Source organism: Lagenorhynchus albirostris, chromosome 18, assembly GCF_949774975.1.
Source record: "Lagenorhynchus albirostris chromosome 18, mLagAlb1.1, whole genome shotgun sequence".
NCBI lineage: Eukaryota > Metazoa > Chordata > Mammalia > Artiodactyla > Delphinidae > Lagenorhynchus > Lagenorhynchus albirostris.
The window spans coordinates 44,397,272-44,469,360 of record NC_083112.1 but is presented as its reverse complement, the minus strand read 5'-3'; the positions used below and the strand labels follow the sequence as shown (position 1 = coordinate 44,469,360).

Sequence of the window (72,089 nt, the reverse complement as noted above, 5' to 3'; positions counted from 1 at the left end):
TGTTTTCCTCTAAGAGTTTGATAGTGTCTGGGCTTACATTTAGGTCTTTAATCCATTTTGAGTTTATTTTTCTGTATGGTGTTAAGGAGTGTCATAATTTCATTCTTTTACATGAAGCTGTCCAGTTTTCTGAGCACCACTTATTGAAGAGGCTGTCTCTTCTCCATTGTATATTCTTCCCTCCTTTATCAAAGATAAGGTGACCATATATGCGGGGGTTTACCTCTATGCTTTCTATCTTGTTCCATTGATCTATATTTCTGTTTTTGTGCCAGTTCCATGTTGTCTTGAATACTGTAGCTTTGTATTATAGTCTGAAGTCAGGGAGCCTGATTCCTCCAGCTCCATTTTTCATTCTCAAGGTTGCCTTGGCTATATGGGGTCTTTTGTGTTTCCATACAAATTGTGAAAAATTTTTTTTCTAGTTCTGTGAAAATGCAATTGGTAGTTTGATATGGACTGCATTGAATCTGTAGATTCCTTTGGGTAGTATAGTCATTTTCACAATACTCATTCTTCCAATCCAAGACCATGGTATATCTCTCCATCTGTTTGTATCATCTTTCATTTCTTTCATCAGTGTCTTATACAATTTTGCATACAGGTCGTTTGTCTCCTTAGGTAGGTTTATTCCTAGGTATTTTATTATTTTGGTTGCAATTGTAAATGGGAGGGTTTCCTTAATTACTCTTTCAGATTTTTCATCATTAATATATAGGAATGCAAGAGATTTCTGTGCATTAATTTTGTATCCTGCTAATTTAACAAATTCATTCATTAGCTCTTGTAGATTTCTGGTAACATATTTAGGATTATCTATGTATAGATATATCATGTCATCTACAAACAGTGACAGTTTTACTTTTTCCTTTCTGATTTGGATTCCTTTAAATTCTTTTTCTTCTCTGATTGCTGTGGCTAAAACTTCCAAAACAGTGTTGAATAATAGTGCTAAGAATGGGCAACCTTGTCTTTTTCCTGATCTTAGTGAAAACGGTTTCAGTTTTTCAACATTGAGGATGATGATAGCTGTGGGTTTGTCATAAATGGCCTTTATTAAGTTGAGATAAGTTCCCTCTATGCCTACTTTCCAGAGGGTTTTTATCATAAATGGATGTTGAATTTTGTTAAAAGTTTTTCTGCATCTATCGAGATGATCATGTGATTTTTATTCTTCAATTTGTTACTATGGTGTATCACATTGATTGATTTGTGTATAATGAAGAATCCTTGCATTCCTGGGATAAATCCCATTTGGTCATGGTGTATGATCCTTTTAATGTGCTGTTGGATTCTGTTTGCTAGTATTTTGTTGAGGATTTTTGCATCTATGTTCATCAGTGATATTGGCCTGTAGTTTTCTTTCTTTGTGAAATCTTTGTCTGGTTTTGGTATCAGGGTGATGGTGGCCTCAGAGAATGAATTTGCGAGTCTTCTTCCCTCTGCTATATTTTGGAAGAGTTTGAGAAGGACGGGTGCTAGCTCTTCTCTAAATGTTTGATAGAATTCGCCTGTGAATCCATCTGGTCCTGGGCTTTTGATTGCTGGAAGATTTTAATCACAGTTTCAATTTCAGTGCTTGTGATTGGTCTGTTTATGTTTTCTATTTCTTCCCGGTTTAGTCTTGGAAAGTTGTGCTTTTCTAGGAATTTTTCCATTTCTTCCAGGTTGTCCATTTTATTGGCATATTGTTGCTTGTGGTAATCTCTCATGATCCTTTGTATTTCTGCAGTGCCAGTTGTTACTTCTCCTTTTTCATTTCTAATTCTATTGATTTGAGTCTTCTCCCTTTTTTTCTTGATGAGTCTGGCTAATGGTTTATCAATTTTGTTTATCTTCTCAAAAAACCAGCTTTTAATTTTATTGATCTTTGCTATCGTTTCCTTCCTTTCTTTTTCATTTATTTGTGATCTGATATTTATGATTTCTTCCCTTGTGCTAACTTCGGGGTTTTTTTTGTTCTTCTTTCTCTAATTGCTTTAGCTGTAAGTTTACATTGTTTATTTGAGATGTTTCTTGTTTCTTAAGGTAGGATTGTATTGTTATAAACTTCCCTCTTAGAACTGCTTTTGCTGCATCCCATAGGTTTTGGGTCATCTTGGTTTCATTGTCATTTGTTTCTAGGTACTTTTTGATTTCCTCTGATTTCCTTTATTTTTTTAAAAATAAATTTATTTATTTATTTTTGGCTGCATTGGGTCCTTGTTGCTGGGTGCAGGCTTTCTCTAATTGCAGCGAGCGGGGGCTACTCTTCGTCATGGTGCTTGGGCCTCTCATTGCAGTGGTTTCTCTTGTTGTGGTGCATGGGCTCCAGGCACACAGGCTTCAGTAGTTGTGGCTCGTGGGCTTAGTTGCTCCGCGGCATGTGGGATCTTCCCAGACCAGGGCTCGAACCCGTGTTCCCCACATTGGCAGGCAGATTCTTAACCACTGTGCCACCAGGGAAGTCCCTCCTCTGATTTCTTCAGTGATCTCTTGGTTATTGAGTAGTGTATTGCTTAGCCTCCATGTGTTTGTATTTTTTACAGATTTTTCCTGTAATTGATATCTAGTCTCATAGCATTGTGGTCGGAAAAGATACTTGCTACGATTTCAATTTTCTTATATTTACCAAGGCTTGATTTGTGACCCAAGATATGATCTATCCTGGAGAATGTTCCATGAGCACTTGAGAAGAAAGTGTATTCTGTTGTTTTTGGATGGAGTGTCCTATAAATATCAATGAAGTCCATCTTGTTTAATGTATCATTTAAAGCCTGTGTTTCCTTATTTATTTTAATATTGGATGATCTGTCCATTGGTGAAAGTGGGGTGTTAAATTCCCCTACTATGATTGTGTTTCTGTCAATTTCCTTTTTTATAGCTGTTAGTATTTGCCTTATTTATTGAGGTGCTCCTATGTTGGGTGCATAAATATTTACAATTGTATATCTTTTTCTTGGATTGATCCCTTGATCATTATGTAGTGTCCTTCTTTGTCTCTTGTAATAGTCATTGTTTTAAAGTCTATTTTGTCTGATATGAGAATTCCTACTCCAGCCTCTTTTGATTTCCATTTGCATGAAATATCTTTTCCGTCCCCTCACTTTCAGTCTGTATGTGTCCGTAGGTCTGAAGTGGGTCTCTTGTAGACATCATATATATGGGTCTAGTTTTTGTATCCATTCAGCCAGTCTATTTCCTTTGGTGGAGCATTTAATCCATTTACATTTAAGGTAATTATCAATATGTATGTTTCTATTACCATTTTTTAAATTGATTTGGGTTTGTTATTGTAGGTCTTTTCCTTCTCTTGTGCTTCCTGCCTAAAGCTGGTTTGGTGGTGCTGAATTCTTTTGGCTTTTGTTTATCTGTAAAGGTTTTAATTTCTTCATCAAATCTGAATGAGATCCTTGTTGTGTACAGTAATCTTGGTTGTAGGTTTTTCCCTTTCATCACTTTAAATATGTCCTGCCAGTCCCTTCTTGCTTGCAGAGTTTCTGCTGAAAGATCAGCTATTAACCCTATGGGGACTCCCTTGTAGGTTATTTGTTGTTTTCCCTTGCTGCTTATAATATTTTTTCTTTGTATTTAATTTTTGATTGTTTAATTAATATGTGTCTTGAAGTATTTCTCCTTGGATTTATCTTGTATGGGACTCTCTGTGCTTCCTGGACTGGATTAACTCTTTCCTTTCCCATATTAGGGAAGTTTTCATCTATAATCTCTTCAAATATTTTCCCAGTCCCTTTCTTTTTCTCTTCTTCTTCTGGGACCTCTATAATTCAAACGTTGGTGCATTTAATGTTGTCCTAGAGGTCTCTGAAACTCTCCTTAATTCTTTTCATTCATTTTTCTTTATTCTCCTGTACATTAGTTATTTCCACTATTTTATCTTCCTGGTCACTTATCCAACCTTCTGCCTCAGTTATTTTGCTATTGATGCCTTCTAGAGAATTTTTAATTTCAAATATTGTGTTGTTCATCATCGTTTGTTTGCTCTTTAGTTTTTCTAGGCCTCTGTTAAACGTTTCTTTTATTTTCTCTACTCTATTTCCAAGATTTTGGATCATCTTTACTATCAGTATTCTGAAATCTTTTTCAGGTAGACTTCCTATTTCCTCTTCATTTGTTAGGTCTGGTGGGTTTTTACCTTGCTCCTTCATCTGCTGTGTGCTTCTCTGTCTTCTTATTTTGCTTAACTTACTGTGTTTGGGGTGTCCTTTTCGCAGGCTGCAGGTCTCTAGTTCCTGTTGTTTTTGGTGTCTGCCCCCAGTGGATACAATTGGTTCAGTCGGTTCTGTAGGCTTCCTGTTGGAGGGGACTGGTGCCTGTGTTCTGGTGGATGAGGCTAGATCTTGTCTTTCTGGTGGGCAGGTCCACATCTGGTGGTGTGTTTTGGGGTGTCTGTGACCTTATTATGATTTTAGACAGCCTCTCTGCTAATGGGTGGAAGTGTGTTCCTGTGTTCCTAGTTGTTTGGCAAAGGGTGTCCATCACCGTAGCTTGCTTGTCGTTGAGTGGAGCTGCGTCTTGGCGTTGAGCTGGAGATCTCTGGGAGATTTTTGCTGTTTGATATTATGTGTAGCTGGGAGGTCCCCGGTGACCAATGTCCTGAACTTGGCTCTCCCACCTCAGAGGCACAGCCCTAAATCCTGGCCAAACACCAAGACCCTGTCATCCACATGGCTCAGAACAAAAGGGAGAAAAAAAGAAATAAAATAATAAATAAAATTAAAAGTTATTAAAATAAAAAATAATTATTAGAAATTTAAAAATATTTTAAAAGTCATTAAAAAAAAAGAAAGAACGAAGAGAGCAACCATACCAAAAAACAAACCCACCAATGATAACAAGCACTAAAAACTATACTAAAAAGAAAAGAAAAAGAGACCAGAGAGACGAAACCTAGGACAATGGTAAAAGCAAAGCTATACAGACAAAGTCGCACACAGAAGCATACACTTAACACACTCACACAAAGAGAAAGAGGGAAAATATATATATATATATCGTTGCTCCAAAAGTCCACTGCCTCAATTTGGGATGATTCACTGTCTATTCAGGTATTCCACAGATGCAGGGTACATTGAGTTGATTGTGGAGATTTAATCCACTGCTCCTTAGGCTGCTTGGAGAGATTTCCCTTTCTCTTCTTTGTTAGAACAGCTCCTGGGTTCAGCTTTGGATTTCACCCTGTCTCTGTTTGTAGGCCGCCTGAGGGCGTCTGTTCCTGCTCAGACAGGACGGGGTTAAAGGAGCAACTGATTGGGGGCTCTGGCTCATTCAGGCCGTGGGTAGGGAGGGGTACGGCTGTGGTGTGAGCCTGCAGTGGCAGAGACCAGCATGACATTGCAACAGCCTTAGGCACCGTGTGTTCTCCCAGGTAAGTTGTCCCTGGATCACAGGACCCTGGCAGGGGTGGACTGCACAGGCTCCCAGGAGGGGAGGTGTGGAGAGTGACCTGGGCTTGCACACAGGCTTCTTGGTGACTGCAGCAACAGCCTTAGCGTCTCATGCCCATCTCTGGTGTCCGCACTGATAGCCGCGGCTCGCGCCCATCTCTGGTGCTCATTTAGGTGGTGCTCTGAATCTCCTTTCTTCCCGCACCAGGAAACAGAGGGAAGAAAAAGTCTCTTGCCTCTTCGGCAGCTCCAGACTTTTCCCCGGACTCCCTCCCGGCTAGCCGTGGTGCACTAACCCCTTCAGGCTGTGTTCACGCAGTCAACCCCAGTCCTCTCCCTGGGATCCGACCTCCGAAGCCCGAGCCTCAGCTTCCAGGCCCCACCCCTCCCCTGTGGGTGAGCAGACAAGCCTCTCGGGCTGGTGAGTGCCGGTCGGCACTCATCCTCTGTGCGGGAATCTCTCCGCTTTGCCCTCCACACCCCTGTTGCTGTGCTCTCCTTCGCGGCTCCGAAGCTTCCCCGCTCCGCGCCCACAGTCTCCGCCTGCGAAGGGGCTTCCTAGTGTGTGGAAACCTTTCCTTCTTCACAGCTCCCTTCCACTGGTGCAGGTCCCATCCCTATTCTTTTGTCTCTGTTTTTTCTTTTTTCTTTTGCCCTACCCAGGTTCGTGGGGAGTTTTTCTTGCCTTTTGGGAGGTCTGAGGTCTTCTGCCAGCGTTCAGTAGGTGTTCTGTAGGGGTTGTTCCACATGTAGATGTATCTCTGATGTATCTTTGGGGAGGAAGGTGATCTCCACGTCTTACTCTTCCGCCACCTTGAAGCTTCTCCTAGAGGCCTTTTAAAATCAGCTCTATGTTATTTAGATGAGGCTCCACCTTTCTTTGAGCACTTTATTTTCTGGTGCATATTTTCCAGGTCCATCTTATATTTTTCTTCCCTAACCTAGGAATCAGTCGTTTCTCTCAGAAGTGCTGTTTACTTTTAGTATGCCAAATCAAATTTAGAAACCAATATCTGGATGCTAGGTGTGGGACTATCAGTGCTCCTCTGTCCTCTTAGTGGGCAGAGCAAGGGAATATATATATATATATATACATCTACATTAACATCTGTGCTTATTTCTATATTGAACTACATGAGTTCTAACTGATTAATTCTAATGCAACATGACAGAAATTGTTCTTGTTTTTTTTCTTTTCTATATATGTAACTCCAGTAGTAAATTACCTGGCTCCCATTATCCTTAATATATTTACTTATTCATCAATCCAGCTCTATTTATTCAATCTCCCCTTGCTGAAGTTGTCCCTTCTCCTTACCACCCAGAGTTACTTTTTTCAGCCCATTTACACTCTGACAACTCATAACAGACCACCACCTCAACCTTTCTACATGACCCATGCATGTTCAGTTGGATGTTCAGTTACTCTGCACTATGATGCAATAGTTACAGTATTACAATATTACAGTCTTGAAAGGGTGATCTTTCATCAGTACATCATTATACAGACTTTGTGTGGTATAACTAATGCCTTTGGTGGGAGAACTAGATTTGACTTTGATGTGGATGAAGTCATGTCTTTCCTGAGGGTGTACAGGCAGCTACCACCTTCATAGGAGGTGGGGCTGGAGATGCAGGGCCTAGAGATGGATCCCAGTGTGAAGTAACACTTCCTTCTCCTTAGTGGCCATCACTACCCTATCAGGGGTGGGGTCTGATACCAAGTTGTTGGAGCAGAAACCACGAAGTCTGGGCCTGAGCTGGCTCTGTTCCCTTTAAGTGTGTGTTTTCCCCTCTCCCTTCACTGAGACCTTTGCCCCAGAGAGGTGGGAATGCTGAAGCAAGTGGGGTCTGTGTAAGCTCTCGGCTCATGGTGGCAACAGACAGAGGTCCAATGCAGCACCTGTTCAGCACAGTGCCTGTGCTCAAACACAGCCTCAGGTCCAAGTCCCCTTTGCTCCTCACAACCAATCACTATCCCCAGCCTCTGCTGCCCTGTTGTGGAATCATTCAACAGGTCAGGCAGGGGGGCCTGTGTGGTCTCTCATCATGTATGGAGGGATGGTGAGCTATGGTGGAAGAGCCACCCACAGTCAGAGATCTGGGCTGCTTCTGAGGCACTGCTTGAGTAAGGGCCAACAATGACTGCTGAAGTCCCACCCAGATTCATCCCTGGTAGATTCTTTTCCCAAGAAGAAGAATCTTATCTTCCCCAGATCCAGTGCTGCTCTGTGCTGCTCTGTGGTGTGGAGTGAGTTGGGGCCTGAGTGTTCACTCGGCTCAGACTGGGGTTTGCAGTAAGCCTGGCCTGGGAAACCTGGCAGCATCTAAAGCAGGTCTTTCTCCACCGTACTTTGGGGCCAAGCCAGCGCACACATGCTCCTCACAGGTGGAGTCCAGGCTCCCCACAGCCCTCCTATTAGTCCCAGCTGTCCTCCAACTAGCCAAGGGGTCCTCTCTCCCCCACTTAAGACCCCAGGACTGGGGTGTCTAAAATGTGGTTCAAACCGCTACTCCCCAGAGAGGGTGTCCCCACCACAACCTTCCTTTTTCTCAGAGTCCCGTCCCAGGGCACATGTGCCAATCTGACCCCTTTTCTTCCCATCCAACCAGATTACGTGCATATATTTCTTACAGCCTTGGTCGTACAAGAATCCTTCTGTGACTTTCTAGTTAGTTTTTAGTGAGAATTGTTCCACATGTAGATGTAATTTTTTTTTAATGTTATGAAAGCTTGCCTTATTGGTCCAGATTTTCTGTAATTAATTAATTAGTTTATTTATTTTTGGCTGCATTGGGTCTTCGTTGCTGCGCACGGGCTTTCTCTAGTTGCGGCGAGCAGGGGCTACTATTTTTTTTTTTTTTTTTTTTTTTTTTTTGCAGTACGCGGGCCTCTAGCTGTTGTGGCCTCTCCCGTTGCAGAGCACAGGCTCCGGATGCGCAGGCTCAGCGGCCATGGCTCACGGGCCCAGCCGATCCGCGGCATGTGGGATCCCCCCCAGACCAGGGCACGAATCCGTGTCCCCTGCATCGGCAGGAGGACTCTAAACCACTGCGCCACCAGGGAAGCCCCTGTAGATGTAATTTTGATGTGTTCTTGGTGGGTGGGTGGGGTGAGGTCCATGTCCTTTTACGCTGCCATCTTTTTTTTTTTTTTTTTTTTGCGGTACACGAGCCTCTCACTGTTGTGGCCTCTCCCGCTGCGGAGCACAGGCTCTAGACGTGCAGGCTCAGCGGCCATGGCTCACGGGCCCAGCTGCTCTGTAGCATGTGGGATCTTCCCAGTTCAGGGCATGAACCCGTGTCCCCTGCATAGGCAGGCAGACTCTCAACCACTGCGCCACCAGGGAAGCCCTTACTCTGCCATCTTGATCTGAACTCCCCTATTCTCTGGATTTAGAAATCTAAGTTGAAAGTCATTCTCTTTTATCATTTATATATATATATATATATATATATATGCAGATATTCTGTCCTGATTTTGTCATTGGTAGCTTTCTTGCTTATTACCAATTCAACATGTATTAAAAACTTCAGAATGTACCTCTCCCATAACCTAGTGTTTGTGAAATATACCTAATACTAAGGAAGATGTTTACTCTTTTATTGGGCTACTGATTAAAATGTTAAATACAGGGTCTAGGATCATCCCTGCTGGATTTTTAGGTTTTTCTATTTTTCTTCATTTGACCCTGATTAAGAGCTATGTAAAAAGAGACAAAATCTTGTGGTGTGAGGGAAAGGGTGAAAAATTATGGTATTGATTTTGTTCTAATCACAAATATTCTTTATGGAATGAGAGGTTTACTTACTATAACCACTAAAAGTAGTGTATTCAAATAAAGTGATTTATTTACATTAGCATTGCTTCTTCACACTGTAATTACTCAAAGTGTAATCCATATATAAATCAAATTAATTAATACCTTAAAACAATAGCCTAACAATTCCAATTTTTCTAGCAGTCTCAATCAATAATATGAAAATGAGGAAACAAATGAAAGTATAAAACCAGCATCTGTCAAAAGAAAGTAAGCACAAAAATACAGAAATATCAATTACCATAAAAACTTGATTTATTCAGTAGGTGACATTTCACTATTATATTTGCTTAACTACATAAAATTAATAACTGTAAGCAGAGTAACTTAAAATAATAATGAAAATATATAAATAAAATGTTACATTATTGTCCAAGCTCTTAACTGTTATTAGAAAGAGAAAGAAAGAAAGAAACAAGAGTTAAAGACACTGAGAGAAACTGAGACAGAGGGGAGGGAGGAAGAAAAGAAGGAAAGGTGGAAGGGAAGAAAGAAAGAAGGAAGGAAGGAAGGAAGGAAGGAAAGAAGGGAGGGAGGGAGGGAGAGAGGGAGGGAGGAAGGAAAGGAGGAAGGGAGGAAGGAAGGGAAGAAATTCACCTAAGACTTTAATTTCTGAACATTTCAAGTTTAAATATTGTATAGCTGATATTTTTTGAACTTTCTTTAGAATTCTCAAAATATCTGCATTATTAAATAATATTAACTATTTATCAGTGTGGGCCATTTTATATCAGAGCTTGTGTATTACATAAAGAAATAATTCCCCAAATTAAGAACCTATGTGAAATCTCATTAAGTAGATCTGTCTAGCTTTTAATCATACTCCTATTTGCTAGGTATGAAAGGGTGAATCTTTATGGAGTTACTTTGATTTTAAATTTAGTTCCTAACAAGTTCTTTCCTGAATCATAAACATTTCATTACTCTAAGCTGTTGTTAACAAGTAATTATCAATTATCCTCTTTCTCATAAATGTTAACTTCCTTTGTCCAACTGAGTAGTTCCTATTCAAATCAAATTTGAGGCACTTTTAACGGCCTAAGTGTGGTCTTACCCTAATAAAATTGCTTAATATGCATAAGTTAACTCTCTTACTGTATCGTTTATTTGGTTTTATCTATATTATTATTTTTATTTTTATATATGGAAAATACCCCTGAAATGAAAAGGCCCTAACTTTGAATAATTGTTTTATTAAAGATGAAAAAACTGGAACTATATTACTGGTGTTAAGAGATAAAGTCCTATATTTGAAACTGTGTTTTACATCTCAGTAAGTGTTCAGAATGGGCTGGATTTGTCAAAATATATGCTAGAGGAAATACAAGCACATGATTGGTGATGTTTGTGAGGATCTGATCTAAGATGGATTTAAGTTATCTCTGATAACTATTTGTAAATAATCAAATATTTGCTCTGATGCCTATGAAAAGTACTATGAAAGATAAAATGAAACATAAGGTTTGATCTCAAGTATCATATAGTTCAGAGGTTACATGGAAAGGTAAGACATATGTTTGTTTATAAATTTATATAAATAAAATCCTGATTTCAAACAGGTTAAAGATGTATCCAATGAAAGCTATAAAATGTGTTATAGATTTTTTTTTTTTTTTTTCTGTATGCGGGCCTCTCACTGTTGTGGCCTCTCCCATTGTGGAGCACAGGCTCCGGACGCGCAGGCTCAGTGGCCGTGGCTCACAGGCCCAGCCGCTCCGCGGCATGTGGGACCTTCCCAGACCAGGGCACGAACCCGTGTTCCCTGCATCAGCAGGCGGACTCTCAACCACTGCACCACCAGGGAAGCCCTGTTATAGATTTTTGAATGAAAGATCTTCTTTCCAAGTGGGCTATTCAGTGTAAGCTTCTTGGAGGGGGAGAAACCTCAGTTTCTTAGGGAGTACTTGGCTCAGGTCTGTCTTAGTTTGCAGATGTTTGATATTAGAACTGAATCCCAGGAATCAGATCTTGGTTAGGATGTGTAATGGTAAAATGGTAGAGTGAACTTTGTCACATAACTGAAGTGTTTCTGTAGAAAGTAAAGATGGCATAAGTAAAGATATTAACATATTCTTGCACACCAAAATGTTCACAGGAAGAAATGATGACAGAAACAAAGGGACTAGAAAGGGTAATAATACAAGAAGTCTCACCCCTTATGTAAAAATTAGCTCAAAATGAATCATGCTCACAGGTACAAACAGTAAAACTATAAAATGTAAATGTAAATTTTAAAACTATAAGTTTTTTATAAAAAGCATAGAAAAAAAATCTTTGGAATTTAGGTCTAGGCAAAAAGTTCTTAGACTTAACACTAAAGCATAATTCATTAAAAAAGAAAAAAGAAAAAGTTGATGGTTTTGACTTAATCAAAATTAGAAACTTTTGCTCTCCGAAGGACTCTGTAAAGAGCCTGGAAGAAAATATACACAATCACATATTTAACAAAAGGATAGTATCTGGAATATATAAACAACTCTCAAAATTCACCAATAAAAAACCAAAAGATCCAATTACAAAGTGGGCAAAATACATGAAGAGACATTTCCCTAAAAAATTATACATATGGCAAATAAGCACATGATAAAATCCTCAATATCATTGGCTGTTAGGGAAATGCAAATTAAAGCCACACACCTATGAGATATCACCACACACCTATGAAAAGAGATAGAATAAAAAATAGTGATAACACTAAATACTGGTGAAAATGTAGAGCAAGTGGATTTTTGCTTACGGGAATATAAAATTGTATAGTTATTCCTGAAAACTGATAGATTCTTATACAACTGAACATGCAACTACCATCTGATCCAGTAATTGCACTCTTGGATATTTATCCTGAGACATCAAAATTTATGTTTACATAAAATCTGCTCATGAATGTGTTTAGCAATTTTATTCATAATAGTAAAAATATTAGAAGAAATGAACAGGATGTCCTTATATGTGTGAATGTTTAAACAAACTGTGGTACATCCATATTAAGTATTACCACTCAGTAGTATAAAGCAATCTGGAACAGATACATAATGTATGATTTTAATTATATAATATTATTAAAGGACAAAATTACAGATATGGATAAAAGCTTAGTGGTTGTTGTGGTTAAGGAAGGAATAGGGGTAGGAAGGAAATTGATAAGGCTTATAAGGGCAACATGAGGGACCCTCGTCCTGATGGAAATGTTCTCTAGCTTACTGTATCACTGTCAATGTCCTAGTTGTGGTGTTGTCTTATAGTTTTACCACATGTTACCACTGGGGGAAACTGAATAATGGGGGCTACAGGAGTTCATGTTACCAAGGGAATTTAAATTGCTTACTTGATAATTCAACATTCACACTAATACTCACATACTGTTCTAGATGTATTTCAGCCTGTGTCTGCCATAGACATTTGCTGTGGATTTGATTTTCTCAGATACTTGACAAAGTTTTAGGCAAAACTTGGCATCCATTTATATAGGATGGTTGGACATAGAGATTATCACACTAAGTGAAATAAGGCAGACAGAGAAAGACAAATATATGATATCACTTATATGTGGAATTTTAAAAAGTAATACAACTGAACTTATTTAGAAAACAGAAATAGACTCACAGACATAGAAAAAAAACATATGGTTATCAAAGGGGAAAGCAGGGGCAGGGATAAATTGGGAATTTAGGATTAATAGATACACACCACTAGAAAAATAGATAAGCAATAAGGACTTACTATATAGCACAGGGAACTATATTCAATATCTTGTAATAACTTATAAGGGAAAAGAATCTGAAAAAATATTATATATATATATATCACTTTGCTGTACACCTGAAACATTGTAAATCAATAAATTTTTTTTAATTTAAAAAAATGTTTTAAATTTCAATAAAATTTTTTTCAATACTTCAATAAATTATTTTTTTAAAAAAGAACAATCGTGTGTCAAAAAATGAAAATTAAAAAAATATAGAATGGTTCTTTTGTCATTCTATGTCAAGCTTAGAATAATCTTTTCTATACTTACAACAATCTTTGCTGGGATTTTGACATGAATTGCATTAAACTGTATGTCAGCTTTAAGAAATTGACATCCATTTTTATGTTGACTCTTCTAATTCATGCACACTGTATGTCTCTCTATTTGTTTAGATCATCTTTGGTTTCTTTCACTGGTGTTGTACAGTTCTCAGCAGACAAGTCTTGCATATGTTTTGTTAGATTCGCCTCTATGTATTTGATTTATTGAATGATTGCATGTTCACATCTACATGTTCACTGGTAGAATATAGAAAAACAATTTGTTTTTAATATTTCATATATATTATAATTATTTTATTATATATTATAAAATTTGCCATTTTATTCTTTTAAACAATACAATTCAGTGGCATTAATTCAATTTGCTGCTTTCTAAATAAGCTACAAGTGAAGGAATTTCCAAAGGAAATTATAAAATATTTTTAACTAACTTAAAAGAAAGACATTAAATATCAAAATTTGTGAGACATAGATAAAGCAGTGCTTCAAGAAAGTTTATAGGAATAAGTGCTTTTGTTAGAAAAAGCAATGGTCTAATATCAATAACCTAAAATTGCAACTTAAGAACCTGGGAAAAGTAAAATAAATGAACATGAAACTTAAGAACACAAATCATTAAGATAATAAATTAATGAAGTTGAAAACAGAAAATCAGTTTAGAAAATCAATGAAACCAAAAGTGGATTCTTTAAAAAATTCAATAAAATTGATAAGACCTCTAGCAAGACTGATAGAAGAAAAGACATAAATTCCCAATACCAAGACTGAGAAAATTCTCTACAGACCCAGAGACATCAAACGAATGATAAAGGAATACTGTGAAAAACTCTACACACATAAATTCAACACCTTGAATAAAATAGAGAGCAATAATTTAAAAAGTACAAATATACATAATCTGAATAACCCTAAACTGTTAAAGAAATTTAATTCATAGATAAAGATCTGGGAAAAAAATCTCTGAGTATAGAGGATTTCATTGGTAAATTTTACCAAATCTTTAGGGAAAAAATAGTATCAGTTATATGCAATTTATTCCAGAAAGTAGAAGAGGAAAGAACATTTCCAAAAACATTTTATGAAGGCAGATTTACCCTGAAATCAAAATTTTAAAACAGTACAAAAAATAAAAGTATAGGCCAATATCTTTGAATAATATAGATACCAGTATCTTCTACAAAGTCTTAGCAAATAAAATCCAGAAATATATAAAAAGAATGCACCTCACCAAATTGAAATCCTTGCAGTTATGTACAACTGGTTCAGTTTTCACAAATCAATCAATATGATACACAATGTTAGCAAATTAAAGAAGAAAAAGCACATATATCAACAGGTACAGAAAAACATTTGACAAAGATTCAACATCAATTCATGATAAAAACTCTTAGCATCCAGATTTAGAAAGAAACTTCTTTAACCCAATAAAGGGTATTGACAACATTCTTACAGCAAATGTCATACTTAATGGTGAAAGACGAAATAAATGCTTTCCCCCTGAAATTGGGAGTAAGACAAGAATATTCATTCTCACCACTCCTATCTAACACAGCAATGTATGTCTTAACCAGGCTAATAGACAAGGAAAAGGATTTAAAAGCATAGGGAATGGAAAGGTAAAAATAAAACTGCTCCTATTCACAAATGACATGATTTTCCATGTAGAAATTTCAGGAATTATAAAAACCCTCCTAGAAATAATGAGTGAGTTCAATAAGGGTATGAAATACAATGTGAACACTCAAAAATTAATATTTCTAATAGTCATATTTCTATAATCAAGCAATCAACAATTGGAAATCAGAATTTTAAAATATATATTCCCTTCACAATAACTAAACAATACAAAACAAAATATTTCAGAAATCACAGAGCCTATATAAATGGAGAAGGATCCCATGAGAGACTCAACATAACAAAGATGTCAGCTTTTCCCCAAGTGATAGACTTAACGCAGTACATATCCAAATCTCAGGATGATTTTTTTAATAGATATATAGAAATAGAATCTAAAATTTATATGGAAAACAAAGGAACTTGACTAGCAACAATAATTTGAAATAGAACAACCTTTGAAGAAACACACTACCCAATTTTAAGAATATTTAAGAATAAAGGTACTGACTAAAAAAAATAGTGTGGTATTAACACATGGATAGGCATATAGGTGAAGGGAACAGAAGAGTCCAGAAATAGACCAACACAATTATGGTTATTTGGTCTTCAACAAAAGTGCAAATTTAGGGGCTTCCCTGGTGGCGCAGTGGTTGAGAGTCCGCCTGCCGAGGCAAGGGACATGGGTTCGTGCCCCAGTCCGGGAAGATCTCACATGCCGCGGAGCGGCTGTGCCCGTGAGCCATGGCCGCTGAGCCTGCGTGTCCAGAGTCTGTGCTCCACAACGGGAGAGGCCACAACAGTGAGAGGCCCGTGTACCGCAAAAAAAAAAAAAAAAAAAAAGTGCATATTTAGGGAAATTTTAGAAGACGTGGCAAAGCTCTCCACTTGCTCACCTGTCACTGGGATATGAGGCATGTCTCCAGGGTTGTCCAAATTATCACCAGGCAGGACATCATCATTGGAGTGTTCTAGAGGTTGTCTCTAGAGAGTGTCCTGAGCAGTAATTCTATATTCTTGCTTTTTTTTTTTTGGCCACTCTGCGACATGCGTGAACTTAGTTCCCCAACCAGGGTTTGAACCCGTGCCCCCTGCATTGGGAGAATGGAGTCTTAACCACTGGACCACCAGGGAAGTCCCAGTAATTCTATATTCTTAACAGTCTAAGATCAACAGTGCAACTGATCCAGAAGTTCCTATGTGCCATGTAGAGGGAACTCAGAAATGCAGAGAAAATCTTCATTGGAATAGGCCTGGAATTGAGATAAGAAGGATCAAATTTGGGAAATTTCTTGAATAAAGACTCCACAGGGCTTTCAGATTTCAGTAACAGCTGCCATCACAATGCCCCCATATTAGGCAGGATCTGCCACACTGTTGTAATCCAGCACCAGAAACACTGATAGAGTGGCCTGAGGCATATCTTAGCAGAGGCTCGTGAAGACCCAGAAAACAGCAATACAATAAGTGGATGATCCATGCCTCTCCCTTGTCCCTCTATGAACGTACATAAACTTTCTTCTGAATCTATATGTTACTTTGGGAAGCTGGGCAGGGGAAAGAAGAGGGGAAACCTTTCCAATGGAAAAAATAACACTGATAGGTTTGAAATTTGTATCAATATCCTGGCAACATCTGTTTGAATCTGTTTCCTTACAGTTTGGAAGAATCAAATAGTAAGATGATAATATAATTTGTGCACTAAATAATATGCGTCATACAGTTATTATTAAAAATCACCCACCAGAGTAGGTTAGTAAGTTAAAAGCAATATTTTCTTAGGGTTAAATTTGATTGTAATCATATACATTGCTAAGAGTCTATTTTATTGATTTCCACAGCTATTACAATGAAAGCAAATGAAAGCAAAAAACTTTTTTTTAAGCTTAAGCTTTTGTTTTGATAGACAATTTATCAAAGTATACAACATTTTAAAACTTAAACATGAATTAAATCACTTAAAGCAACAGTTTTTGGACAATGTGAATGCCAATTTATCCAAATTATATTTCAAATAAGTTAAAAGAAAGGAATTTTAAAGTATATTTTTGTTTCAGTTACTGGAACTTGAAAAAAATGAAAAAATATTTGAGGGGGAAACTTTACCTTTTCAAAGATAATCAAATTAAATAATCCATTTAAAATGTGCTTATATATTGAAATATTAGTAACGATATCAGGTGTCTCAACTGTGTAATACCACATACTACCACCAGATGGAGGTAGACAATCAACTAATATTAAATATCATTCATATAGTTGTGTTCCTGGCAATGTTTTAAGTTTTTGATCTTTTCAGTCTTTTTCATATCCAAATATTATGAATAATTTCCAACTTCTGTATAAATATCAACTTCTAAATATAGGACTGAAGTTACTGGGACCTTAAGTTTCCTAGACATAAAACAGTAAATAATAGAAGGAATAATTCTCAGCTTTTAAATTTTTAAAAAGCATGAACAAGAACACTTAGGAAAGAGGATTAAACAGCTAAGCAATCATTTGCTAAGTTTTCTCTTATTAAAAATATTCGGGAAAATATACTATGTACTGTATTTACATGTGCTATATATATTCTTTGTATTATGTATAATGTTCATAAAGAGAATGAAAGGATTTATTATGTGGAAGTGACTTATGAATGTACAAAAAGTTTGAAATGATTTTAATGTTATATCAATGATTTTATATGCAGCATTGCATAAATAATTGTTTCAAAGCATAGAAAGGCTTTGTAACATTTTCATATTGGGTACAATATGCACCAGTGACCCTGTTGGGAAGAAATGTGAGTGAAACGGAGAAAGTGTCAGGCTATACACTTCCAGGGCAGGCCTTTGTCTCAAGTAAATATGAATTTCATATTTTCTGACTCTTCCACTCTTTTTAAATTATTCCTCATTTTGACACATATCTATAATTCATGATTAACTTACTCCATTTAAATTTTTAATTGTCTTCACAGATCTGTTCATATAAAATTTTAGATGTTTAAAATTTTTTCAGTGTAAAATCTGAGGTTCTTGAGAGGATTTTCCTTTCATTTGCCAATTAAATTTCTTTAATATGTTCATTGATATTATCCTCAAGAATAAAAGAAAAATTATTGCAAGAGGTTTTTTTTTTTTTTTGAGAACTATCCAGTGCATTCTAGAGCAAGTTTTTTTTAGTTCTTTTTTTTATTGTATACTCTTATAAAACAGGATGTTTTAAATTTTCAAGAAGTTTCTTTTTTATATTTTTATGTTCTCTATGGACAAGAATATTCACAAATTGATCAGCTTTGGTCAATGTTCTGACAAAGAAGTTTGGGCAAAAATAGGTCGTAAAAAATAGGGTATATTTCAGATTTTACACTCTATGATATAACAGATGAGACTCATTTACATATTTATGATACTTTCTGATAAGTTTACATTTAATTTCAATAAGAATGTGTTTAATTTTATTTTAGTTCAATTGGGCATGTGAAAATGATATTTGTATCATTAATCTACTGATAGAGGTATGGATATTGCCCTATATTTCTGATAAAACCTTCAAGTAAACAATAAGTATTAAAATATAATATTCAAATATTTCAAATACTTATATTTAATTAGCCAACTAACTAGGGCTTGACGGAAGTATTACAAACAACGGCCTATTAAAAATGAGGTGGGTCTAGATTTAAACTAGGTTTTATCCCATAAATGTAGAATAAAAAGCACTGAAATTTATTTGTCTTTGGCAATACCCGCCTTTATACCTAACTCTCCTCTTACCTTTTTATCTTTATTTTATTTTGTCTTTCTCCCATCACTATTTCCAGATACCTCCAAGCCAGCACTACATTCTCACCCCATATTTCTGTTCTGCAGCAATGTCCCATCCTGTTGACAATTTCAAACTTTGAGTCAGTGGCTCATAATGCAGACCATTAACCACTGGGCATATTTCAGTCCATCTTGTAAATGCTGCAGATAAAAATAATGTAATAATCCTCATTTATCTTTTTTAATAAAAAAATTATCTATAAAAATGCCAAGTCTGATTTCTTCATGGCAGCTATCAGCTTAGAGCTGAGTAGTTGCTGCCCTATTTAGATTGAGTATGTCTGACTAGTTCCTCAAACTTCTTATAACTGCTTTTTGGATTTCTGAAAATGGTCCTATATGTCAGTTATTACTTATTATCACATTAGTGGTGTTACTCTTCCCTAGAGAAGTGAATTCTTTCTTTGTCCTTGTGTCTCTCTCAAAAATGAATGATCAAGAAAACACAGTAGCAGAAAAATGAGAAACAGCTTATGAATTTGTGTCAGTGAACAATATTTCTGTGCACTTAATATCAAGGTAACTTCTAGGCCCCCTTAGGAACAGAAATCTGTGACTCTTATTTAAAATCTATCCAACATGATACACTTCTTCAAAATTTTTTTGTTCCAGGAAAAGTGATGTGCCTACATTTTCACTTTAAAAAGTATAATTTGACGAATAGTTCCTAAATTGTTACTTGAAAACTCAGGGGTTACAAAAATACTTCTGTGTACCTCTAGGAATTCTTGGATTCTCAATTAACGAATATCTTTTCTCCTTCATATAACAAGTAACATATACATGCATTTAAACAGTTGCTTTCTGAGTAGATTTTGCTTCCCGTTCTAAAAGCATAACTATAATAGAAGATTTCAGGTACAGTGACAGGCCCATGAGATGTCTTGTAAAAAAAATAATCATGGATTTTCATTGCATATAAGACGTGCCAATCAACTTGGAATAATATATAGGGTTCTTTATTCCTTAGTGCCAGTCTAACTCTTTGAATTTTCAAGAGCTCCTGACCTTTAAAATGCATTCTGAGCTCTAGCCAAACTACTAAATAATCCCCAGTCATGACATATACAATCATATCTTCAAGAATTGTCTTCTAGTTCTTGAAATCAGAAACCCTCCTGAATTTCTACTAACCCTTCAAGATCTAGTTCAAAGATTGTTTTCTCAAAAGTTGTTCATGTTTCACTTCCAAAAATTAGTTGTTCTCTATATGTTCATAAGTGTTTTATCTAATTCTAATTATTATAACCTTTTGCTATATATTTACTTATATAAATGTCCAGCTCACATTTCACATTATAATTTCCCAGCACTGAACATAATCTTGGGCACATGATAGTATTTAATAAACTTCTGATATAGGACAAGGATATAATAGTACAGCAATTTATGCATCAAAATAGATTTGAGACAGAGAGGAGAAGAGGCTGTATAATGTAAAATCTGCATCCTCAGGCTTTCTGCTTGTGTAGGAAGTACAGGCTCCAGGGCCTGACGGCCTAGGTGAAAATACTGACCACTCGTGTCTAGGTGGTCAATTTTCCTAACATTTCTGTGTTGCTTCTTATTGATAAAAAGATGATAATGATAGTCTTTACCTTTTAGAATTGTAATCAGACTTAAAATATTAATTTATGTAAAGAGCTTAGACAATACCGAGCAGTAATACATGCATACAAGTATTTCCTATTATCATTAACATGGAAAAAGCTGCTCTATAAAGCAGTAAGGATTTTTCTCCCCAATTTAAAATATTAATATAAAAATAAAATATTCTGAGAATCCTCGTGCCCCCCAAAAAGTGTTATTTTAAAATTAACTAAGATACCATGGATTACAACTCAGGGATAAAAAGGAAAAATCTATTGATGTGTGGAACAACTTGGATGAATTACCAGAGAATGATGTTAAGTGAAAAAAGCCAATCTCAAAAGGTTAACTACAGTATGATTCCATTTATATAACATTCATATAATTATAAAATTATACACATGGAGAACAGATATGTGACTTCTAGGTTTAAGGACTGGGCTAGAATGAGGTGTGTTTCATGGTGATGGGAGAGTTCTCTATCTTAACTGTGGTGGTGGATATACATACATGGACCAAACATGTGACAAATATGCATAGAATTAAGTATACACACACACACGCATACATACACCACATACCATGAGTACAGATAAAGCTGGGAAATCTAAACAAGATTGGTATCTGTCAACTGTATCAATGTCAATATCCTGGTTATGAAATTGTACTGGTTTTCAAGATGTCATCATCAATGGAAACTGGGTAAAGGGTACACAAGATCTCTATAAACTTTACAAGTACATGTGTATCCACAGTGATCTCAATATTAAAGCTGAAATTAAATTATTTAAGGTTGGACTTACGTTTGGATCCAAAAGTAGTTATGGCTAAATATCTATTTCCATCTAGCGATTAACTTTCAGGAAGTTCTATGTATAAACAGGTAGGATCAAAACTCTCATCTCATTACCATCTCTCTTATTTTGGTTGCATTTTCATGAACAATAAAGACTAGAAAAGATAAATTTAATCACATTTATATACTTCATTAAATTATGTTATTTTAAAATAACAACCCATATTTATTAGACTTAATTTAAATACAAAGTAATCTTCTTTCCTGCACTTGTCTAGCTGATTAATTCCTTTCACATTGTACTTTTATATGAGACATCTTCATCTTTGCAGTGTGATATTTTCTCTTCTACATTTGAAGTGGGAAATGACGGAATGAAAGCTAATCCCAGACAATGGCTGGGTAGCACACAGCAGGCAATTGTTTAGAACTTAAACCAACAAAAGATTATTCTGGATGAGGAGTATTTTATTACTGACATTGTTTTAAACTACCAGGTCAAGGTGAAAAGCAGACCAGCTTTTCCCTGATTTTATTGTTGTTGTTCAATTCTGCACAGATGACAAATGGTGCCTCCACACCCCACGCCCAGCCCCCATCCTCTCCCAGACGTAGACCACTGAGTCTTGCTCCCACTCCCTTCCCTGACCTCAGTGTGCAAATGGTCCTAGATCAAAACAGGAATCCTATCTGTCCTAGAGTCAATATAATCGTACTGTGGGAGACAGAAAAGGAATAGCAGATGCCTGGGCAGGAGTAGCAGATGTCTGGGCTGAGTAAAGAATGTGGCAATAAAAAGGAAAGAGAAGAATTTAAGTAATTAATTAAAAAGATAAAATATTACCTGAAAATGTTATAAGATCATGGGACATTTTTAGCTTTACCAATCAGGTTATAGTCATTATGCTTTCGAGTGTTGCCTCATTCTTTGAGTCATAGACTGGGGAGATTAATGACAAATTCAGAGTTAACGAATGCAAACTCCAAACTTGGACTCAGGTCCTTTACTGTCACTGGTTCGTACCCTCTCTTTGTGCTTAGAACATGGACCTCATAAATAAATGCCATCCTATGTTTTCATATTGTTTATTCATGACACAACAGAATCAGAAAAAAATATGCTTATTAATTAACTTATTTTACTGTTGTTTTGATTACATTTGCAAACAAATACTATCACTAACTGGAGAAAGAAAAGCTCACCTACCCCTTCTGTCCTTCATCACCTGTTTATTTATTATACAGCCCCCAAGGGAAGTCTCCTTTCCCTCCTCAGTGTTCAAAACACTGACTTGCTTCAGAGCCACTTACACTTCGTTTTTTTGTCATTTGTCCCCGTGTACCTCGTTGATCTAAGTTCCGAACTAAAGTCTCCCCAATAAAACAAGTTAAAGGGTTTTAAGATCCAGAAAGACATAAATTAAATGTGTGTTGCCTCCATGGGGCAATAAAACAAGAGCTATTTGACTCTATACATTTGCTGACCTTTTGATCTGCATTTGCAAAGGAAGTGCCTCTTAGTTAGGGTTTGGTCTTAGAATTTGCCTTTGAAAGGGGCCCACTGAACCTTTAATATTGCATTAGAACTTTCTGCTACTTATTGTATGTATACATCTCTCAAGCGGTTAGAATAATTCTATGTGTGAATTTTATTTAAGTGCTCATAAAAATGCTTTTTTGCCTTTAGTTTTCTTCAAAGTGTTCTTATTTTTTTCTTAGGGTTGGTGATAACCTGCAAGACAGAAGGGGTTTATATGCTTGAATGGAGACGATATTTCTGCGATAAAATAGAAGTTCAAGAAAGAGCTAACCATCATTTACTGATATAAAATATATAAGGTCTTATTTTTAAGCACTAAAAATTGAAACAGGATCACTGCAGGATTCCAGATAAGTTCACTTGAGGTTGATCTGTTTTAGAGAAAAATGTGGTAAAAAAATGCATCCTGAGATCACCTACCTCCATTATCAATTTTTTAATCATTAAAAACCAGTGTTTTCAGAGGCTTCTCTTGACATTTTTATAAGAACGTGGCCATAATTGACAAACAGAATAAAGGCTAAAAGTAAAATTCCCCGTGGATTAAAATTTTTAGAAAAAGTGGGTATTACCAATGTGTTAAAATAATTTTTAACATCAAATTGCCAACACCATGGAAGCAACTTAAACTTTTATAAGGTCATTTGGTGTCATTCTCTATCATGATTGAATGGTCATACCCTCAGTGCAGACCAACAAGCTGAAAATAAAACTGGACAAAAGGTCTATGTTTCTGCAAGACAGTTCCAGAGATTTTACTGTTTTTTTAATCCTAGATATATTATAAATTATACATATATTAAAAGTATACATATTACACAATGCATAATTATACTATTAATTTTCAAGTGAACAATGCAAATTAGAGTAGATATACAGCTCCCTGTCCCAAAATAAATTATTAACATAGTTAAATTCAAGAGGGCTTGTGTGATTCATAGATGGATCTGGGAGAAAGTATTGCAAAAGCTTTTTTTTTTCTCTTCTAAATTGGCTTCTCTGCTATTCTTCAAACATCTAATATAGTCCAATATTAAAGAATGCAGATATTTTTCAAAACCAATTTGGAAGCTTTTCCTGATTTTTCTTATTGTGTCATGCCTTTTTTGAGTCATTGAATTGAAATCAAATGTTTATCTTTGATATAATTCAATGCAATGAGCATAAGTAGCATAAACACTATCATTTCCTACGGTGGTATTCATTCATTCTTCCACTTAGTCTTCCATTAATTTATTCAGCACCTATATCTTGGGTGGCCACTCTGTGTCAGGAATTGTGCCAAACATGAAGGAGACAAAAAATTAGGCTGTCAAGTTCTCTTTTTTTTCATGCAGCTTCTGATATAAAAGTGTAAGCAAACTCAACAAGCAGGTAGTTTGCAGTATACGTAATAATGAAATTCAAGGGTGCTATAGAAGCAAATATGCAAAATGACTGTTGGAAATCACAAAAGGCTGACCAAAGAAAGAGGAGTCTAAGTTGGCAACTGAAGGATTACTAGGATTCTAGATAGTCAATGCTTGGGAAGAGTGTTTCAGGTAGAAAAAACAAAAACTCAAAATAAAACAATAAGTGGGAAGACACAAAGAAAGATAACTATGGTTTAAATCTGGATTTTTATGGAGGAAATGGTGAAGGCAAAGAGCAAGGGCCAGATCACAATTATTTTGTATGGACTTTAAGGCAGGAACGATTAATTAAATACACAGGAACTTAGGAGAGTATGACCTTTCATTCAGCTAACAAGTACACACATTGGGCCACTTGTGTCTGTGATACACGTACTACACATGATATTTAAATATCACATTGGCATTGAGAAAACACACATCTATCCAGCATTCTACATTGCTAAGTGGGAAAAAAAATATCCCTTCAGGAGCTTAGCTCTAGGTCAGCCTTTGAAAGCTGAAAGTTACATTTAGAGGTACCAAAGGAGAAAGATGGAAACAATAGAAGAAAATTCTTAGAAAAAAGTAAGGCATGCTAGTACCCAGATCAACACATTTTTCTTTCACATTTTTTTATATTATTTTTTTCTTCTGCAAATAAAAAGGCAATTAGAAAAAAGATATTTTTTATCTCCTGGGTTCCACGAACCCTCCACTATTCTTGTTTTTATAGTTATATGCATAATTCATTTATATATAATTATATAATGTATATTATTTATATAAAATCATATAGATATATAGAGAGATGTATGCAACATTTCGTAGATATATGCAGACTTCAGGAAGGGAAAACTGTCATTTGAATTAGCTGATAAGAAATAAAACTTATCTGTTCACTATGTTTTGGGGAATAAAATATTACAATTTTAAACTTTTATTAATTTAGGAGTTGTAAAGTACAATTTTTTGAAACTGATTTACAGTGATATGTCCAGCATTAGTGACAATTCAGTGTGCAAATTCAGAAAGCTCACTTTATAAATTGTCCAGAGTTTTTTCATTTTGTAACTTAAAGCTATCTATTAGGGCTATTGTCAGGCTTTTTTGGTTTTACCTAAGGCTGCTTCTAACCTCTATTTTCAAGACTCCTGGAATTAGACAATTAACAGCATTAGTATAGTTGATGGTCTTGTCTGCAGGAATGGTAATAGGCTTCAGAAGATTAATAACATGAGTAAGGTTTTACAATGGAACATCTGCAGAATAACCATTAAGCATATTTGTCATGGTAATTTTATTTGTGGCTCCTATAGCGGAGTTATCAGTAACCAGCTAATACTTTGTACTGACCAAATATGTATTTGAAAACCTGGTTTTCCCATGGATATGTGCTACAGAATGAGGCATTTGTATTTGGGTTATGAATAATTCAAGCAGAACATAATTGACCATTATAGTAGTAACATTACAATTTCAATTCACCTGTATTGTGCCTTGAATTGAATATTTAACAGAACCCAATAAACTTAACTAGCTAATTAATATTAATCAGTAAGAAAATTATATTAACACATTAATTCATTATAAATATGAACTGAACCAATATTTTAATGTTTTCTGATCATTTTAACAAGGGAAATATACTTTCAAGGTGAATTACATTTTCATTTCGTTAGGAATATAGATAGTAGCCACACCTTATATGATCCTTTCAAGCTCAGTAGGGTACAGTGATGCATGGTACCAGACAACACAAAGTAGCAAAGCCTCCATTTCTGAGCATCCCAAGTAATCACTGATGAATCCATTTCACATGTCCACCTGCAGATGAAAGGTCTGCCTTCACTTGAGTCCATTTTTTCTGTTTCAGTTCAATAGTAGAAGCTGAAGTTAAATCAGCAGAGAAAATGACTGTGGTAGTACAGGAAGCCTCATACATGAACACAAATTCTAATCCTTGACTCTCATTTTGTCTTGGGTCCATATTTGTGGCTTCCCAATAAGAGATATGTACCATTTTCCAACACCTTCTTAGTTTCCTTGTGAAGTCACAAAATGTATTATCTGGGAGGAGATATTTGAGCTGAGTCAGCCTTTGCAGTGGTAAATCCAGATTCATGAAGTACTGGGTAGGTTTGTGAGGGTGATGAGAAGTTCAGTAGGGTGGGGTGACTCTGTGAGTGGTAAATTGAAGAGAGGATGATGGCATGGTAAAGAGTTTATGATAAAGAGGTGGGCTGAGTGTAGAATATGAATATTTCTCTTTGCTGCATTAATGGGATTTGATATTAACTTGGAGGTAATGAGCATGATTATAAGGTAGGGTATTAACCATTCTGGTGGCTATATGAAAAATGACCTGAGAAAAGATTAGTAACCAAGAAAAATTTTAGGAAACTGCTGACCTCAACAAGATTGTAAATTGGAGAGATTGAGGGCCTAGGAAGGCAATAAATAGGGATTAAGAGATTCTAAGGCTCCTAGTGAGGTAGACTAGATAGGATTTGATGATGTAGGAAGTAGAAGTGAGGAATGGAGAATCTAAGATGCAGCCAGTTTTTCCAGCGTAGGAGAGAGTGGAATGATCACTTTACTAGTATAACTGAAATTATAAACTGAAGAAAATGCTTAAGTGAGAGAAAAATAAGTTTGGTTTTTGATTTCAGTTTGAGGTCCCTATATAGAATATTTAAGTAAATAGGGACAGTTAATCCTATGTGGCAATGAAATTTGGGATAAAGATTGGATACTGAGATATAATCACAGCCATGGGAATGGATGACATCTTCCAAGAAGAACCAAGAGTAAAAACAGAGGAGTGGGAAATTTCACCTTAAATTTCACCTTGAAAGGGTGGGCAGAGGTAGAGGAACAGAAGGGGAGACCATGGTAGAATAGTCAGAGGTATTGAAGTAAAGGAGAAAAAAACTACTTTGAAAACAAAGAGTAGAATAAAGACTTTTAGGAATAACGTGAGTCAATACTGTTAGAGACTCTTAAGTCCTTTAGGATAATTAAATAAAACACAATTTTAGCCTTTGGCTATAGTAATTAGCAGAAAATAACATTAACAAAAACATTTTCTGTAAAGTGGTGATGGCAGTCAGTCAGTTTTTATCTGACTTATGGCTTCTAGCTTCTTTTATCAAAGAAAATTGTGAAATTTCTTTTTCAAATTAGACACATTGTTTTCAAAGCAGACACATGGCTCAAATAAACTGAATTATTTGGAATAGTTTAGATAGACATGGGAATAATTCTTACACTTAACAAGGACTTATTTTGTTTAAATTTACCTGTTTGACAGTCTAGGACAATACAAATGATTTAAATAATAATTCAACCTTTTGTGTATTAGAGCTGACTTGATATTTATAGAACAAGAATGCCAGAAAGTATCAATAGGCCATTCCCTATGTCCCTATAATATGGCACAGCTAAGCAATTTGTATGCACATTACATTGACTTTTAACCTTGCAAAATTTATTTAGCACATTTATCAAACTAGTAGATGAATATACTACCTGAACTACAAGAAAGACTTTAGAATTAAAAACACAGAATGTTCAGGAATAAAAAGAAACTGAAAAAATCAACTTCCCAAAATATCAGATGTAGAAAGTTTAATTTACTAGATTAAGGGAACATACTTATTTATGGGAGAGTCAGACCTGGAACCTACATTGCTACCCTTCATATGTTCTTATTTCTTCTAAAGAAAAGATACAAATCTTGGTGTCCCAATCAAGTTATTTAATTTAATACAAATGATTTTCTTCCACTCATTTGCACAAATGTGTATCATTTGTCTTAAAAATGCTTAAAAGTTAACACTCACTTTCTCAATGTACTTCCATTTTTTAAAAGGTGCTCTAATAGCAAAGTACTGTGATTTTAAAGCAAATTTAGATCAAAGTATTGACCAGTAATGAAAGATTACCTTTGCATAAAATTTACCAAACTAGAAATAGAGGTATAGTGTTAATTCTGTTGTGCTAAGCCTTCAAACATACAGAGCTGGAGAATATATCCAAAAAGTTTAAGGTGCAAATAACAGAGTATGAGATTTCCCTAGAGTGCAATGCTTGAGTCACCTGTTTCCAAAAATATCAAGAAGACCCAGTGTCTCTATTTACCCACTGTCTCTGTTTACCCCTTTCCTATTATGAACTCAGGGTTCCCATAGTACTTATAAATGTCTTGAAGGGGAAATTAATTCAGCTCAATTCTATCTTAATACATGTTCTGGTGAAATAGAATTGGCTACTAAAGAAAGAGGCAGGCAATGGTCAATCATGTCTAAAATCACAAATTTCCTTATGCCGTCCCTGTTCCAGTAGAACCATGGATTGTCTCCTTGTGGTCATGAATCTTAGAGGGTGGAATTCCTACTCACCAGTGTTATATTTACTGGATGAGATCTGAGTCTGACCAACCACAGTACCATAAACAAAAGAGGAAAGGAGGCCAGCATCATTTAAATCCCAGCTCTGTCAGTTCCCTTTATTACAGGAATAAGAGGGCAGGGACTGGGTTTTGCCAAGCCTGTTGCACTGTGTCAACACGGTAGATGATATCCAAAGTGGCTCAGGAATGTGAGTTTGACTGTTGCTAGGAGAATTCCAGATCCTTGAGCAGTTAGGGCATCAATGAATTTAGAGCAAGTGGCTGAGGCCCAAGGCTTCAAAGCTACCAGGAGGCATGGGGAATGTTGTTGACCAGGGTTCCTGGCCTCCTTAATGAATAGAAATTGATAAGAGACCAGGCAAAAAATTCAGGCAAGTCTTTATTGGGACTCCTGCTGCAGCAGGAGGGAAGGAGAACAAGCAACATGTTAACATGTTCCCTTGCTCGCTTGCTCCCTGAGGTGGGTTGAGCTGCCTCCTTATATGGGGTGATGGTAGGGGTGGGTCTGGGAGTTGAGCTGGAGGTCTACTTAGGTAGTTTGCCCAAACCATCGGTGATACTGTGTGCAGGGTGCATGTACAGTGCCCTGCTTTTGCTCCAGGCTCCTCAGAAGGGGTAGAGTTTTTGATCTTTTTGTATCTTGTTGTTCATAATTTGCCCCAACTGGGCATGCACACAGTTATTTTTAAGCCCTTATAGTTTCTTTGTATTTTGTTGCTCAAGAAAATGTTTGTCCCGGTGCCAGCACTGCAGCAAATGGTCCCAGGTCCCAGCCTGCCTCAGGAACACTCTTCAGAGCCCTGTTCATGTTGAAGCTCCTATGTCCTCATGAACATGAGCCTAAAGTGTTTCTATCAGTTTTAATAATCACCTTCTTCAGTTTACATAGAGAAACATTGGTGCAAGATTGTCCCTGGTCTTGGGCCAGACCAGATTCTATGTTACCAGTCTACAGATTCTGAAGGATGATTTTTATCTTCCTCTCAAAAGACTACACAACACATTCAAGAGGTATAGTGGCTTTTGAAATAGCTTGAATCACAAAAGGACTTGTTACACACCCATCTCCCAGAGGCATGTTCCACAAATATGTAAGCATAGATCAAGAAAAAGCAAAAGCAGCTTCTTCAATCCTAAAATTAAGGGAAAACATATCAAAATAAATTATCAGTAGGCATTAGATGCAGAGTCTTTCTCATCCAAGATCTGGAAAGACATACAAGCCCACATGTAAAAAGGCCACAATGGCAGACAGCTAACAACAGCATAGCTCTTGAACAGACCCTACTCAGTGTCTGTGCCAGTATCAGTATCTCCCTCATAAGGGTCTGAACCTCATTGTGTCCTATTGTCTATATTTTTAAATCATTTTCTCTGATTCACAGCTTTGTTTCTTAATTGCTTTATTCTCCTCTGATTTGCATAATACAAATTGCCAATACAGCAATAGACTTTTGTCTTCCAACTCTCACCCCAATCTGAATGCTTATTGCTTATGATTAAACAAAATACTTTGAAATCATCTAAAATACACTGGTTGAAAACTTGCACTGAATAATTAAGGTTATATTAACAGAATAATTCAAAACTTACAATAAAATTCTTCCCTAACCCTGCTTATTTGGAATAATGGGTGTAGAACTCTGCAGATGAAAGGAAAATAGTTATGATAAATGTTTTCTAGTTTTTAACATCTTTATTGGAATATAATTGCTTTACAATGTTGTGTGAGTTTCTGTTATATAACAAAGTGAATCAGCTATATGTATACATATATCCCCATATCCCCTCCCTCTTGAGCCTCCCTCCCACCCTCCCTATCCCACCTTTCTAGGTCTTTCAAAGCACCGAGCTGATCTCTCTGTGCTGTGCTGCTGCTTTCCACTAGCTATCTATTTCACATTCAGTAGTGTATATAACTCCATGCTACTGTCACTTCGCCCCAGCTTCCCCCTCCCCTCATCTCCTCAAGTCCACTCTCTATGTCTATGTCTTTATTCCTGCCCTGCCACTAGGTTCATCAGTACCATTTTTTTTTTAGATTCCATATATATGTGTTAGTATACAGTATTTATTTTTCTCCTTCTGTCTTACTTCATTCTGTATGACAGACCGTAAGTCCATCCACATCTCTACAAAAACTCAATTTCAGTTCTTTTTATGGCTGAGTAATATTCCATTGTATATATGTGCCACATCTTCTTTATCCATTCATCTGTCGATGGACATGTAGATTCCTTCCTTGTCCTGGCTATTGTAAACAGTGCTGCAATGAACATTGAGGTACATGTCTCTTTCTGAATTATGGTTTTCTCAGGGTATAGGCCCAGTAGTGGGACTGCTGGGTCATACGGCAGTTCCATTTTTAGAATTTTAAGGACCTCCATACTGTTCTCCATAGTGGCTGTATCAATTTACATTCCCATCAACAGTGCAAGAGGGTTCCCTTTTCTCCACACCCACTCCAGCATTTATTGTTTATAGATATTTGATAATGGCCATTCTGACCAGTGTGATGTGTAACCTCGTTGTGGTTTTGTTTTGCATTTCTCTAATTATTAGTGATGTGGAGCATCCTTTCATGTGTTTGCTGGCAATCTGTATATCTTCTTTGGAGAAATGTCTATTTAGGTCTTCCACCCATTTTTGGATTCGGTGGTTTGTTTTATTGATATTGAGCTACATGAGCTGCTTGTATATTTTGGAGATTGATCCTTTGTCAGTTGCTTTGTTGGCAAATATTTTCTCTCATTCTGAGGGGTGTCTTTTCGTCTTGTTTATGGTTTCCTTTGCTGTGCAAAAGCTTTTAAGTTTCATTAGGTCCCATTTGTTTATTTTTGTTTTTATTTCCACTTCTCTAGGAGGTGGGTCAAAAAGGATCTTGCTGTGATTTAAGTCATAGAGTGTTCTGCCTATGTTTTCCTCTAAGAGTTTTATAGTGCCTGGCCTTACATTTAGGTCTTTAATCGATTTTGAGTATGGTGTTAGGAAGTGTTCTAATTTCATTCTTTTACATGTAGCTGTCCAGTTTTCCTAGCACCACTTATTGAAGAGGCTGTCTTTTCTCCATTGTATATTCTTGCCTCCTTTGTCAAAGATAAGTTGACCATATATGTGTGGGTTTATCTCTGGGCTTTCTATCCTGTTCCATTGATCCATATTTTTGTTTTTGTGCCAGTACCATACTGGCACAAAAGACAGGCCCCTGTCTTCCCAGGTCTGTGTGATGTGGCCTGAGACGCGGCGGCTCAGCCAGGGCTGCGGCCCGCGTGCCGTGAGGGCCCCTGCTGCCCCTGCAGGAGGAGCGTCTCTGGGGCACCTCCAGCCTCCTGAGGGGACCGAGGGAGGGAGCGCAGAACGAGCCGGCACAGGACAGCCACGCGGCTCACGCTCAGGCACACGCGTGTGCTCACGGGGTCCTTTCAGAGCGCGCACGCTGTTTTGTAACTCCACAGTGGTGACCAAAATGAGACTCTCCTGGGTACTGTCACGTCCTCCCATGGCTCTAAGACTTGTTCTTACGGGCCGTGCCCGCAGGGTAGGGTATCGGCCTAAACGCAGACATGAATTTAGCAGCTTGAGACGACGCACACTGATGACCTCCCGTGGTTTCTGAGGGCAGGGATTCAGAGCAGGCGGGCCAGGGGATTCCGGCCGAGGGTCTCTCAGGAGGCTGCGGTAGGGGCTTCAGCCGGGGCTTCCCCATCCGAAGGCCGGACCGGGCGGGATGCCTGGCTTCCAGGAGGCCCCTCCTGTGGCTCCTCTGCACGTGGGCCCCGCAGGGCTGCTGAGGCTCCTCAGTGCACGGGGCCCGGCTCCCCTCAGGAGGAGTGTGACGCGGGAGAGCGTTGGTGGAAAGTTCTAGACCCTCCTCCTCATCCTGTGGCTACCTCAGCATCTTGTACACTGTGCTGTGTGCGTTTGTCTCTGAGCAGACCCTGCGGGAAGCGTGGCATCTTCTCTGCTTTCAGTGGGTACAGGAGCCTAGGGAATTCAGGGCTGCCAGGACTGTCTGTCTGGACTCACTGAATGTTGTGGACCAGGAACAGAGTCCGTCGGCCACATGAGTGTCTTAGATGCTCAGTATTTTCCTACTGAGGTGGAGGTGCTTTTAACAATGCCTCGCATTTCCTCCTATAGATTGTGTTGTAGTTTTTTGTTTGTTTTTTGCCGCGCCGTGCAGCTTGTGGGATCTTAGTTCCCCAACCAGGGATTGAACCTGGGCCCTCGGCAGTGAAAGCACAGAGTCCTAACCACTGGACCGCCAGGGAAGTCCCTGTTGCTGTTGTTGTTGTTGATAGCTATTTTGAGGTGTAATTCCCACACTCTTCACCTCATCCACCTAAAGCGTGCCGTTCCCTGCTTTGTAGTGTATTCATTGAGTGCAGTCGTCACTACTACCAATTTTAGAACATTCCATCACCCCGAGAGGAAACCTCATCCCCATTAGCATCCCTCCCATCCCCCTCCCCAGCCCCTGACAAACAGGAACCCACTCTCTGTCTCTGTGCACTTGCCTGTTCTGGACGTTTCCCATCAATGGAATCACACACCCTGTGTGTCCTCCGTCTGGCTTCTCTCACTGAGCATTGTGTTCTCAGGGTCCATCCACGTTGTAGCGAGTGTCATTGCTTCACTCTTTTTCGTGGATGGATAATATTTCAGTGTGTGGAGGGACACATTTGTTTATTCGTTCATCTGTTGATGGACATTTGGGTGGTTTCCACATTTTGGCAGTTGTGAATCACGCCTCTGTGAACATTAATGTTCGGGTTTTTGGTGTGGTATTTTTTTGGCTGTGTTGGGTCTTCATTGTTATGCGCGGGCTTTCTCTAGTTGTGGTGAGTGGGCTCTAGTCTTTGTTGCAGTGCGCGGGCTTCTCGTTGCAGTGATGTTGCGGAGCACAGGCTCTAGGCACGTGGGCTTCAGTAGTTGCAGCACATGGGCTCTGTAGTTGTGGCGCATGGGCTTCGTTGCTCCGCGGCATGTGGGATCTTCCCGGACCAGGGCTCGAACCTGTGTTCCCTGCATTGGTAGGCAGATTCATAATCACTGTACCACCAAGGAAGCCCAATGTTTAGGGTTTTGTGTGGACGAATATTCTCATTTCTCTTGGGCAGACACCCAGGAGAGTAATTGCTGGGTCATTTGCTAACTGTTTAACCTTTGAGGAGTTGCCAGACTGTTTTCCAAACCCAGCTGTCCTCACTGTTTTCTGCCGTTTGCCAGGAGGCCTTGGGGCCGATTGTTCCCATCAGTGGTTCTTCCCCAGGGTTTCTGGGTCAGCAGTGGTGCTGAAGCTGCGGGTCGGTTCCCCCGTGTCGGGAACCACTGGTCTGCAGGGTTGTCCTGTGCTGGACCGCACATGCTCCATCTCCCGCCCCTGGCCTTGTCTAAGTAATATGAGTTGAATGGATATTTACTGCTCCGTCCTTGGTAAGTTGGAGGATATTATTAAGAACGATAGAAGATTGTTTTTTTCCTTTGCCTTAAAAAATAAGATTCTGGGCAAAAGGTCACATACCGTAATTCTATTTACAAACGTCCAGAACGGGCAGGTCCACAGAAACAGAGAGTGGATTAGTGTGGGCAGGGGCCGGGGAGGGGATTGGGGCACGTCTGCTAGTGGGGTGATGGGATGTTCTGGAACTAGATAGAGGGGGTGGTTGCCCAGCTCTGAATGTATTAAAACCCACTGAACTGTATACTTGAAGCGGGGGCCCATTCTGTGTGAATTATAGCTCAGTAGGGCTGCTGTTGCAAAGATGAGGCTTAGGACACAAAGGGTGTTTCCAGAGTTGTTTGACCTGTTAGGACCGCTGCACCGTGGGGGGCCCTGTCCTGGGACCTTCTGGGCATCCGTGCCCTGGCCCGTAGGGGCTCTGCCGGCGTTGCCGTCCTCCACTGTGAAGCGTGGAAATGGTGGCCTGGTCTGAGAGAGGCAGTCGCTGTCCCGGGGCAGGGCTGGCAGCTCTGGGCCTGACCATCTCACCTCCGGCTTCAGCCCGTGCTCTTCGCGGGCCCTCCTCTCCCTGTGCATCCTCTTCGAGGCCCCTCCTCACCGCGATAGGAACCTTCACCGGCGGGGCGGAGGTGCAGTCTAGAGTTACAGACCGTCCACACGATGCATCGTCCTCACTTGGTTTCTGCGGGGTCTTGGGTTAGCTAGCCGCCAAGACCCCGGCGAAAAGCCAGAGCGACCCCTGACGTGCTCCTCGGGGAAAGCGGCGAGGCCAGCCCTCGGGTGCAGTGAGGCCAGGAGAGCGCCGCCGTGGCCGGGAGGGAGGACCGCCGCTCGCCCGTTCCCGGTGGTTGCACGAGTGGTGTTTCCCCATTTTACAGATGGAGACCGAGGCCTGCGGCGGTTCAGGGACTCAGAGGCAGGCCTGTGGCTTCCAGGCTGCAGGCGCGCCTGGGGGAAGTCCTGGGGCAGGCGGGTCGGGGGCTTAGAGTCCTTCCCGGTCCCTTCCCCGCAGCCCGCTGGGCGGCAGGGCGCTGCAGGAACAGGCGCTCCCGGAGCCAGCGTGTCCCACGTGGCAGGACATGGCCCCAGCGCTGTGGGTGGAGCTCTCTGGTAGGTCCCGCGGGTCGGGGAGTCCCGGGGACTGCAGTACCCGCCTCCTCTGGTCGCCCCCATCACCGGAGCGGGGAGGGACGGCTCTGAACCCTGTCCCGTTGTCTTTCAGGACAAACTCCACGATGCTGCTCACGAAATCATGGAAACCATCCGGTGAGTGTGGCGCCTGCTGGCGCGGGGCCTCGGGGTGGGCCAGTCCTGAGTTCCCAGCAGCCCCCAGCCGTGCAGTCCCCCATTCCTCCGTGCCGATCCACGTCAGCATCGTCAGCATCGAGGAGGCTTGGGAATCGGGGCTGTGGGGTCAGGGGTCAAGTCCTCTGAGTGTGACCCAGGACAGGCCTTGGTGCTTCGTGAACTGGCTTCCTGTGGAAGAGGCTGGAAATCCTGAGTGGCCAGCTTCCAGAGCGACCCCTCCCCTCTCCCCTCATCACCTTGGTTTACTCTTCTCCTGTGGGGTTTGGTGTGACCTTTGGGTTTGGGCCGCTTTTCCCTCTGTGAGCCTGCCCCGTGCTGTGCAGAGGAGGCTGGGTGCCCGGGAGGCTGACCCGGGTGAGATCTGGGAGGAGGGCCGCCTGCTGTGTTCTAGTGGGCTGTCTTCTCACGTGGGACCTGAGGGTCTGCGACGGCCTCCAGAGTGCCCTCGGGGGCCCATGCGCAGAATCCTGCGACTGCTCTTGGCTTTAGAATGTTTCACGTGTGTGACCGTGGCCCTGGCATCTCGCTGCATTGTGCCTTAAAATCCTTATCTGTGTAGCCACTGCCTGGGCCACACGCCATTATATCTGCTTGAACCTGGGGCGGCCGGGCTGGCAGCAGCACAAAAGGCTGTTTGGTACATAGGGGTGGTGCTCCCCCCTCTCTGTCCTGTCCTTCCTGCGAGAGGCGAGCATGTATCAGTTTCTTCTGTATTGTTTCAGATAATATGTATGTATATATTACTGTAGTATATTAGTATAAAATCTATCGTAGGGTTCTCCAGAGAAACAGACCCAGTGATGTCTGTGTATATGAGATTAATTTAAGCAGCTGAGTCACACGACTTCAGGCTGGCGAGTCTGAAATATGCAGGACAGGCCAAGAGAGGCAGACCCAGGGAAGAGTTGATGTTGTAGCTCAAGTCCAAAGGCAGTCTGGAGGCAGAATTTTATATATACACATACAGATTAATTCCATATAATATAGTACAGAGGGGTTCTGTGTAGTTTACCCAACTTTCTCCAATGGTGACATTGCACATAACTGTAATAGCAAAACCAGAAAATGGACATCGGCATAATCTACAGACTTTATTCACTGTGCATGTATGGTCACGCGTATGCACGCATGCATTCTTGTAACCTCCACCTCAGACAAGACATAGATCGGTTTCATCACGACAATATTTTTATCCCTCTTAAATACATAAATACAGATATCCTGGAGATGGCAAGTGTTGTGAACTTAGGGAAGTAGTGTACTAAGGTATTCATCAGAGAAGAGCTGGTGTCCAGTTTAGGTTGTCATCATCACTTCCTGATGTGAATCCCAAATTACTCCTTTGGTTTTTTTCTAGTGTTAACAAATTCCTGACATGAGGTGGATCTTTGACTTTACGTAGCATCACTAGATGACCTGTAGTGCACAGACGTGTGCCGGGACAGCTCCTGGGCCTCTCTTTGTTTTGAGGGTGGTGGGACATCAACACCAGACTGAAGGTTGCCCAGATCTCCCCCAAACCGAGATTACCCCCAACCCCTGTTTTTAACCACGTCAAATGTATTTATTTAATACTTTGACTCATGCTTTTTTTTTTTTGTGGTACGCGGGCCTCTCACTGTTGTGGCTTCTCCCGTTGTGGAGCACAGGCTCCGGACGCGCAGGCTCAGCGGCCATGGCTCACGGGCCTAGCCGTTCCGTGGCATGTGGGATCTTCCCGGACTGGGGCACGAACCCGCGTCCCCTGCATCGGCAGGTGGACTCTCAACCACTGCGCCACCAGGGAAGCCCTTTGCTTTTGGTTTTGATCTTCTTTTGAAATATTGTTTTTCTCTTTTTCCCTTCTCTCCACATAGGAGGAAAAGAGACGTAGAGTTACATCCGGAGAACGGTAAGAATAATAAAGCTTTTTTTTTCTGTGCAATATGTAATCGTGATGACTGAAATTACTTTTCTGAAGTCTTTTAAAAAGAAGAACTTAAAAAAAAAAAAAAAGAAGAACTTTATAGTGAGTTGCCAGGGTGACCATAGATAGCTTAAGGATGCTGGGTTTGCAGTCAGGTTATTAACCTTGTGATTCAGGTAGAATTCTCTTGCAAAGAGTGAATTGGGGCAACTGGCAGTTACCAGAACTAGATCTAAAGGTTGTATTAAATATTAAATCTTGAGGTAATATGTGCCTTTTAGGGCTCCTGAGATGAAGATTGATTTTTTGGGGGGTGGGGAGGTGTGTAGGTAAGAAGGAAGACCTTTTGAAAACTGCCTCCACGGGAGGAGTGTGTGAAAGTCATCCTTAGGGTGTGTGATTTTGCTTGACAGAGTTGCTGGACCGCTCCCTGCAGAAGAACCGGGAAGAGTAACACCGGGAACACACGTGGAAGAAGAAGAAAGAGATGATAAAGTAAAGCCTGGTCACCCCCAGGTTTGTCACTTCCACTTGAATCTCAGAACCCATTTGGTTCTAGGAAGGGGGCTCAGGGTGTGGGCAGCGTGTAGGAACAGAATGACTTTCACTAATGATCAAAATGACCTTGAATTTAGCTAAAATCCTCTTCAAACTCATTTTTCTGCTGGTTCTCTATGTGGAAGGTGTGTTACGTGGCTCTGGTGATAGTAAATCAGCGGTAGGCCTGGAAGTTAGCTGGACCTCTTCTACTTGATCAGTCAGTCACAGAGCTTCAGTCTGTCCCCTCTCCTGCCTGCGTCTCCTGCCCATGAGGTCTTTGTGAAGATCTCTTTCAAACACATGAGGTGCTAAAGTGCTCTAGTATCGTCCAGGTGTAAAGTTGCATTCTTAACTGAGAACAGACGAGTTCTTTCCCCAGACCTCCAGCTCCTTTGTAAAATCAGAGTTTCAGGTTCTATGAAATACAGATGTACCCACTGAACCCCCATAGGAGGGGGTAGGAGAAGGGATTGGGGATCTGATAGTGGAAGCTTTACCATTAAACAGCACTGCCCCATATGACTAACATTGGGCTAACATTGGTCGGGCACAGGTGGTAGAACAATATCACGTCCCTTTTGGTTTTATTAAGACATTGATTAAAAGTTTCAGCTCAGCAGAGGGGCAGCACCCTGGGTGGGGACTGGGCCTCCACCATCTATGGCTCTTCCCCTCCAGCACCCAGGCTAGGTACTCAGTTACCAGCAGCCCAGAGGGCAGGAACAGAGCTCTGCCAGGCTGGCCTTCTCAAAGGGCAAGTGTAAGCAGCACAGCCAGGAGTGCGAGCGACAGGCTTTGCTGGGTTGTCGGGAAGGAGGGCGACGTCTGGCTCGGCATGGCTGGAGTCAGCGCTAGCCTCCCCTCGGCCATGGGCACTGGGCCCCCGGGGTGGCGCTCAGACCCTCCACCCAGTCCACCCTCCCGCCCCAAACACCAGCAGGTCAAGCACCACTCAGAGAAGGGGGCCTTTAAAAGGCTTTAGAAAATCTTAGAATCCGGATGTGGAAGCTACTATGTTTCACTTCTGGGTGAGAGCTCTGTTCCCAGAGCACAGGATGGCCCAGAGGGGCGAGATGGGAGGGTCTCGCTGTGACCCCCACAGGCACTGCTGGCCTTTTTAGCCACATGCCTGCATTCCTTGGAAATACATTTCATTAACAGCCAAACGGAACACCCTGAGAAACGGGAGGAATTATTGGTTCGTTTCAACCCTTAGCAACAGGGAGTTTTCACCACCGTGTGTGTACTTCGTCTGCTCTCTGCGATGCGCTGGAACTTACCTTTGGGCAAAATGTGCCTCAGCTGTCCACGGCACCCGACACACTTGGCGACTCCGCCTGACCCGGGAGCGCCCTGAGCCCCAGGGACAGGGTCCCTCCTTCCTGACCACCCCCTCGTGGGAGTGCTGAGGCCGGTCAGCCCCCAGCCCTGGGGGCTCAGCGTCCCCTCGGACGTGACTGTGAGTCAACCTCCCCAACGACCCCCTCCCCCCTGGTCTCCCTCCCGCCAGGGCCGCTTCGTGCGCGGTGCCGGTCTGACCCTCGTCAGGGGCTAGGTGTCGGGGAAGCCCCGAGGGCGGGAGCTCTCCCGCACCCTCACGACTCGGTGCTGCTACGGGTGGATCCCGCGGCCGGGGGGCAAGAGGCGCGACGGGGGTGGGAAGGAGACGGTGCCACGGGAAGCCCACCCCGGGCCAGGGCGCAGAGGCAGGAGGCGGCGAGGAGGGCCGGCCCAGCCGCGAAGCCCGTGCCTCCGCCCCGCCCGGCCCGAGCGGCCCTCAGACCTCCCTGCCGGCCCCTGGGCTCGGAGTGGGTGACGGGCACGCCGAAGAAGCCGTCCCGCTCGAGCCGTCCGGAGAGGCCTGCCCAGGGCTTGTGCCTGTTCCCAGCGTGGGGCGAGCACCGGAGCGTGAGGGTGTGGAGCTGTCCGGCCGCAAGTCACAGTCTTTGCCTGTTGGAAGGGAGGGCTGCGATGGGCCTGTGCCGACGGAAGGGGAGGATGGAGCCGCCCACAGTCCCCGTTTGCCAGGCAGAGCTTCATCACGGACCCTGTTCTCAGCAGCCGTGCGCCAGGGACACCCAGGCCTGGCGAGTCTGCGCCCCACCCAGGGCCGCTGGGTTTCTGCGCGGCAGCCCCGGCATCTCCTGCTGAGAAACCCAGGAGACCGTGCTCTTTCTCCCGAGCCCACCGCCCCGCTGCAGAGCCCAAGGGGGCTGGGGGCTTCACCCCAAACTTGAGGAAGCCACACCTGGGGGCCAGGACACAAGCGGGGGTCCCACCTTTCCCGCAGGAGCAGACGCCGCGGAGGGTCTATCTTTTGGAAATAAATTTAGACTAACAGGTTTTACACACAGAATCTTAGAGCTGGGAAAAGTCCTTTGTGTCATTCATGTAGCTTCGTAAGATTTTTTTTTAATGAGAGGATGGATTTCCTTGAGCAAGAGTGAATTTCCAGGAATGGGTCCCTGGTTACCAAGGACTGTTTTCGGGAAGAAAGATGAATCTATTCTGTGAACGCCTTATAGAACTTATTCTATATTGTAGTTCTCTCTGGAAACACATGTACCGTTGATCTTTGTAGCAGCCCTTAACATCCTCAAGAGAAGCTCTCATTTCCCCATTAGTACTTGTTATAGACTGAATATTTGGGTTCCCCCAGCATTCACATGTTGACACCCTACCTCCAATGTGATGGTATTAGAAGGTGGGTCTTTTGGGATTTTATGAGCTCATCGGGATGGAGCCCTCATGATGAGATTCTTATCCTTGTGAGAGTTATGAGAGAGCTGGCTTTTTCTCTCTGCTCTCTGCCCTGTGAGGACACAATGAGAAGTGGACAGTCTGCAACCCGGAAGAGAGTCCTCACCAGAAGGCGATGATCCCAGCACCTAGATCTCAGACTTCCAGCCTCCAGGACTGAGAAATACATTTTTGTTGTTTACAGGCCCCCACCCCGCCCCATTTATGGTACTTTGTGACAGCAGCCCAAACTGACTTAGCACTCTTTTCTTCAAGTACATCAAAGAATTTGTGGAGCCCATCCATTTTATGATACAATTTCCCAAATAACCAATATTCTCTCTATACACTGATTTGTCAACTTTTTTTTAATCAAAATTGTTATTTAAAAAAGCTTCCATATTTTTTCCTAATAAATTTCCAATCCAAGTTGTCACTGTAATGGTTCTATGATATTAGTAATTTGAGCCCTAATACCCTGCTTAAAATAATCATTCATTTGTCTTATGAATAAGTTCAGGGTTCAAATGCAAAAGTTTTAAAAGGATATACTGTGTAAAACATCTATGTCATCCCTCTGAAGGAAAAACGGAGAGAAGAAAGGAAGGAGGGAAGAAGGAAGGAAGGAAGGAAGGAAGGAAAAAACATTGAATTTGCCCTCAGTTTAGCTGCCACTTCCTAAGGGAAGCCCTTTCCAACTCCAGACCCCCAGGCATCACAAATAAGCTCTCATGGGACACTGTCCATACTGTTGCATGTCATGTTTCCTGAAAAGCTGCTTCTGAGACAAGGACAGACTTTCAGGAAGTTTCTTGGGGTGTGTTTTTTGGGATAAACATAGAATTACCGTATGACTCAGCAATTCCACTCCTAAATCATTGAAAACAAACACTCAAATCTATGTACACACGTTTATAGCAGCACTATTCACAATAGAAAAATCATGGAAATAACCCAAATGTCCATCATTGGATGAATGAATAAACAAATTGTGGTATATACATACAGTGGAATAGTAATTCAGTCATAAAAAGGAATGGAGCAATTAAATATCAGTTACACGGCCAAAAACATTTTTTAAGGGAGGCAATACTAATACATATTACAGTGTGGGTGACTCTCACGAACATCATACTAAGTTGAAGATGCCAGACACAAAGGTCATACACTGTATGATTCCATTTATCTGAAATATCCAGAATAAGTAAATCCATAGAGAAAGAAAGCAGATAGGTGGTCTCCAGGGCCTGATAGAGAGAGCGAAGTAGTATCTTCTCAATGGGTACAGAGTTTCCTTTTGGGGTGATAAAAATGTCTGGGGGAAAAAATTTTTAATTGGAAAATGATTGATTAAAAACAAGTCTGTGGGGTATTTCTTGGTACTGCCTTTTCCAATTTTGACAGTAAATGGTCAAGTACACAGTAAATGGTCAAGTACAGCAGCCATGATTTGAGAAAGAAATGATGACCAGGGCTCAGAACACTCACTCGGGGACGAGCGTGAGGGTCACCGCACGAAGTAAGCCATCCATTTTAGCAGAGATATTATCCAAGGATGAGGGGAATTGAGAATGGATAGCACAGGAGGGAGACAATGACTATCAGTTGTGGCCTTGAGGCCACCTACAGTAACAGAAGCTATAGTTCGACCCATTGACCCTTCTTTCACTAGTAGTTCATCTCAACTCACCCTCTCCCCTAAAAACGATCCGTGGAAACTATGAAAGAGTTGTTTCCAGAACTTATGCAAAGACGTTGATCCAAGTAAAGGCAACAAAAGCAAAAATAAAGTGGGGCTACATCCAACTAAAAAGCACAACAAAGGAAACCAACAACAAAATGAAAAGGCAACCTACCGAATGGGAGAAAATTTTTCAAATCATATATCCTATAAGGGGTTAGTATTCAAATTATATGAAGAACTCATATAGAAAAAATATCCAACTAAAGAATGGGCAGAGGATCTGAATAGACATTTTTACAAAGAAGATACAGAGATGGCCAGCAGATAGTTAAAAAGGCACCTAAAATCACTAATCAGCAGAGAAATCAAACCACAAAGAGGTGTCACCTCATTCCTGTTGGAATGGCTAATATCAAAAAGACAGGAACGTGCTCGCTTTGGCAGCACATATACTAAAATTGGAACGACACAGAGAAGATTAGCATGGCCCCTGCACAAGGATGACACGCAAATTCGTGCAGCCGCATAGCACAGGGAGATCAGCTCGGTGCTTTGTGACCACCTAGAGGGGTGGGATAGGGAGGGTGGGAGTGTGGGAGACTCAAGAGGGAAGAGATATGGGAACATATGTATATGTATAACTGATTCACTTTTTTATAAAGCAGAAACTAACACACCATTGTAAAGCAATTATATTCCAATAAAGATGTTAAAAAAAAAAAGACAGGAACTAACAAGTGTTGGCAAGGGTGTGGAGAAAAGGGAAGCCTCGGACACTGTTGGTAGGAATGTAAATTGTTGCAGCCAGTATGGAAAACAGTATGGAGGTCCTCAAAAAATTAAAAATAGAACTATCATACGATCCAGCAATTCCACTACTTGGTATTTGTATGAAGGAAACAGAAACTCTTAATTCAAAATGAAATCTGTACCGCCATATTCATTGCAGCATTATTTACAGTAGCCAACACTTGGAAACCCCTGTGTTCATCGATGGATAAAGGACATTTGGCATATATATATGCCAAATTATATATATATATATATATATATATATATATAATTCAGCCATGAGAAAGAAGCAAATCCTGCCATTTGTGACAGCATGAATGGACCGTGAGGGTGTTATGCTAGGTAAAATATGTCAGGCAGAGAAAGAAAAATCCTGTATGATCTCACTTTATATGGAATTTTAAAAAAAGCTCATAGAGGCAGGGGGTGGAGGGTGGGTGAAATGGGTAAAGGTGGTCAATATGTACAAACTGCCAGTGATAAAATAAATAAGTCCTGGGGATGTGACTATAGTTAATAATACCGTATTGCATATTTAAAATTTGCTAAGAGAGTAGATCTTAAAAGTCCTCATCACAAGAAAAAAAGATTTCTACCATGTATGGTAATGGATGTTAACTAGACATACTGTGGTGATCATTTTTTAAATTGAAGTATAGTTGATTTACAGTATTATATTGTAATAACAATATATTAGAACACAGTGATTCAATATTTTTATAGATTATACTCCATTTAAAGTTATTATAAAACATTGGCTATCCTTATAGCTTATTTATTTTATGCATAGTAGTTTGTGCCTCTTCATCCCCTCCCCTACCCCTATCTTGCCCCTCCCCCTTCCCTCTACCCACTGGTAATCACTGCTTTGATGTCTACATCTGTGCGTTCATTTCCTTTCTGTTACATTTATTGTTTATTTTTTAGATTCCACATGCGAGTGATAACATACCGTATTTGTCTTTCTCTGTTTGACTTATTTCACTAAGCATAATAGTGTTGCAGCAAAAATAGAAATGAAGTTTTTCCTCTCCTGAAAATAAGGAAAGTAAAGGGGACAGTGAACAGGCTAGAGAAGACACATAAACTGGCCTGAAAGGGTTAATCGATCCTAGTTTTATTTAAACTGTTACTAATCTGTAGTGTCTGTAACTAGATGTATGTTTCACAAAACTAAATTACATCCTGTTCCTATCACTCCCTAGCTGTCAATGTAAATTACATACTGCATCTTGTGCTTAAGCTCCTTGCACTGTCTTGTAGCAAATCACCCTGTGTAGCTGTTTGCATTTCAGGAAGCAGATGGCAGGCAGATAACGCAGAGGCAAATGAACCCAATTACCGGTCCGCCGGACCCAGTTACCGGACTGCCTGACGCCAGCGATGCAGGTTTTGAAATAATGCAAGAAGAAGAATGCAGGACCTTTACCACTTTGATCCTTATTACCACTCCCTGGACTGCGATGGCCGCCCGAGGGGCCGGGAGGCCAGCCGGGGCTTCCAGGCGTGTGTGGGCATCATGTCTGCAGCCAGTGTCCCCGAGGCCGCGCTCGGCCCATTATCACTGAGTGAAGCTGCGCCACGGCAGCGCGGCCGACTTTCTTCTGGCTCTGTGAGGACCTGTGTGCATTGCAGGATTCGGTGCGTCTGCCCGCCGTGGGCGACTCCCTGCGGGAGGGCCTGCTGGACTTCAACGCCCATCGCCTGCGCGAGTTGGACTGGGTGCCGCCCCTGAGCACCCTCTGCCCCCGATCTGTATCCAGAGCTTCTTCCAGACATGGCTTGGCGAGACGGGTTTGTACTTTACGCTTCCAGGGGCCCTCATGTGGGCGCTGCGAAGCTGAGTTTTAGATGGTACAAGGTGGAGGGTGGGCACTAGAACCGGTGCCCAGTGCTCGGGTGTGCGTGCGCTAGACGGGGCGTGCGGCCTAGGACTCCTGCCGGCTCGGTGACCCCGGCCGAGTGCCTTAAGTCTTCTAGGTCTCAGTGTTCTCATCTGTAGCATGGGCTTAACTGGACTCACTCTGTATGGCTGTTAAAAGGTCACACTCTGTTAATGCTTGTACACTCTACAATGTAGAACACTTAGCACAGTTTGGAGCATCGTTCATTGTTCCACAGATGTTACCTGGTCTGTTGAATGACTTTGCCTGCTACACGCTAAAGCGATTAGGAAATTGATATATCCCAGCTTCATTTCCTTTTCATTAAAACAGGACTCAGGAAAAAAAAAAATTTTTTTCAATAGTCCTATCCTATAGTGGAAACAGCACCGGTGTAAAGGCAGCTTAGGGTTTGAATTCCAGGGTTTATGCTCTCTGTGGCCTGGGCAGGTTTCTTTTGCACTACAATCCCCACACGTGTAAAATGACATTAAAAACCACCCTTTCTGTGGGTTCTTAGAACTAATTAAGCAGGTTATGTGTGTAAAGTATCCTGGCACTTGAATGAGTTGTCAGAACGAAGGGATGCTGGAGAGGATGATTCTCCCCTAAGTACTCTCCCCTTCTACTGGGCGGCAAGTAAACACAAGCACAGTAGTCAGTGCTCTGGAAGAAGTGAGTTCTGGTGCTACAGAGCACAGAATCTTGTTTTTTTTAATTTAATTTTTATTTTATATTGGAGCATAGTTGATTTACAATGTTGTGTTAGTTTCAGGTATACAGCAAAGTGATTCTGTTATACATATATCCATTCCTTTTCAGATTCTTTTCCCGTACAGGTTGTTACAGGATACAGAGTAGAGTTCCCTGTGCTATGCAGTAGGTCCTTGTTGATTATCTATTTTATATATAGTCGTGTGTATATGTTAATCCCAAACTCCTAATGTATCCCTCCCCGCCATCTTTCCCCTTTGCAGAGCACAGAATCTTGGAAGGGAAAGTTCAGGGTAGGCTTCTTGGAGGAGGTGCCATCCTTTCTAAGGATATGTAGAAGCTCCTGGGGTGGCAGGAGGGAGCAGTGTGTGTCAAAGTTTGAGAAATATAAAAAAATATGGCAAAACTCAGGTACAGGACTGGAACTCAGGGTTTGGGAAAGCAATGAGAGTTGATACTGGAAAGCTAGTGGGGCCCCACAGAAAGGGGCCTTGTTTGTCATGTCAGAAGTTTGGATGTTTATCCTGAAGGCTGTGGGAAACACCAAAGAACAGTGAGATGGACTTCTGGTTTAGAGGCTCACTGGGACCTCCATGTGGAAGGCAGTTGATTGGGTGCAGTGTGAATTGTAATCAAAGGCTCCCACTTAAGTTATAAAAGGTGGGACTGGATTTTTCAGATCTGAGAGAGAATGGGAGAAGCCTGGTGACCAGTTAGAAAAGGGAGGGCAGCAAGCGTGGGTGACAGTTTACAGCTGCATCTTTTTGTGAGATAAACAGAGCACAGTAGAGAGGGATTGTGGGTGGCGAGAGGATCTTACTTCATCTTCAGTGCTTTAGAGGGGCCTGGTAGAGGGGCCAGGTCTGGGCCCAAGATACAGATCTGGGCTTTTTGGAAGGACAGGTGTTTGAAGGCATGGGAGGGACTTAGGTTATCCACAAGAATACCCAAAGAATCATAGGTCTGAGAGTTTTTAAAGTGGGTATATTTGAGGATGTTTATAAGCTGAGAGAAAGTAGCCAGCAGAGGAAGGGTGTGAAGATCTAGGAAAGGAAATGATTGTTCATTTGTTTTCGAAAAGCTGAATACTTCTCGTGTGCCTGGCCCTTTTCTAGGATCTGGGGTTCACACCATCTGTTATCTCTCCTGCAAGGATGGTTCAATTCATCCCCTGGTGAACAGAAGTCAGATTATTCTTTGCATCCCATTCAGGTGTAAGAACTGTTCTGTACCTCTGAAGGGACTTTACTTAAGCAGAGTAATAAGTTAGAAATCAAAAGAAATTAGAGCTGGAAGGGACCTTAAAGGCCACTGTACTTAATTTTGCCACATATTTTACATTGAATGTAAGAAAAATTTATTGTTGAGCCCATTCTCTTCAGAGTTCCTTCACTGAAATTCCTTTATGTCTTGCATCCAGTGGGGCTAGCTTGTAGATTTTGGTCTCCTCTTAAATTTGCTTCTGCATCCATATTACATTTTGCCCGGACTATGGCAGAAACTCCTGGGTGGTTTTGCGGCTCCTGGGCTCAGCTCCTCTAAGTTCATCTGCCTACTCTGGTTGAGTGATCTTGTAACATAAAAAGCTATGCTTCAAATAATGCTGCTAATGGCTTGCCCACACAGAGTTAGTGCATACTAGCCCCCCAGCGTTTGCCCTGCCCAGAGGTGTGTAGTCTGAACTGTGCTGGGCCAAGCCTCACCGGACGCGCAGGCTCAGCGGCCATGGTTCACAGGCCCAGCCGCTCCGCGGCATGTGGGATCTTCCCGGACCGGGGCACGAACCCGTGTCTCCTGCATCGGCAGGCGGACTCTCAACCACTGCGCCACCAGGGAAGCCCCGTCCTGGGGCTCTTTGGCCCTGAGGAAGGGGAGCTTTTTGTGATCACTCCCTTTATCTAATTGGTCCTTCAGCAGCGGGTCGCCTTTTTCTAATCAGTGGAGGCACCCTTACTCAGCCAGTGGTAGTCCCAGGCCTCATCACCTGTGGGACTCAAGCCACGCTCTCTCCCAGGCTTGCTTCGGCCAGCATCTCTATTTTCTTTTGTGTCTCTCCTCACACTTGGACCCCTGGCCTTTAGTCATCGCCACCTGCAGTATTTACAGTGCCCGGCAGGAGTCAAGCTTGAGTGTCTTTTCACAGATGTTCCCTCTGCCGTTAATGCACCTCCTACTCCAACTCTGCATAGCCTCATCTTTCTAGATTCCACTTCAGGATTATCATGAAGCCGTCACTTAGATATAACTTTTTGCCTCCATAGGCACCTCTGTGCATAAAGGTTATGTTTATTTATCTCATGTGATTGAAATTTTGAGTTTATCCATCTTCCTCTTGAATGAAGGCTTTAAGGGCAGGAGTCGTTTCTACTTCTTAGCACAGAGCAGATGCTTTTTTTCTTTTTATTTCGGTGCTTTTTAATGATGATAAAATGTATGGTTTAAATCACTCATTTTATAATATTTTGCTTTAGGTTGTGACAGAAATGAAGTTTACAGAAGTCGTGTTCCTGCGATAAGAAATAAAGATGTGACCTTCCAGTTGTGTAGAGCTCATAAATGCGTTTAAGTGCGTTGGGTGCACTAAGGAACCTGGAGCTAAATGGGCTAGTTCTGAGAGAGAGAGACTTAACTATGTTAACCAAGGTAAGCCTTCATTGTGTCCTGCCAACCTTTGATAGTTGCTTTTGGGGCAAACTAAACCAATAAATTTTAAACTGTTCCTCCCCATTAAAGGGATTGAATATTTGGTCACTTTGGTGCACCTGTGTCTTGCGAATTGTCCAGTTGGAGATGGAGGTTTAGAAAGTGAGTTTCAGTCTTGTTTAAGTCTCTTCCCATCGGACTGGTCTCGTGATTTCCTACACACCATGTCTGTCTACCTTTTCCCGTCTACCTTTTCTTGGTGGTGTTCATGCGTGGATTGTCTCCTGTACCTGCTCAAACCTTGGTCCATTCTCATTTGTACCATGGAAGTTTGTCATGCTGGATACTGTCAGAATTAATCTTACTTAAGTTTGTGTTAAGCCACAAACCACGCATTTTCTATATTTTCTGTTTTTTGTGTGTGTTTATATTTTTATGGTTTCTCTTCAAGAAATAGTATGGGAAGGGAAATAGCAAGACGTAAAGAGCAAAAAAGTCATCATTCTCTTTAAATTGTTAGAACGTCTATCTGCAGTCATAATTATAATGCACTGTGGTATGTGTTCAAATAGGAAATACATGTAACGTCCCGTAGGAGCAGCAAATTCATTGGTGGTGAGGGTGTGTCATGGAAGTAATCACAAAACAGGTGACTCTTCATTGGGGTCCTGAAACATTAGCGTGCGTGCCCTATGTCCAGTAGTGGTCTGGAGGGGTCAGGAAGCCTGCCTTTCAGTTTGAGGGAACAGAGGGTTTCAGGTTCTCTCTCTTCTATTGCTCTAGTATACTGCATAGCAGCTAATAAAATACTGGGTTTATAGTTGACATTTACATCGCTGATTGATCATCAAGATTGGCATGTATCATTGGAACTGAAAATCGGAAGAGTTTTATGCTTTTTAGGTTTCTCTTCTTTTTCCTCTGTCTCAAAAGTATGTCGTACTTTACTGAGTGGTTGGCAATAAAGTTTGCAGTATTCACTGTATTCAGTTTTAGTACCTAAATAGAATTAAAGTGTTGCTGTAAACTGGAATAAGACTTTGTTACTGACAAGTTTTAGAACGCATCAGTTCATCAATTACCTGTTTGGGAAGATTGTTGTTAATGATTTTAAAAATGTGGCTGTAAACCTCCAATTGACTCAAGAAAAGCAAATAAGTCAAGGTTGACAAATGTATAGGCTTTTCATCTTATTGTGTGTGGGGTTTTTTTTTTTTTTCCTTTTAGGTTTTTGTCAAGGTATAAAGAACTCTATCACTCTTAAGACAGTAAACTTCATGGGCTGTAATCTGACATGGCAGGGAGCAGATTACGTGGCCAAGATCTTAAAGGTGATTTTATGTTTAAACTTTCATGGAAACATATGTGATTGAAGCACATTAATACGTTGACACAGATGGCAGTTAATTTTTGTCTTTTGATACCTGTGAGTGCATCTTTCATTTTGTTGAAAGAATATGACCAGTTTTCAGTTTGGGATTCTACCATTTAGTAAAGATAGTCCAGTTAATTTTAGAAATAAGAGATTTAATATATAATACATAATAATACTTTTATGTATTTTTAGTTACTGAAAACACTGATTGTGATGCTGTGCAGAAACTATGCCATTATAGTCTTCAAGATTTAAATGAATCAAGTGTCTGTTAGCTGCTGTAGTTTATAAACTAATAAAAATTACTACATCAGCAACTTGTAAATACAATTTTTCAACTAATGCCTTAACAAGTTTACAGTGGTTATAATTACTGTATTTAGGCCTAAATTATTTAATAATTTGGCATGAAGCCTTTTTAGTAGTTTGCTGGTGCAGATCAGGGATGGGTAAACTATGGCTGGTGAGCCAGATCCAGCCTGTCACCTGATTTTGTAAAGAAAGTCTTTTTGGAACCTAGTCGCACCCATTGTTGACGTGGTAGCTATGGCTACTTTCAGCCTACACCAGTGGGGTTGAGTAGCTGCAACAGAAACTGTATAGCCCACAAAGCTGGAAATGTTTAAATTTAAATTTTAAAAATTGAAGAATTCTTTGAGCCTCTACAGGACAAGTCCACTGACCCCTGGGGGAGAAAACAGTCAAGAACTTGGGTGCCGAAGCCAAATGGCCTGGGTACAAATTCCCTTTCTCCCTTTTCATAGCTAGTGATCATGGACAAATCACTTAACCTCTAGGCCTCATTTAGGTTTAAATGAACTCATTTGTATAAATAGTGCTTGGCACTGTGTAAGTGATTGCTGTTATTTCTGCTTGGAGCTCTTATAAGCTATTGTTAATAGGAAAATGACACTAATGATTTTCCTTTTAGAGTGTCAAAGGCACTTTGAGTCTTTTATTTTTTCAAGAATGTAACAAGACTTTTCTCATTTAAAGTCAGTGTTCCCTGTTACCAGAATCTATTTTATGAATATAAAGAATTGAAAGTCTTTAAGACAAGACTTGTGGTTAAATGTCAAACCATTATTTTCCCAAGGCACATCAGACTGGCTGTGCATAGTCCAGGCCTCTGAAGTTTGTGTGCATACCCTAGGTAGCATGTGAGATCCATTTTGTGAATATAGTTTTTAAAATAATGCCTGGGAATTCCCTGACTGTCCAGCAGTTAGCACTCTGCGCTCCCAATGCAGGGGACGTCGGTTCGATCCCTGCTCAAGGAACTAGATACCACATGCAATAAGTAAAAGATCCGGCAGGCCGCAGTTAAAGGCCCGGCACAGCCAAACAAACAAATAGCTAAATATTTTTTCAAAATAAATAAAATAAAATAATGCCTTAGGAGTTAGGGCAAGAAAATATTAGAACCTATTTAGCTTTGTATCATGAAAAACTATCTGTGTAGTTTATAATGTATGTAAGTTAAATGTATAGAACTCTGTGTATATAATTTGTTAAAAAATAAGATGCATATTAAAAAGTTTTCTTATGGGTTGCCCAGTCAGGTGTTTGGAGACCTTTGGAGGACAGAATGATGCAATTTAGAGCCTCAGCAATGATAGAATTTAGAACCAATTCCCTGACTTAGAAGATAAGGAAAATAATTCTCAGACTGTAATTGAGTTGTCCAACTTTACATAACTGTTCAAAAACAGGTCATCCAGTGGCTGGAATCTAATCACTGACCGACTAGAATGTGGGTCACTGGACTCGTAAAGCAGAACTGACTCTTTAATTTCTCAGCTTGATTCTCCTGGCACATATGCTTGATACGTGTGTGTGTAAATCTCTGACATAATGAGCCATACTCAGTAGGCACACCCTGTTTCCTTATTGAAGCATCTTAATTTTGTCCCATTAAATCTTTGAAGTATCAGACTATCAGAAGGCATGAAGAAACCTGGGCAGAGAGGCTTCGTTCCAGGAGACCTGATCTTGACTGTATGCCTGGTTGGAGGCGCATCACTCTGAACTGCAACAAGCTCATTGGTGACCTGGGTTCGTGCTTTTGCAGAATCTCTTAGTGAGGATTTATGGCTTGGAGGTAAATTCTAAAATTGAAAATATTGAGTTTTTAATATAATATATGCTTAGCTTTTGGTATGATACTGTTGTGATAGGATTTTTTTCAGAGCCTCATTTTTCTGATAGCTTTTATGTTGCTTTTAAACTTTCTCTAAGAGTTGCATGTATTCTTTACAGAAAATACACAGTAACAAGAGAACAATTACCTATAAGCTTAATACCCAGACATAAGCACTGTTCATTTTGGTGTATATATTTTCAGGCCTTTTTTTATATATATATAAATATATTTATACACTTAGGGATTACTAAAATAGAATTGTAGTATACTTGCTATTTCATATTCCTGCTTTTTTCACTTAATGAGGTATCATGTAATACTCCATCATATTGATGTCCCATAGTTTAATCAATTCTTTGCAATTATATTTAGACAGTTTGCTTTTCCCTGTCACAAGCAATGTGAATACATTGTATATACACCTCTGTGTCCATCGGGCTTACTTGTGTAGAATAAGGTAGTACACGTGGAATGACTAAGTGTGACATATTTTTAACACTTTTGATACACATTGCCAAATCACCACCCAGAAAGGCTATGCCAATTTGTAGTCCACCCCAAGAGTGGATGTGAAGCCTGCCTCTCACAAACACTGGCTGGTAGCACTTTTAAAAAACTGAAAGACTACAAAAATGAGTACCTCTCCCTTTTTTAGGCAAGTGGGATTACTCCAAATTTTATACCTTTTTTCAGTTAATTTAGTATGACCATCTTAGCAAGTCAGTCAATTTGCATCTACTGCATCATGTTTTGTGACTGTTCAGTGTTCCGTTATATGAATATGCCACAGTACACATAGCTTATCCAATCTTCTATAAAAGGTATGTCCAGTTTTTCAGTTACAAAAAGTACTCTGATATATATCCTTACCTATATCTCTGACTATTTCTTTTGGTTAAATTCTTAGAAAGAGAGTTGTTGCATCAAAAGGGTATAGACATTTTGAAGACTTTTCTTACAGAATCGTGGCTTAATCTGATAGGACAATAACCACATTTTGTTTTATTTTGTATTCATTTGAATTACTGGTGAGGTTTACTGGCTGCTTGTATTCATTTGGCTAGTTGGTTAATGACACCGTGTGTCCATTCTTCTGTAGTGAGAGTTTGTAGGGGTTGTATCATATCCTGTCAGATCCATATGTCTGACTTGCTATTTTTGTATGTCACGGGGTGTTGAAAGACTCCAGTTATTTTAATGTGATGGTCCACACAACACTTAAATAAATGACTCATGATAGTTTCCTTTCATGTAATAGTTTTTAATACCTGTGCTTTTGTGATGATCCCTTTTGTTTGAATGAGTAGGTTGTTCAGCCCCAGAACTACTAGAAGTCATGATCATTTGTTCTGGTTTTTGTCTGACGTTTTACCGTGAGAGTTCTTGACCGTCATACTTTGATGAAAGGTTCTTAGTATGTATTCTCTATTCTCTGTCATTATTTGTATCCTAGAAAATGGTACTTTTGGGCTTCCCTGGTGGCGCAGTGGTTGAGAGTCCGCCTGCCGATGCAGGGGACACGGGTTCGTGCCCCGGTCCGGGAAGATCCCACATGCCGCGGAGCAGCTGTGCTGTGAGCCATGGCCGCTGAGCCTGCGCGTCCGGAGCCTGTTGCTCCGCAACGGGAGAGGCCACAACAGTGAGAGGCCCCCGTACCCCCCCAAAAAACCCCCAAAAAAACAAAAACCGGCACTTTTCTAATGTTGTACGTCCCTTATGTTTTTAGCATATAATTTACCAATTAAAGTGAGTTATACTTGTAAATTGTTCTCAACACTACTCAGAAAGAGGTGAACCTAGATACTAAGCCTGCTTCCACCAAGAGCATTGTTTCCTTCTTGTGCGACCTCTGAATTCTTGCAAGGAGTACTTTATTCATTTGTCAGTTTCACAAGTAATTATTTTAATACCTATTGTGTGCCAGATATGTGTTTAGGCACTAGGGATAAAGCAGTGAACCAGACACACAAAAGTCTTGCCCTCATGGAGCTTACATTCTAGGGAAGGAGTTCAGATAGAAATGAGTAAACAGATAAGTAATATAATTTTAGATAGTAGGAGGTGCAAAAATATCTTAATGTAAAGAGAGTGAGCAGGGGCAGGTAGGACTCCATGGGACAGGTTTGTTAGGGGACAGCTTCACTGGAGAAGTGGCATTTGAACGGAGACCTGAATGAAGAGAGGAGCAAGCCATGGAAGATCTGGGGTAAGCACATTCCAGGACAAGGAGCCCATGAGTATGCAGGCATATAGGTGGGTGGAGTATTTAAGGAAAAGCAAGGAGGCAATGAGTATGCAGGCAGGTAGGTGGGTGGAGTATTTAAGGAAAAGCAAGGAGACCAACATGGTCAGAGGACTGAGTGCAGAAGATGTGGTATGACATGAGGTCAAGGAGCTAGCCAGGGGTCTGATCTTGTAAAGTCTTGAAGGCCAGAGTAAAGATTTGGATTATTCTAAATGAGTAGAGGGTTTTGAACTTGTAAATGGCATGATCCAAATAGTATCTGAATAAGGGAACCTGGTATAGAGGATGGACTTGGGAGGATAAAGAAGAGAAACAGGGAGAGCAGTTAGGAGACTATCACAGTGGTCCAAAAAAGAGATGTTTATGGCTTAGTTTAGGCTGGAAGTTTGGAGCAAGTGAAAAGTGGTTGAATTCAGATTGTGTTTTGAGGGTGTAGCTAACAAGGCTTGCCAATAAATTAGATGTGGGGTATGAAGGGAATAGTAACAAGGAGACAAGTCGTTGATGATTATGTGTGCAACTGGGTGGTATCACTTAGAAAAGGGGAGCTGATGGGAGGAGCAGCTTTTGAGGGAATATCAGGACTTTGGTTTGTTATCTTAGATGCCCTTTAGGTATCTAAGTGTCTGGACAGTGCTCAGACTGTACTTTCTATCCAAAGGTATCCAAAGCCACTTTAGATGCAAAATGTTTAAAGTTGACCTTTGCTGCTGCCAAAATAGTAGCCACTGGAGGCAGTCTGCAAGATGGCATCTTAGGTTTCTGAGGAAGAAAACTAGAATACGCAAAGGGGGAGATAAGTGTATAATTACATAATGTAGATTTCATATTTAAATTTATGGGAAAAGCAATAATTAGTTGGCTTTTGGTTTTAAATGGAAATAGCCACTCATTGGGAACTAATTACTCTAACTTCAATTTATTTTACTTTAGATCATTGTGTGATGAAAGCAGTTATCAAAAAAGTTCTCCAGATGGAAGGAGTGCCAAGTCAGAGGTATATCACACGTTTCAGTTCTCTCGGAAGAATTTCTCTTTAATGGCTTGTTTTTCTTTCTTTCTTAAAAGAAAATTATCAAGGTACTTTCTGCCATCTTAAAACTAAGTTTTCAGTCAAATGAAATGGCTTTTCTTTTTTTGAAAATGTTGTGTGATGCTTTAATTTAGGTTCCCAGAAATGCAGATTGAAAACCTTTTATTAATTTAAAGTATCTTAATTTCCAATGAAGATCAAACCCTCCTAAATTACCTGAAACTTAAATGGCATATTTATCATTTCTGTCTCAGTACCAGTGGATAACTTCTCCATCGTGAAGGAACCATCCAAAGCTGCTAGACAGAAAAAGAGAACTCTTAATTTAGGGAAGTGATCGAAAAGGAAAAGCTACTATTAGAGTTGGTAACTCTTTCTGAACTTATACCCCTTATGTTTTCTGGTGTGCTAAAATTAAAGCAGCCAATATTAACCACATGCATATTAGGAAGCCTATGATTATTTTGAGACTTATGAGAATTTATAGAATATAGATATAATAAATGAATTTAAAGAGATGTTAATATTAACCAGCATTATTGTTTGGATCTCATAAAAACTTCGTTATTTTGAAAATATTTCCTGGTTGATAATTACTTCTGACACTTTGCAATTGAAATTTGGGGTGCACTTTGATGATAATTTTAGTAGTGGTGCTTTTGAGGAATGATTTTTTTTTTAATGCAGAATTACCTTTTGCGCTACAAGAAACAAAATTTCTTCTCAGTTCCAACCTTCCCATTGTTTCCTGCTTCTTTCTTAGAAATGCTTACCTTAATTTTTGAATCAGGTAATATCTTGTTTCTCTGAATGATTAAAAAAAACTTGAAATATGTATGATCCCTATAAAAGACTTCTACAGACAAGTTTATTTACCTAGATTGAACATTTTAGAAAACGATTTTCTAAATGTTTACTGTAATGTATATTTAATTTTCCAAATGGCAGTTAACCCAGGATTTTACAACAAAGCCTATTATTTTGTTACGAAATGTAATTGTAATGAAAAGCTTTTAAAAGCCTTTAACAATCAGTGGTGTAAGTTTCACATTCTCCTGAATATATAAATTTCCTAGAATTCACTTCTACTGATAACGTTTGTATTGTTTCTAAGAGACCTTAACTTATTTTCTGGAACATATTATGGTTAGTCACAAATTGTCTTTTTTTGTTGGTGATAAGAATGAATAGCAGGAGCAGCATTTGTGAAACCAAATCTAATATGAAACTGACTCTTTCTTGTGAATAACTTTGAATTTTGAAACAGCAGAACAATAAGGTTGAATATAAAGCAAAATAAATGTTTTATGTTTATGATCTGCCAATTTCCCAGAAAGAGTTTTGTGGTGACTTTAGTTATATACCAGATACATTAAAATCACCAATGGACAACACATCTTTTATTCAGGTGCCCTCTGAAAGTTTTAAAAATTTGTTGACTTAATATCACTGAACGGTCCACTTTAAAATGGTTAAAATGATAAATTTTCTGTTTTGTGTAGTTTACCACAATCTTTTTTAAATGTGTTGTTTGAAGATTTGGGGGTTTTATAAAGGTATTGTATTAGCGTAAAAATGAAAAATTTAAAAGATCACCTCTAATCCCATTGTCCTATCAAGCAATATTTACATTTTTCTTTTCTCTTCCTGCTGTCTATAAACATAATTCCCCATAGCTTCAATATAATTTGCCATTCTTGTCTTTTCATACTACATTTAAATTCTATGATTCATAGTTATACTTTTTAACATTGTAGTCACAAGGTTTTAATTGAGTTGGTCAATTTTTTAAATTGGTGAAAAACTGGAAATAACCTAAAATAAACTATTGTAAACATCTTTATAAATACAACTTTTTTTTTTTCTACTTAAAGATGTATTTTTGTTTTTGTTTCTTGCGGTACGCGGGCCTCCCACTGTTGTGGCCTACTCCCGTTGCGGAGCACAGGCTCCGTATGCGCAGGCTCAGCGGCCATGGCCCACAGGCCCAGCCGCTCCGCGGCATGTGGGATCTTCCCGGACCAGGGCACGAAGCCGTGTCCCCTAGCATCGGCAGGCGGACTCTCAACCGCTGCGCCACCAGGGAAGCCCAATGTTTTTGATTCTCTATTAATCAACTTGCTTGGACAATAGCGAATTAAATAGAAGTTCTTAAGAGTGTTTATGAAGTCAAAAAAAAGCTTATGATCGTCTGCCAATTGTTATTTCAAGAGAGTGATATTTTAATAATGAAATAGTACATACAAAGAAGTTAAGATTTGTGGTATCACACTGATTAGATATTATTATTAAAAATTTATATCATGTGTAAAGTATTCTTAAAATAGCTAAGTTGACTTTTGCTATGATATTAGAAATGGAAATATATACAAATAAAGCATGTATATTAGGAATTCTGTAAAATTAGTACCTGTCGGTATATAATAGGGCATCATGGAATGAGAAGAAAACAGTTAAACTTTTTTTTTATTTAGCATGATTAAACAAAGTGGAAATGTAACTGAAATATACAAACTCATTGAGCTATTTTAAGAGTAATTTTATTTCTTGGGCTTTTTTTTTGTATTTGCCTCAGTTTTTTGGAGACATAGAGGTAAGCCAAATCAGTATCTGGCTATATACCTAGGTCCAGGTGAGTGTAGGGGTGAAATAATGGTTTGAATTGTGTCACATTTATATTGTAATTATGTATACCTAAAAAAAAGATGGGAACTTTTATTAGAAATTTTTTTTATCTCCTAACAAGAAAAGTGTAATTAAAAAAAATTTTAATACAAATGTATTTGCATTCGTTTCTGAAAGTAAAGGAAGGGTATACACATACAAACCACATGCATACAAACATTTTTTTTGACGGTAATTAAGTTAAAAAACACAATAAAATAGCACAAAATGAACTGAGCTCCTATATATTTTTAAGAGGCACGTAAATCACACAGGATCGTGTGGTGATTATCAACAATCTACACTCTATGAAATATTTGTCCTATATTACCACATACACTCCATTTTACCCTGCATCCTAATGCTGCTAAAATATAGTAGAAAGCAACAGCATAGCACAGGGAGATCAGCTTGGTGCTTTGCGATGACCTAGAGGGGTGGGATAGGGAGGGTGGGAGGGAGGCTCAAGAGGGAGGGGATATGGGGACATGTGTATGCTTACGGCTGATTCGCTTTGTTGTGTAACAGAAACTAACACAGAATTGTGAAGCGATTATACTCCAATAAAGATCTATTAAAATAAATAAATAAAATAACACAAAATATAGTAGCTTTGAAGGATAAATATAACCCTTTTAACCTATGATGTTTGTTTTCAGTAAATTCAAATTAAATATTTAAATGTGAATTTTAATATGTGGCTTGTTCTAAATAAAATATTAACACGTAGGTCTAGTTTTTGCAACCAAATATTTCATATAAAGATACTTGCCTCTTTACTACTGAAAAATATAGGATAAGTCTCCACACTTCACTCTTTTATCCCGTGGGTTTCATTTGTATTTTTTGTGTATTTTCTATATGAAATCAAAGGAGCAGTGAAGGTTGACAGGCTTATCGGAGAGTAACATTGACTCACCTACCACCCAGCAACTTGCAGCCTTACAACTTTTATTGTTTTTACATAGAAAAATTCATCTTAAATTGAAATTTTGGTCTAATTCTGAAGATTCTGTTTGGCAGAAGTCATGGGTATATCTGTGTTTCTGTGTCCTTGAGATTCAGAAATGCCAAAGGTGTTCTAAGATTCAGTAAACTTGAGTGTTTCTGCATAATATATAAAATGTATCATACTTTGGGATTATTTTAAAAATTTATTTTTGCATTTCTGCACATCACAATACTTCTGTTTTAGTTAAAATAACTTGTTACTGTAGAGAACTTACATTTTTTAAAAATGCTGGCTTATGCAAAACCTTTGTACAAAACGATCCTCTTTTTTTTAATGGCCTTGGCATCATTGTCAAGTGCCTGTTTGATTCCTTTCAAAGTGTACATGTGTGACAGTTGCTCTGTAGACCTTTGGTGCATCTTGATTCCTTCTTTTCGTGCTTTGTCAAACATAGGCTTGGCCGCAAAGCAACCTGTAAGTAATGGAAGGAAACACTCTGCTGGTAAGGAATGTTATGGTCCTGAACGTCTACCACCTGTTGTGTCTGGTTTCTGGCCCTGGCGTACTGCCGAACGTGCAAAAAGCAGCAGGTAACGTGCTTGGATTCCCTGTCTTTTTCAGTCGTTCAAAATTCTTTATTTTGGAACTGCTATTATGTGGGTGGTCTCTGGTGCTTTCTATAGAGGAAAAAATATAACTCACACATGGCTTCTGCCTAATGAACACTCTAAGGAAGAAAAACCAAATGCAATTGGGAGCTTCAAGTTGTTTCTCAAGTGTCACAACACAGGTAACCCCTTGGGAGTCTTGAGGAGACTAAAATTATCTCCGATTGTGCAGGTGAGGAAAGTTTCACTAAAGGCAGGTGTAGTTGTGCGAAGCCCTACAGCACAGAAGTAGGAATTCGGATATGTACGAATGGGAAAAAAGACATTTTAGGCATGGGAAATAGTTTAATGCAGAACGGATGAGAAATATGCATTAGACCTATTCTAAACCAACTGGCTTATTAACTCAGTAAATCAGATTTAGTGAGTCAGACTAGCTTTAGCTGATTACTTATCTAGGGGATAGCTGTTCAGAGTAATTTTTGTCACAGAACAGTAAATAAAATTGTTGAACTATAGCTTTAGGCTTGCTAAGTGAAATAGATTGCTCTAGATGATTTTCAAGTGACTTACTTGGTAGTATTCATGAAATTGGGGATTAACAATTGCTTAAGAAAACAAAGAGAATTGATTTTAAATAGTACTTGAAGTAGTTACTGTGTAAAATATATCTGTTCAGTTGCTCATGTTAAATGGATGTTTATAATCCCCATTGGACAACCGACTACTTTTTTGCAAATGGTAATGTGAATTGCTGTTGCATAAACTATAGTGTTGAATCCCCAGTCTTTGCACTTGAGTTTAACACCTCTGTGGTTTCCTGTCTTCTTCTTGAGACACTTAATCTCAGGTCCATCCTCGTCACACAGAGTGGTAAATTAGAGAACGATTAATATCACCATTTAAAGAAGTGAGACTGAAATCTCAACCATCCTGAACATAGGAACTGAAGGGGCCTCTCAGCAGTTCACAGTTATTAATTACCAAGCCAGTCGGCTGAATTCTGTTCAGTTTTCTCTGCAGCAGAGCCCTCCAGGTCCTTGTTTTGAGCTTATTTATTTGTATACACAATTCTGTATGGATACTGTACATAATACTAAATAGTTGTATTAACTGGGTTTAACTGGTGATGTATTTACATCAAGATCTAACTTCGTTTTCTTGATATCTTTTTAGGGGCTTTGCATTCATCAAAGCTAGTGATGTATGTAATCAGTTGCTCGTGTGTAGCTATCATATTGATGATACATAGGGCTTGAATTGGGAAAGGTGGATGGGCATTCTCTTTGCTTTTTAAACTGACAGAGCCTTACAAGAAGCATTTCCCTCTCTGAAATAAATCCATGGAAAGTATGTTTGGTCACTCTCCCAGTGCAACTGTGTAGTTGTGTGGATTTGACACACAACTGGCAGCCTTGTGGTTATGTCTGTAAACAAGGAAGCCTGTTCTCCGGTCCGCAAATCAGCTGTTACCCAGTGAAAAGAACTTGACTGCCATTTCTGACCCCTCACATGGAGCTCTCACACTCAAGAACGTTCACATGTTTGCAAGAAATGTTGTTTGCAGGCTTTGTGTACAAATTTCCTGATCTGAAAGCCAATATAAAGCAACATCTCCCACACTTCTGCTCTCTCACCAAGGCCACACACATTTCCTCGCTTATGGCCTCATGGCAAGCTAATACTGTCAGTATCAGATTCTCCTTCCCAGCGGTTCTGGGAGACTGCATCGTTGTTCTGTGAAAGGCACCACTGCTGAGGTTGAGAGAAGAGCATCTTGGGTGTCAGTCCTGCCCTTGCATGCCCAGAGAGAGGGGTGTGCACCTCGTTCTCCTGTTCAGATTTTCCTATGCTGCAGGTTTGCTGCTTGTTGTCAAAATGATGTCCTAGTGACTTGTCTTCTGCGTAGTTACATAATCCCAGCACACTTCTTTATGATCTGTAGACTTTTATGGGGTTGTGGCCAGGTCAAGTTTTAAATGTTTGGAAATGTCCAATTGAACAACATTGCAGTGGCAGTGAAGCTTGACAGGAGAATTGTATTACTGTTACCCTAGTTTTGGCTTCAGGGTGATGAGAAGATGAAATTTTTGATGGGTCAGTTTTAGTTATGTATGTGTATGTGATTTCTCATTTTTAAATGGTAACATCTATTATACACAGCTTACATATGTTGACTTTCTGGTTATTCTTCTGATTCTTTGTCAGTCCCTTTACTGATGTATTTTCCTCCGAAAAACTACATTTCCTTCCAGACTGTTTTTGTCTGATGGTGGAAAATAAATTTTTCATTTGCAGTATAAAGTTGATCTGAGAAAAAATGTTTACCTTGGCTCTTCACTTGGCTTCTGTGAAAGAAACTTAATAAAATAATATGGGCAATTCCCATTACTAATCCTAACCATGTACAACAGAGGTCTGTGCAGTAACATAGCAAAAATAAGTTCCTGTAATTTTACTTAGTCATTGCCTGTTTTAGACTAAGGAGCAGTGAGAGACGTTTATAAATAATGATACCTCAGATCACTTTTGTTAAATGTCCTCTAATATTTGGATATTCGGTATCTGGCTTGTGTTATGTTTTATACAATCTTGTTTTCTTTCTTTGCCCTTTAGTTTAACAACTCTGTGGTTTCCTATCTTCTTCTTGTGACACTCAGGTCCATCAGAATTTCCTGCGACTGTGACAGTAGAGAGTCCTTCCTCCTCAGAAATCAGAGGTCGATGATTCCTCAGAAAGTGTTCAGGAAGAGCCAGAGAAAATCCGTTTGAAACAAGAAGCATTGCCGGGACAAAGTTATCACTTGAAAGCTATAGAGAAGATTATTTTTCAAACGGAAGCCTGATTGCAACACACCACAGCTTGTGTGAGGGTTCTGTTTTCCCCTCCCATCTGCATTGTATCCCCGTGAATGGTTCCTTAAGCTTAGACCAGGGTGAATGGTGGACACTTGAACTCTAAGAAATAAAAATCAAAACATGTCGTTAGTACTATATTTTCCTTTGCTTAGAACTTTAGTATATTAGATTTAGGGAGAACCTTAGTGATCATACGATAAAGAAATTGAGTTCTGAATGAATGTAGTCAGCTGATTCAGTGCTCTTGTTTTACAGATGAGAAAATTGACAGTTCTAGTTGAACTCTCTTTTTACAAGAGGAAAATATGGCCTCATTTTAAATAAAAGTAAAGTTGAAAAAAGTTTTCATGTTGATATTCTCCTTTCCTAAAATAAAAAATATCAAGAAGCTACATTCTATTACCAAATAAACCTGACCTCTAATGTCATTCCATACTTTTGTTTGTATGGACAGAAAAGAAAAATTGATTTTCATAAGAAATTTTTATACCTCAAAAATAATATATTTATTTTATTTCAACTGTAATGCAGAGCTGAACATTTCTAGTAAATAAAGGAACACCATTTGGGGGGACCTTGTCTTTGTGCTACAAAGTCCATGTTTAACTTTTAAAAATTATTTAATATGATTTTCCTTTTGTATGAAACATGAAACTTGACAGGTTTCAGAACTAATTATCCCATTATTGTAGGACTATGGGAATTACTCTTTGATTTTCAAAAGAGAAAGTTAGATTTTTGTTTTCTTAATTAAAATTAATGATAATGTAGAGAATTTAAAAAAAAGAACTTAGAAAATTATGTTAGAGTAGGAGAAATCTATAGTTCATGTAGAGTTACCCCCTTTATTTTATAAATGAGCACCTACAATTTGTAGCACGTAAGTGGTTTATTAGTAAATGACAGAGTACGACAAGACCCTAGAGCATCTAACCCGCCTTCCTTGTCATTTTAGATGTGATGTATTCATTTCCTTCACGAGTAGACCAGGAGATTGTGTTTCTAAAAGCAATGATAGACACTGGGGAAGACCAAGAAGTTTAAACACTGGGACCACAGAATAGCAGATTCAGAATGCACTGAGAACCCTTTCTTTCAGCTCTTCTCCGTTTTCACAAGACACTACAATGATGGTATCAAAGTGTTTAAGTATATAAGCCCACAACAATCAAGAGGTTTCAACATAGTTTTGAAAGACGGAAGACAAGTGGAAGAGTGTGAAACTGAAGCAGTAGAACAGAGGAAAAGCATCACCTAGAATATGCACGGGGACCACCTGAAACTGAGGAGGATTCTGACCCCACCTACAGAAGTAGCCCCATGTGTGGGAAGCAGTCAGCCTTGCGAGCAGGCTGCGGACGTGCCAGGCATGCCGCCGCTCGCTGCTCGAAGGGACTGTCCCTACTTGTTCCCCTCCTTGTTCCATTCCATGGGAGATAAATCACCAGGGCCCAGAGATCAGAAAGAATGTAAAATGAGACAAGCAAAGCTGTCTCCCCGCCTGCACGTACAGGTTATTTTTGATGATTGTGGGTTTATCGGTTTTCTCCCAGGGAAGTTAACCCTGAGCCGAGACAGTCTTTATATGATGTAAACCACTGTCTGGCAACCTTCCTTTTTCTAGTCTATATAATCTGCCACTGTAGCACAATAAAATTTGCCTTGCAACCGTCAGTTGTGTAAGGTCGGATCTTAACAAACCGCACGGCGAAACAGAGGAAAGCTTCAAGTGAGCTTTATTAGGGAGCGCTCCCGGGCCAGGTTCACTGGTCCGAGAGAAAGGGGGCCAGAGAAGTCGCGCCCAGGCAAGGGTTGGGCAAGATTTTATAGGGGAAGAAGGGAAAGGGGTGTGGTGAATCTGGGAGGGCGCAGGGTATTCCTTATTTGGTGGTCTTTTCGGGTATCCTGGGGGACCGTTAGTCCCGCCCCTCGAAAGGCGGGAAAGCTGGGCTGGGTTCAAAGTCCCCAGGTCAGTTCCTGGAACTGGGTGGTCCGGAATGTCTCCAGGGCAGTTTCTGGAACTGGGTGGTCCAGAGGATGCAACCTGTGAATCTGATTGTGTTCCCCTGCCTCGGGCCAGTTGGCCTTACAAGTTGTCTTGGTCCTTCTGACCCCATTCGTCGGTGCTATGTCAGTTCCTTACCCCTTCCCTTCTGACCCTGGGTGGTGAGAGCCTCTTTTTCCGTGTGGTCCTCGGCAAGTGGCGCCCGAACAGGGACCTGAAGCGTGAAGGCAATTAAAAGAAAAAGAAAGTGCAGGTAAGAGAACCCTTATGCAAAATATGTGTGGCCACGAGTAAAAGTGAAACTAATAGAGGCATAAGGCAATAGTCAGAAGTAAAATAGGATGGGACAAAAGGTCTCAAAGGAGCGTGAATTATTTGCTCAGGTTTTACTTTCGATGCTTAAAGCTCGGGGTAATAAAGTTTCTACCTCACAGTTAACTGAGTTTTTGCAGCATATCCGTGATGTATCTCCCTGGTTTCCCAATGGCGGCTCTGTTGACATAGAAATCTGGCAGAAAGTTGGAGAAGATTTAAAAAATTATTCTGAGTCTCAAGGGCCTACTCATACTCCTGTTGTTATTTAGTTTGTGGAATCTGATCAAAGAATGTTTAGATTCTTCTCATGATAGTGTTGATTTGAATGTAAAGTCAGAAAAACAAAAGCCTTCTTCAGAAGATAAAACTGCCTTAATGGCTTCTACACTGCCACTTCCTAAATCTAGGGAACTGATTAATTTTAACATATCAGATGAAGAGGAACGTTTCGATTTAACAGATGAGGCTTTTAAACACGGAAGAGAAAAAATATCTCGAGGGTGATTTTCTAATGGCTGTGATAGATAAGTCAGTGAAAAAGCTGCAGGTTAATAAGGACTGTCTTCCTCAGAAATCTACACCTGTAAAAATGCTCAGTCCCTTGCAGCGTGCTGTACAAGGAGCAATAACACGAGGAAAAGATCCTATTTTCTGTTGTCCTGTCATAGAAAGACCTGATCCTAATAATCCTCAACAAGCTATTAGGGAGCATTGGGCTCTTCCTTTTAAAGTTTTGAAAGATTTAAAATCTGCCTGTGCTCGATATGGGCCCACTGCTCCTTGTACTACTGCTATGGTTGACAGGAGAAGCTATTGCAGGAGAAGCTCTTCCCCCCGCTGATTGGAAGTCTATTGCACGAGCTGGTTTAGATGGTGGAGATTATTTAATATGGAAGTCTAATTTTTATGAACGGGCTGCTGAACAAGCAGAAAAGAATGCTACCCATAATATTCCAGTTGATTATCGTATGCTGCTTGGGGAAGGACAATATATTTCTGTACAAGATCAATTAACTTATCCCTTTGTTGCTTATCCTCAAATACATCATTTGGCATTACAAGCCTGGAGGAAATTACCTTATACACACACAACTGAGGATCTTTCAAAAATTAGACAGAGACCTGATGAACCATATGCTGATTTTGTAGATAGATTGTCACTGGCGGTGGGGGAGACTCATTTTGGATGGACCCACTGGTACAATTGTAGTTAAGCAACTTGCTTTTGAAAACGCTACTAATGCATGTCAGGCTGCGATTCGACCTTGGAGAAAACGGGGAACACTGGAGGGCTATATTCGCCTTTGTGCGGACATTGGGCCTGCTTATATACAGGGTGCTGCTATGGCTGCAGCATTAATTAAAGTGGGGTTTAAAAACAATCAAAAGAAAACAAAGACTTGTTTTAAATGCAGAAAGGCAGGTCATTTTGCTAGAGAATGTAGATCTTTTAATTCTAACCCTAGTCCTTCCTTCCCTGTTCAAAAACCTCCAGATGGTCGGAAGATCCCTGGTTTATGCCCTAGATGCAATAGGGGAAAACATTGGGCACGAGATTGTCGCTCACTGACCCACAAGGATGGGACACCACTGTCGGGAAACTCCTCCCGGGGCCTTCCCCAGCCCCAACAAACAATAGGGCCGATGTCTGGGTATCCTCCTCAAATGATCAATCAGACATTAACCAAGAACAGAAACATACAATATCCTCGCTCTCCAGAGCAACACCAGGAAGCGCAGGACTGGACCTCAGTACCTCCGCCCGATATGTATTAACTCCTGAAATGGGTCCTCAGGCCCTCTCTACGGGCATCTATGTTCCTTTACCCAAGGGTTGGATGGGACTATTATTGGGAAGAAGTAGTGTCACTATGAAAGGTTTAACTATTAGGCCAGGAGTCACAGATTCTGACTACGAAGGAGAAATAAAACTCATGGCACAAACTACTGAAAATATAATAACTATTTCTCCTGGCGATAAAATTGCACAACTGCTACTTTTGCCCTTTGTACATCATGGACAAATTTTACAACATCAAAAGAGAGGAACAAAGGCTTTTGGATCATCTAATGCTGCCTACTGGATTCAGAAGATAGAGAAAGAACGTCCAGAAATGAAATGAACCATTAATGGAAAGGTTTTTTCAGGTTTGTTAGACACTGGAGCTGATGTCTCTGTTACGACGCAGATGCACTGGCCTAAACGTTGGCCCATTAGTCCTACTATTACACAACTTCAAGGAATAGGACAAAGTTCTTCTCCTGTGCAAAGCAGTCAGTTATTATTATGGCAAGATAGTGAGGGCCATTCAGGATACTTCCAGCCTTATGTTTTGCCTGGGCTGCCTTTAAACCCCTGGGACCGAGATATATTAAAAGAAATGGGAGTACTGCTTTATAGTCCAAATTCTCAAGTCTCTAATAGGATGTTGGATCAAGGATTTCTTCCCACAAAAGGGCTGGGAACAAATCAACAAGGAACTGTCTATCCTATTGATGTGAAAATAAAAAATGATAGACAAGGTTTGGGTTTTTCTTAGGGACCTTGGATTCTCCTCCACTCACAGCTGATCCAATTACTTGGCTGACTGATGACCCTGTATGGGTGGACCAATGGCCCCTCACAAAGGAGAAATTAGAAGCTGCAGAACAATTAGTACTGGAACAATTAGGGCATTTAGAAATATCCAATAGCCCTTGGAATACTCCTATTTTTATTATCAAGCAAAAGTCTGGAAAATATAGGTTATTACAGGATCTAAGAGCTGTCGATAAAACTATGCTAATAATGGGAGCTCTTCAACCAGGCCTACCCTCTCCAGCAGCCATAGCACACAATTACCATCTTTTAGTTATAGATTTAAAAGATTGTTTTTTCACTATTCCTTTGTTTCCTGAAGATAGAAAACATTTTGCTTTTAGCTTGCCTTCCTTAAATTTTAAGGAACCCATGAGGAGATTTCAATGGAAAGTATTGCCTCAGGGCACGGCAAATAGTCCTACATTTTGCCAAAAATAGGTGGCTCAGGCCTTGACTCCTGTGAGAAAAAGGTTTCCAACATTATACTTCATACATTATATGGATGATATACTTTTAGCCACTGATAATATTTCTTTATTAGAGACTGCTTTTCAATTTTTACAACAATCCTTACGATCATTTGGCTTGGTCACAGCCTCAGAAAAAGTTCAAAGACAATCTCCATTTTTATATTTGTGAAAATATATTGATAACACTACTATTAGGCCTCAAGAACTGCAAATTCGAGTTGATCATTTAAAAACATGAAATGATTTTCAAAAATTACTTGGAGATATTAATTGGCTAAGGCCTTCCTTAAAACTTACTACTGCTCAATTACAGCCTCTGTTGGATATTCTTAAAGGCAATTCAGACCCTTCGTCATTACGCTCCATGACTCCAGAGGGTTTCCAAGCATTACAAATAGTTAATAGAGCTATCAGCTCTGCGCGGTTAACTCGAATACATACTCACCTGCCAATTTCTTTAATTGTTTGTCCAACACCTCATGTACCTCAGCTGTTTTATGACAAACTGCTGGGATTATTGAATGGATTCATATGAAAACTACACCCTCTAAAGTTATTAACCCTTATTATGAACTTATTAGTAAGTTAATAATGCAAGGTAGAACTAGATGCTTACAACTTATAGGAATAGAACCTTCTCAAATTATTATCCCTTATTCAGTTAGTCAACAAAATTGGCTTTTTCAACATAGTAACGAATGGGGTCTTGCTCTTGCAGGATTTCCAGGAAACCTAGGATGTCATTATCCTGCTGATAAGATAATTCAATTTAGCAAAAATAATCTTTACATTTTTCCTTCTATAATCCAACGGCACCCTATTCCACATGTACCTTTGGTTTTTACAGACGGGTCCTACTCAGGAATGGCTATTGTACTCATGGACGACGGGACAAAATTGATTGAACAAACTTCACTGACTTCAGCTCAGCGTGTTGAACTATATGCTGTTATTATGGTTTTTGAGCATTTTCCTTCTGTGTCTCTTAATCTGTTTTCTGATAGTAAATACCGCATTGATCTATTACTTCTTTTGGAAACTGCTACCATAGGACATACTAATGACCCTGAATTATCATCCTCTTTTCGTTTGCTTCAACAGCTTATTCAGGGCTTCCCTGGTGGCGCAGTGGTTGAGAGTCCGCCTGCCGATGCAGGGGTACACGGGTTCGTGCCCCGGTCCGGGAAGATCCCACATGCCGCGGAGTGGCTGGGCCCGTGAGCCATGGCCGCTGAGCCTGCGCGTCCGGAGCCTGTGCTCCGCAACGGGAGAGGCCACAACAGTGAGAGGCCCGCGTACCGCAAAACAAAAAAACAAAACAAAACAAAAAACAAAGAAACCCAGTTTATTCGTTCCCGCGATGGTCCTGTTGCAGCTCTACATATCCGTGCTCATTCTAACTTGCCTGGTCCATTTGACTAAACTTAATGCGACTGCACATGTTTTAACTCGATCTAAACGTGATCTTTATCCTGTACATTTTCCTCCCAAGAATAGAGTTGAAGTTACTCCTCCTCCTCAATCTCTTTTCCCTAAAGCAGGACATATCCCAATTTACCGTACTCCTCCTTTCCGTTCGTCACGCTATCAAGAATGGCTAATGTATTGCATTTGCTACTTGCGTACTGTAAATAAACATGGTTTATATCCAGGACGCCCTTGCGTTATGGTGAGTTATGATCAAACTCCTTTACAAGCAGCACAACACTCCCATGCTGTACATCATCAATCAGCTACCACCTTACACAAACAATTTTCCCTTACTCGTGAGGCTGCCCGACAAATTGTTAAGCAATGCCCACAATGTTTACCTCATTTTCCCGCTCCACATTATGGTGTCAATCCTCGTGGATTATTACCTAGTCATTTATGGCAAATGGATGTTACTCACATCCTCTCTTTTGGGAAGTTGCAATTTGTTCATGTCACTATTAACACTTATTCTGGCTTCCTTTGTGCTACCGCACAAACAGGAGAAGCTACTAAACATGTTATCACTCTTTTATTACACTGTTTTGCTTTCACGAATCTTCCCAAAATTATTAAAACAGATAACGGGCCCACTTACACTAGTGCTGCTTTTGCAACATTTTGTAATTCATTACAAATTACCCATATTACAGGCATCCCATATAACCCTCAAGGACAAGGTATTATAGAACGTGCAAATAGATCTTGAAAACTATTGAAAAAATAAAAAAGGGGGAATTATACAGAACAACACCACATAAGCTTATAAATCATGCTTTGTTTATTTTAAATTTTCGCACTGTTGATAAATTTGGCCGGTCTGCAGGGAAGAGGTTGATGGCTGAGCCAAGATTGGCCTCTCAATCTCCGGAGGTCCTCTGGAAAGATCTGTTAACCAGCACTTGACATGGTCCTGATCCTGTGTTGATTTGGGGCCGCGGTCACGTGTATATCTTTCCCAGATCAGCGCCTGGACCTCGCTGGCTTCCTGAGCACTTAGTCAAGCAAATAGATGGCTCGCCACAGCTCACAACAAGTTCAGAAGTTGAAGAAGCTCTGCATCTCTCCCGAAAATTTGACACTGTTGATCAGAAAAAGAAGAAGAAGGAGATCAGATGGCAGTATTAAAATTGAGGATACGTTTAGCTTGTCATGCAAAGTATACATGGATTTGTGTTACTCCTTATAAGTATGATGACTCTATTTGGGAATGAGAAAAAGTAAAAATGCACCTCCTGAGTGTTTGGTCAGATAATAATATTAGTCTTGATCTTAAGAAATTAAATGCTGAAATTCAGGATATGCAAAATGCACATCTTGATGATATTTCGCCAGAAGATGTAATTCAAACATTACTGGATCATTTAAAGTAGTTACACCCTCAGTCTTGGATTACTGGAAGGTTGTCAGGTTTTATTACCCTGGCCATAATTTGCCTATTATTGATAATAATCTTCTCATGTCTGTTTCATATCCTCATGCAACAATATACTGCTCTCGGCACTAAGCTTCATGGAATAATTTTGCAGCAAAAATTAAAAAATAAAAAAGGGGGACCTGTGGGAAGCAGTCAGCCATGAAAGCAGGCTGTGGACGTGCCAGGCATGCCACCGCTCGCTGCTCGAAGGGACTGTCCCTACTTGTTCCCCTCCTTGTTCCATTCCATGGGAGATAAATCACCAGGGCCCAGAGATCAGAGAGAATGTAAACTGAGATAAGCAAAGCTGTCTCCCCCCTGCACGTGCAGGTTATTTTTGATGATTCTGGCTTTATGGGTTTTCTCCCAGGGAAGTTAACCCTGAGCCGAGACAGTCTTTACATAATGTAAACCACCGTCTGGCAACCTTCCCTTTTCTAGTCTATATAATCTGCCACTGGAGCGCAATAAAATTTGCCTTGCAACCATCAGTTGTCTTGGTCCTTCTGACCCCATTCGTTGGTGCTACTTCAGTTCCTTACCCCTTCCCTTCTGACCCTGGGCGGTGAAATCCTCTTTCTCTGGCTGGTCCACGGCAGAAAGCCAATGAGGCAAGAGTAGGCTTGGAGTATCCAAGGAGCAGAAAGGATGTCAGTGTGTGGAAAACAGAGCGAGCAAAGTGGAGAGGAGAAGGAAACAGTCAGAGAGTAAACGGAGGCCCAGATTTCTAGGGCTATGGAGGCACTTTAAGGACTTTGCATTTTCTGTGAAGAAGCCATTGAAGAGATTTGAGTGACATGATCTGACTTATGTTTTAACAAGACCTCTCTGGATGCCATGTTGATTAGAGACTATAGAAGAGTAAGCACAAGCCCCAGAAGACCAATAGTTGATTCAAAGAAGTGATTACCCAAACATGGTCCCCCTCGTCAGTGAGGATGCAGAGCAGGGATCGGCAAATACTGGCCACAAATCAAATCAGGCTCTCAGCCTGGATCTGTGGGACTGTGAGCTAATAATGGTTCTCACGTTTAGAAAGCTTGTTGAAGAAGAAAGAGGAGGAGAAGCTACAGAAACTGTATATGGCCCACAAAGCCTAAGATATTTAAAATCCAGAAAATGCTTTCCAACACCTGATGTAAAGCATGTGGCTCATAGGAGGTCCTCAACAAAATCTGGAAGAGGAATACATGAGTCAGTTAGTTCCTGAGAACACTATAGGTGTCAAGAAACATTTCACCCTTAACCTTCATAAATGATGCTATTTCCATTGAGCTATTGAAAAATATATTCTGGCTTTCAAAACAATAAACCAGAGGGCACTTTGTCACATAGGCAAGGTCATAAACAACTGTCAAGTGAAGTTGAAATAGCAACAAATCAAATAATAATAAAAAACATTTTTATAGATTTTTAAACCTTACAAAGCATTTTCATGTTCATTATCTAATTTAATCCTCAAATCAACGCCATGAGATAGTTATTATTTTCCCATTAGAAATGACCACATATTGAATCCTTAGCTCAAGAAAAGCTGAAATCTTGAGTGTTACATCTATTAATGCCAAGGTTGGGTTTTTTCCCATGGGAACATTGGATGCTAAAATCCACAGGGATTTTCAGCTCAAGATGGCAGACTAGGAAATATATTTACTTTCTGTTTCTCCTGAAACCATATCTAAATAAAACTGTAGAAATACCAAAATTAATCAACCAATAAAAGCCAAGACATTTTGGAAGTCATCAACCACAGAAAGATTTCAACACATTTCGAGAAGGCAAACAATGAAATGGAGGAGCCATGAATAAAATAATGAAGAAAAAAAGACTGATCCTAAGTAAGGTCTGCACAAAGCCAGTTAGCTTTTGCTGAGCTCTGGTTATA

At 40.0% G+C, this 72,089-nt stretch overlaps 1 long non-coding RNA gene and 2 pseudogenes across 2 annotated transcripts; all 3 read left to right on the top strand.

Moving 5' to 3' along the window:
• The first annotated feature begins 42,463 nt into the window (after positions 1-42,463).
• Positions 42,464-42,553, top strand: LOC132509058 (U6 spliceosomal RNA; annotated as a pseudogene).
• A 591-nt stretch (positions 42,554-43,144) lies between these two features.
• Positions 43,145-51,554, top strand: LOC132508719 (centrosomal protein of 78 kDa-like; annotated as a pseudogene).
• Positions 51,555-53,253: 1,699 nt separating this feature from the next.
• LOC132508780 (uncharacterized) lies at positions 53,254-62,267 on the top strand. Of its 2 annotated transcripts, none has more exons than XR_009536767.1 (5): positions 53,254-53,791; positions 54,764-54,827; positions 55,118-55,225; positions 58,934-59,069; positions 61,748-62,267. It is a non-coding gene; the product is annotated as an uncharacterized LOC132508780 (long non-coding RNA). The 2 variants fall into 2 exon arrangements; XR_009536766.1 differs by having other exon boundaries at positions 55,118-55,229.
• Positions 62,268-72,089: the final 9,822 nt, after the last annotated feature.